This window comes from Oenanthe melanoleuca, chromosome 2 (assembly GCF_029582105.1).
Source record: "Oenanthe melanoleuca isolate GR-GAL-2019-014 chromosome 2, OMel1.0, whole genome shotgun sequence".
NCBI classification, from domain to species: domain Eukaryota; kingdom Metazoa; phylum Chordata; class Aves; order Passeriformes; family Muscicapidae; genus Oenanthe; species Oenanthe melanoleuca.
Genome location: NC_079335.1, coordinates 49,197,055 through 49,269,143, shown reverse-complemented (window position 1 = coordinate 49,269,143; position 72,089 = coordinate 49,197,055). Strand labels below are relative to the sequence as shown.

Here is a 72,089-nt window from a genome sequence, read left to right as displayed (position 1 = left end):
GGAAAAGGAAAAGGGAAAGGGAAAGAGAAAGAAAAAAAAGAAAAAGAAAAAAAAGAAAGAGAAAGAAAAAGAAAAAGAAAAAGAAAAAGAAAAAGAAAAAGAAAAAGAAAAAGAAAAAGAAAAAGAAAAAGAAAAAGAAAAAGAAAAAGAAAAAGAAAAAGAAAAAGAAAAAGAAAAAGAAAAAGAAAAGAAAAAGAAAAAGAAAAAGAAATAGAAAAAGAAAAAGAAAAAGAAAAAGAAAAAGAAAGAAAAAGAAAAAGAAAAGAAAAAGAAAAAGAAAAGAAAAAGAAAAGAAAAAGAAAAAGAAAAAGAAAAAGAAAAAGAAAAAGAAAAGAAAAAGAAAAAGAAAAAGAAAAAAAAAAGAAAAAGAAAAAGAAAAAGAAAAAGAAAAAGAAAAAGAAAAAGAAAAAGAAAAAGAAAAAGAAAAAGAAAAAGAAAAAGAAAAAGAAAAAGAAAAAGAAAAAGAAAAAGAAAAAGAAAAAGAAAAAGAAAAAGAAAAAGAAAAAGAAAAAGAAAAAGAAAAAGAAAAAGAAAAAGAAAAAGAAAAAGAAAAAGAAAAGAAAAAGAAAAAGAAAAAGAAAAAGAAAAAGAAAAAGAAAAAGAAAAAGAAAAAGAGGAAAAGAAAAAGAAAAAAAAAAGAAAAAGAAAAAGAAAAAGAAAAAGAAAAAGAAAAAGAAAAAGAAAAAGAAAAGAAAAAGAAAAAGAAAAAGAAAAAGAAAAAGAAAAAGAAAAAGAAAAAGAAAAAGAAAAAGAAAAAGGAAAAGGAAAAAAGGAAAAGGAAAAGAAAAGAAAAAGAAAAAGAAAAAGAAAAAGAAAAAGAAAAAGAAAAAGAAAAAGAAAAAGAAAAAGAAAAAGAAAAAGAAAAAGAAAAAGAAAAAGAAAAAGAAAAAGAAAAAGAAAAAGGAAAAGGAAAAAGAAAAGCAGCCACTAATAAAGATCACACATACCACACATACAAAGATATACGTTGGGTTGGTTCCTGGTTTAGTTTGATTGAGGTTCATTTTTCAGGTTCATTTTTTTGTTCCTCAAAAATAAATCCATGTTTTGTTGTGAGTCTCAAAACCAAGAGGAGCTAAAAGGATAGGCAAAACTCCCAGGTGAAGGTAGTTATTTCCTACAAAATTCCTCCCCCCATGTTTTATTTAGTACATTGAGTACCAGATCTACACCCCACACTGAAGAAGATGCAGAGACTCCTCCTTCTCTCTATTTCCTAACTCCTTTCCACTGACAAACATGGCTAAATGATACACACCCAGAGTTATGGATGAATAGGTGCATTTTTTATGTGAAGTCTTTCAAAATTATACATTTTGAATATGTTCTGTTATACATATGAATGGGTAATAGAGTATCTAGGTTTAATATTCAGGATCCAGTTTAGAGAAGTAATAGAGGTATCCCCCAAAATGCTTCCTTCTATTTCTGTTTTCTTTTTCTGGGTTTTGCTGATTGTTGGTTGATTTTTTCAAGTAAAGTCTAAAAGTGCTTCAAATGCTAAAAACTATCTTGTTGATGTTCTTCAGGGAAAAACTATAGACTATGTAATCAAAGTTATAGACTATGTAATCCATGAAACACATTGGTGGCATTCACACTTTGCCCTTTGGACTAATATACCAGGACAAGAGCTTTGAATTAGATCTTCTGAGACAAAATTGTGCATTGTTCCCTGTAAATTAGAGCCAGGGTGTCAGACTGTGGGTGTGAATTTGAGCCTGCCTCCTCTAGAGCTCAAACTTACCTCCACAGGAGTGACTGAGAATGTGTAGGGCAGGAGAGAAAGAAATGAAGAGGGAAAAAGAAGAGGAGTGAGGGGTGACACACAGCTCCAGAACCCCAGTAATGAACCCACTGTAAGGCACTGGTGCCTGTCCCACTCACCCTCACTCTGTATATGCACACACATGCACACAGCACAAGAGAAATTATCTAAGGACTGGCCAAACTCATTGCAATTAACATTAGTTAATTACAGTTTACTATCCAGAGAAAGGGAAACACAAGGAAAGCTGGGCTTTATTACACTGTCTGAAGCACATGATTTCCTGGGTCTACCCTTGCTGTGGCACAACACATTGCAGCATCTCTGTCTGAAGGCTATGCCCAAAGGCAGAGTGTAGCCATATGAAAATAAATGCAAGGGATATTATGGATATTATAATGTCACTCAGAGGAAACAGACAGAAATAAAATTCAGCACTCTAAAAATGTGAGTTACAGAACACGTTCTGATGATGGAGGATAGCAACAAATTAAGAACCTACTTAGTAATAACTGTGAACAATCCTGGAGTGGTTGTCCCATCATATTCACAGAGCTGTCATTGAGGGTCAGGAGCTGTTTCCTTTATGAACAGTGTCACTCACTATTTCACTATTCAGCTGTTTTCAGTCATTGTAGGCTGAAACTTGGCATTCACATAATCAGCTCAAATGCAAATCTGTCTCTAAAAATGACTTAAATGGGTTAGGCCAAATTTAGTACTGGAGCAGTAAAAATAATAATTTAGGTATGGTTACATATTGTCTGACAATAGAAATGTCATTTCTAACTAAATGAAAATTCAAAAGTTTTAAAATACAGCTGCAAAAAAAAGTTTAAAAATGTATAAAACTTTCCACATCTCAATGCATGTTAATAATAATTAAAAAAAAAAAAAGTCAAAAAACCAAGCACGAGTTTTTTTCTTTACCCATGTAGTGAAAATAAGCCTACAAATTAGATCACAACTAACATCACACTCTGATATTTTTCTCCTGGGAAGGAATGGCCAAAATCCCCAGGATTATGGTGTAACAGAAGCCATAAGAGACATGTGGGGGCATCTGGTCCAGCCTCACTTTCAGCTGGTCCATGTTAAGTGCAAGCAAGGACCCCACATAAGAATGCATTACTCATAAATTCGGGTATTATTCAGTGTGACAAAACTGGGCCCAGGACAAAATAACAATGAAGACCAGCCTCTGAGCATTCTTGCTTTGTGACAAAAAGGTCAGCTCAAAAAGAATAGGCTCTAAGCTCCCAGTGTTTCAGCATCTGGTTTTTGTAGCAACTTAGTCTGCTGCTGGTTTCCAAAACATCCAAGTTTTGGGTCTAAGCCTTCTCTCATTTGCACCAAGGTAAATTTACATTCAACACAGTGCAGTGGTGAGTGCAACTAAATTGTGAGAAGTCTGAATCAAATGCAGTTGTTTCCTTTTCTCTTCATCTGAATACCAGGTAAGTGTCTATTCTCTACACTGCAGCTTTCCCGAATGTGCTTTTGAAAAGAATTTTAGCAGGATGGCAAAAGAAAGTTATTGCCAAGACTTCATGTAAGAGGCACACCTCTTTTTCAGCCCTGTTTTCAATTCCTTTCTGGCTGAAAATATCAAGCTCCTGAAAATATTTACCAAATTGAGAATAACATTTGATTGAGATCTTCAAAAAAAAGCTAAATGTTGGAACAATTATTTATAGTAAATCAAACACTTCTTTTAACTGCAAGTGCCCACTTCCATGGCTCTTTGTCACCACATTTTCAAACACTTTGTAACACCACAGAGAGAAAAAGAGTTAGGTCTGAGATTTTTCTTTTTCACTATTACAGTACGTTCTTAAAGCACGGAGTTCATGACCTGCCTCACCTCATAGCCATTGGATTCCCACTGCTCTTTACTACTTAAAAAAAAAAAAAAAAAGAAGAAGAAAGGAAAAAAAAAAAAAAGAAAAAAAAAAAAAAAAGAAAGAAAGAAAGAAAGAAAGAAAGAAAGAAAGAAAGAAAGAAAGAAAGAAAGAAAGAAAGAAAGAAAGAAAGAAAGAAAGAAAGAAAGAAAGAAAGAAAGAAAGAAAGAAAGAAAGAAAAAAAAGAAAGGTCAGTAACATTGTCCAAAAATGTAAGTGGAAACAACTAACGTGTATGAGCAAATTCTAGGCATCTCTGAATATGAAGATTTGTTTCTCCAGAGTTACAGGCCTGTGGCAAATGACCATGATTAATTACTCATTTTCAGCCAAGCACAAAATCTGAGTTATAATTTGTTAAAAAGGAGTAGACCCATGGAATACTTATTCAGCTGTGAAAAGGCTCAGTTTGTCATCATTTGAAACAGTCAAACAGAATAATACAAATGGATTGAAAGGCAAATAGATTTTCAGACTGGCATATTGTCCTTTTACCTGTGTCCCCCACATACATCAGTAGGCTTCATATCTGATATATTGATGGCAGGGTTATTGTTTTCATGTTTATTTGTTTCCCCAAGTAAGATTCCATCTTTTAAAATGCCAGTGTCAGTAAAAGTTGTTTGCATTTAAAAAGTCTTGCCTTGAGAGATAACCTTATATTCAAGTACAGAACTCGAATGTTCATGTCATGCATTATTTTTCAAAAATTAAATTATATTTACATCAGTTCCAAGCTTCTTAATTATTATTCACCCATACTTTTAAGAAATGGGTCACACAATAATTTGCAATAATATAATGTATTAATTACTCTGTTGTGTTTAGGGCAAATAGCCACAGCAAGGCATGAGGTGGAAGGATAATTTCAGAGCTGGGGCAATAGTTACCTTCCCATCACCTTCTGAAGATGAATGAGTTTTGCCAGTTCTGTTGAAAGAACCAAGTAACTACAGAACATATATAAGATAAATATCAAGTTCCTAATTCTAAATGGTCCAAAATCAGTAATAAAATCTCACATGGTTATAGCATCTTCAATAGATCACCGTGCTAGCCTGAAGGCTCCATGTCACCTCTTGAGTTTTCCTCTGCTCGGAATAAAAAGTCCTCTCCTTGAGTAAACAAACAGACCTTTCTTTGATGAAACAGAAAGAAGAAAAATAGCACTTTTACTTCTTTCCAGACCATTTTCCAGCTGACATTAATCCTAAGGCTATGTTATATAGGCTTGCATTCATCTCAGGATCACAGTCTCAGTGTTTATTCAGGCTGTGTCCCTTGGCTTTGATTGCTCATTTTATGCTACTTGGAGGCACATTCTATTTCTTCTGCTTGTCCCACAGAAACAAATATGAACAATGCCCAGATAAACCCCCTTGACTTAAGTGGCTATGGGTGCTTATGTTTCAGTTGGAGGCTGCAAATAATTGTTTTAGTTCATAGATTCAAAAGAAGCTTGACTCAGATTTATCAGCAATGTAAAGGGCAGTCATATTTTCTTCAGATGAAACTAGCCTAGAAGAGGTTCATGTCTTGGAAATACAAATTATGTTTTCAAAAAATGTAAGCATTTGTTCAACATAAACTTTAGCCATTTTCCAAATCGATCACTTTAATCCATTTTTAAATCTCAGATTTAAAGAAGAAAGGTATTAGAACAAAATGGCCATGCTCTCTATTTTTCAAGACAGTGTTTTAAGAAAGTATTTTGACATTTCTCATGAAAGATTAAACAAATTTTTCCCTTACATCTAGTTTTTCCCTAATTTACTAGGACAAATCCCAGCTATGGTTTAGACAAATCCCAGAACACCTTCACAGGACTTTTCTATTGGCATTATATCTCTGTTTGTCTGTAGATTTTGCAGTTTGTCTTGTTGAGAAATTACTGAAAATTAGGTTGCAATCCCTGTCAGCTTCTGCTTCATGTCTGTAGTTCTTTTCATGTGAAATACATATGAAATGTTGGATATTTTTCTCTGAGTGGGAGCTAACAGCAACACCTCTAGACAAGTGTGAGAGTGGGATTAGAAGTTGCCAGTTCTGTGATATCCTCATTATATCTATATATGAAATTCTTCATGCTGATGCACCGAAATGATTCGATTGTCTGTGGAAGAGCAAACTCAAAACTCATCACTTCCCATGTCAAAAACTGTCTGCAACTTCACTGACAACACTTCCACAGAGGAGAACAGCCCATGTTAAAATAAACTTTGCATCCACACTACAGTGGCAGAAGATTTAGGATGACTAGGACCAATGTCTCAGGACCATGCAACACTTTGGGTCTCATCACTGCCCTGATCCCCCTGGACTTTCTGCAGATGGCTGTGTCCTGCCAGTGTCAAGGGGTGACAATTAATGCAATGCCCAGGAATGGTTAGATAAGAGATACAAATTTCCACCTTTCTATTCCTTCTAGAAATTTTGCTTTTAAGTCTCCACACATTTCAGTAATTATAGCCCACACAGAGGTTCATTTTGTCTATTATTCATTAATATGTCAACAGTCCACTTAGAATAATCTCAGTTCAGTTTGGTTCATGTTTAAACTTTGCTCATCCCAGGCAGGATTTTAGAGTGGTTAGAGCCACATGCAATGTTTTAAGCTGTCCTCTCGGTAAAATAAATTACAAAAGCAGATGCTATAATAAATAAACTAAGACAATACAGGTTTTGAGTTTCACTTCTCTGAAACAAAAAAGTCACTTTCTGTTACATCAATTCATCATTCATTGAGCTTCTTCTGAAGATTTACATATGTATGACTAGAACAATATCCATTCTCTGATTTTTCACACCAATTAGTAAAAAGCTGCTAAAATAAATAACTTATATATTCCACTGGTTCTCCAGATAACTTTTCCATAAATGCTAAGCATCCCATTTATTTTATCACTAACTATAAAATATATGCATAAGAGGATGGAAATTCATCACAGTACCTTGTCTTCACAGAGTTTAATGCTCTCTCATGTGTTTTTCTTGTTCACATAATATTTTTGCATCCCTTTTGTCTCAAGCAACCGACAGAAAATATATTTGTCTTTAATTCTACTGATAAAGAACTCAAATCCTCTTAATTTTCTTACACCACAGCTATGTTTAATGAACTAGTGCATTCCCATTTCCAGAACCCATCAGAAAGTCTGCCCAAATTGGCCTTGCTCCATTATTCTGTATTTCAATTAAATTAATTGAAAACCTAACTGCTTGTGAGGTGTTAGGTGTGACTCCACCTAGACTCCACACGAGAGCATTGATCCCTTTCACAAACCTTCAGGTTCCTCAGACAATTCCTCTGCCTCTTTGCCTGAGTCTCACACAGGCCAGTCAGGGTAAATATGGGGCCTCATCAGCTGCATGAGCATTCTGAGGATGGGGGGATAGTTATTCAGTTAACTCAATAAACCATAAAAAAATCCCAAATTATTAAGCAATAATTTGGTTTCAAATAAATATTTTTATTGAACAGTTTTAGACTAGTATGTCAGTTTGACATTTCAAAGTGATCTTCTATTGAAAATTTAAGTAAATATGAGTATTCTAACGGGGAAAAAAAAGGAATTCATCTTATTTAAGACATTTTTTAGTTCAATTGTTTTCAGATTGTTGATTTTTTACCTTTTTAGTACTTGGAGGGTTAGGGGAAATGACAGCTGAACAGTTTTATTCTTCTGGCTTTTACAAGAAAGACAACACTGAACTCAGAGGATCAAGCTTCTACTTGATCCCATTTGCTGTGTCTCATATTCTTAGTAAGACTTTTCCCACCATTAGAAGTAAGAAATTTTTTAAAAAGTGAAAATGAAATAAAAAAAAAAAAACACAAATACCAACCACAAACCAAACCCAAAAACTAAGCCTCTCCACTATGGGGCATTTGAGGCAAAGAAGCATCAACCAGACAGGGAACAGGAAAGGGTTTTATCTCTGCATTCAGAATGAGGAACAGTGTGCTTTCTTGCCATACTGGGACCAAATAATTGTACTTGCTGCAAGCACACATTGCCTTCTGTGCTATGGGATACCTCTAGGGAAGATGCAGTCATGGGAGCCTAGGGAACCAGCCTGTCTCTGGGAGACAGGTAATGGTGCTCAGATGTAGATCCTGTCACAATGAAGTCCCAAGAGATAAATTCTCCTTTAAGCAAAATGATAGATTCTTTTTCAAGACATGTTTACTGAAGTTGATATCATCTACCTTCATGTTGAGAAAAGACTGGCATGGAGTCATGTAAATACCAAAATTTAAAGATAAAATTGGTAATTTTAAGCTCCTTTTCACCAGTCTTTTCTTTGGGTTTAAATCCGTTACCTGAAATTTAATCATCTAGAGGTCACGTTCACTGTGTTATGTTCCTTTTCAGATGAGGAGAATGTGACTTGTCTCATGCTTGATAAGTCCTACAATATGCTCTTCAGCTGCTCATGCCTGATCTTTTAGGATATTTTATTCTCTTTTTACTCCTCAGTTAGCCAGTATATTGTAAACATTTCATAATTTCTGCATGTATTTGAGTCCCCAATATGTTGCCTGTGCCAATCAACAAAGAATAATACTGTTTGCATGTCCACTGCTAAAATGAACTTCATGCACCTTCCTTTGACTGTTTTATAGCTAGCAAACTAACTCTGACAACTCAGCAGCATGTGGCTAATAGTGGAAGGAGGACTCTGAGTGGATGAGTAACCAGAAAAAAGGGAGGAATCCAGAATGAGAGTGTTCATAGGCCACACCTAACATTAGGTACTCCATCTAACTCAATTCAGAATAATCTCTATTTCAAATTTCTCCATGAAAGGCATCCAGGATCACATCCTTCTGAGTGAGGATATGCTTGATCTTACACATATGCTTATGTACAATCTACTCCATGGTTTTCCCAACCTCAGGCATAGTGCCTACTAAGCAACAGTAAATAAGGACAGCAGAGTTTCAGAGGGTAGCCAAACCACTTTTCCCTGTAAGCAAACCACCACTCATTCTGATATCTGTGTTAAAATGCTCATCATACAACTTCAGGGATGTATCTTTCCTTACCCAAATCTTGTGCAACTATTTCTTGTTATTTAAGTAATCTCTTAAAATGGAATCTACTCAGGAATTACTTGCTGTTCTCAAATTGTTTCCCAGTGAAATGAAACAACTTGCCATTCTCCTGAAATGTTTATCTTATCCATTCTTCTCCCTCAGAAATTTTTTTCTATATTTCAGCACACCCATCAGTTAAATTTCTACTCAGAACTGAATTAAATTTTTGAATAGAAAGATAAAAGATAGCCAAGCTGAAAAACAGATGCAGAATTCCCTCAAGGATCCCTAAGCGAAAAAGAGATGCATGATACACTGAGAGGTGTAAAGAACTAGATATTGGGATGTCAAAAGCATTATGAGATACAGAATAGAAATCTGTTGAACATGACCTTGAGATCTAGTGCTTTGCTGAACTCTTATAATGTTATGCAAAAAGGCTTCAGAAGAAGTAGTGGAAACAGTACAGATAAGCAGAAGGAAAAGTCAGAAATGTGAAAATCTGCAACATCAAAACCTAAACTTTAAGTAGTTCTATGATCACTAGGAAGAAACAAATAATTGTAGAAATCCACTCTCCTCAAACTGCCACTCCAACAGAAGACCAGATCTGTCATTGCTCTGGAAGTGAGGTAGGCGTGTCATAGCCTTTCAAAGTTAGGTGAGATAAATTTCACACACTTGAGATGGAATATGTTATATTTGAGACAGGAACTGACAAGTCTTTTGTGGTAAGGACACCCAGGAAAAGCAAAAGTAATGAAGAATGTGTTCTGACTATGGTTGAGACATCATCAGAAGCTCTGATAGAGACAATTAATTGTTTTTCCATGCACTGATTTATACCTGCAGGTATTACTTGGAAATACCTGTGTAATATTTTCTTCCATGCTGATGGGTTAGTTAAAAGCTAAATGAAGAGTTCTTAACACCTCTGTGATCCTCATCTCCTGGCTATGCATGAGTAATAAGCATTCACCAAAAAAGAATGCATAATAAATGGAGGTACTGAGGCTTTTTAACCCACATGCATGACAAGCTTCATTTCACACACAAAATATTCAAACCACCTAAGAGAAAAATGAATATGAAAAGTTCCTTCCCACCCTTCTGTTCAATAGCCTGATGTAATCACAAATAAATTTCAGGAAAACTAAACATTATTTCAGGTTCTTTCTTTTTTGAGTGCTTTAGGGCAAAATTACCTAATCTGCACCATTAATATCTACAAACAAAATCCAACCAAATAACTATCAAAAAATAACTAGATATACAGAAAAGACTGAAAATCAGCTATGTTCTGCATCACAAGATGGGACATACATTTTGCTTCTGCATGGAATACAGTTTTTCAGAACACCCAAGCCTGTAGAACCTCCCAATGCTCCTCCTACCTTGCCACATGAACAATACAATTAGTGCTTGACAGCTGGGGCCAAACTCTTGCTGATTTACTCACGTACACAATCCCTCAGTACTTGCAGGCCAGATTCTCCTTTCAGTATCTCTGCTGAAATTTTATGGCAAGCCAAATGCCTTTTCTTTAGATAGATAGATTAACCAGGTCATAACCTACCCCAGTGGGAGCACTCAAAAGACCAGCACCAGCAACATTATTTTAGCCTGCACAATTGAAAGGTGCTCTTGCCTTTTCCCACTAAATTTAGGGAGAGTTGTGTCATAATGAAAGCAAAAGTAACAACAAGCTCACATGATGTTGCTAGTTGTTTTTCATTTAATTTGTTTCACTCCTTCATGGTAACGTTTCTTATATTAAAGAAAAGAAGATTTCTATAGACTTTCTGCTATGAATATTCCCTGGTTGGGCAAACCCACAATGTTTGCTGTAGATGTACTACATTCAGTAAATTCAGCTCACTTGCATCAATGCAGAAAAGCATTACCAAGTTGTACATTATTTGAATTATAAAATTTGAAACCTTTAAAGTTACAAATCTCTTTGAGAACAATTAGTGTCATGCTGGTCATTTGACTAACATAACTGATGTTGAAAGATTAACATTCAAAATAAAAGCAGAGGTATGATCTGTGTCATGTATACCAAAAGAATAATAATGTCGTCCATGTAAAATGCTATGAATTATATTTAATAAGCAATGGCTTACAATCTGAGTCCCTAAGTGTTGTATAATTACAGAATTCAAGCTCCAGCTCTGAATAGGTGCTTTTTTTCCTGTCCACTTTTAGGACTTAACACCTACTAATCACTATTAAATCACCACTCTACAACTTTAGGGCAAAGTTTATGAAAATTTATGAAAATATTCCTTGCTACTTTTGACAATTATAATAACTCAAAACACAAGTGTAACTGAAGAGAAAATGTATCAGCATGCTGACCCAGGCCCTTGGGTCCATAGCATGGAGGAGCTCAAACAACTCTACAGTTCACTTTTGTGCTGCCCTTAGCCTAGGAAGGGTTTAGCTGCTATCACACATGAGAAACCCCCAGGCTGCTCACACCTGTGCTGATTAGTAACAGTGCCTTTCAAGTTTAAGAAGTGCTCTAAGAAGAGCTATTGACTTTACACCCAAGACCCCTTCCTATAGAGAAGCTGCAAAAGAGCTGGCAGAAACAAGGCATGCTCCTTCATGCTCCTATGTGCCATTAAACCTTGAATTTGACCTTGAGCTTTGAACCGATCTTGTATTACTGTGTTACTGATAGCAATGAATCTAAAAGTACATTCACAATTCATCGAGGCAAACTGACCCTAGAAATAGACCTTAACAACTATTTCTATTGAATTAGTACATTATGTTGACTTACTGTCTCTCCACAGTGATGATGAGAAGTCTAGTGTAGAGTAAAAAACTGTTTGCTGGTCGTAGAGGAATGGAAATCACAAAATGAAAAAAACAGGTCAAAAATTTGGGTTAATCTCTCTTGACAGCATACAAAAAAGATACTGTGATAGTTTCAATTTATTAAATGCTAAGTTAATCCTTTAATAATGTAGGGCAAAACACCTACCAAACTGCACAAGCATGTAAGTATGAGGGGAGTGCTGGTCTGAGAAAACTCTGCTTAAAAAAGAAAGGATGCAATCAGTGTTTCATTTCCCTGACTGATAGACTGTGCTTCCATGCAGATTACTGCAAGTCATTTTAATATTAATTCCAAATGTGATTATGATTGCATGCTTTGTTCCAGTGTCTCACCAGACCAGTCAGGAATTTCCCCAGCTGACGCTGGCACTGTGTACTCTGTGTAATGAAAAGGCAGCCCTGCTCCCCAGCAGCTTGAGGAAATGCTGGGACAGAGCAGATGCACTCCCAAGAAACAGGGGAAAACATTGATATAATTGAAATTGCAGAATACCTGTAAAATGGAGGAGGCAAACTGCTCACCTTTCCCTCCGATCACTTCTTCTTTGAGCTGTTTTCATATTGCCATGACTCTCTGATATTGGGACTTGCAATGAGCAAAACAGGTAACAGGCAGGACCCTCTTTCTCCTTGATGAAAAAAATCTTTGCACAGAGTTGCAAAAATGCTGGTATCAAGTTTACTTTTTGAACATATAGAATTTTAAATTAATTTAAATCAAGATTTAAAACCTCTCTAATACTTACTATCCTAGATGAAAAAAAAGACAGGAGGAGCCATAGGTTATTGATTCATTCTAATGTTCCCTTCCTACAAACAAGTATTTTTGCATGCATGTAGTATACTTTTAATGTGTTATAGAACAAAAAAAAATTTCAACACCCTCTCCAATATGCTTTAGCATTATTTCTCATAGGCTAGTGCTTTCCCAGTGACTCCAGATACTGATTTGAAGGCTAGAAGATAAAATAAACTATTTTATTAAATTTACAAAATACACATTCACATAATTTTCTTGGATTTTAATTTAGACAATAAAAAATAAGTTCAAAAAATAAGAAGATTCTAAGTTTGAAACAATTTTAAACACATGGCTCATTGGAGTTAGTGTCAAGCAGCTTTGGGATGGTCTCCATCTGAAAGAGCTTATATCATAGAGCAGCCAGAGAAGCAGAAGGAGAACGACCTGAAAAAACAAATTTTTAAAAAAATTAATTTCAATTTTTGGGGGGAAATACTGCACTGCTTTTCCCTTCCATGTAAGTAGTTTGGGAAATTTTCCTGATAAGCTTTTATGTGGTTTTGTCCTCAAACAACACACACAATTTTTTGCAGTTACTTGCAGTTGTCTTGTATCAACAAATCAAAAGTGAAGGCAAATAACATGGCTGAATAGCTCCTGCTTCTTTTTAAACCAGCTGAGAAGTCAAGCACAGAACATCTAAAAGAAAGTGAGTGACATCTGCCCCTGAGCACGGTTCAGAACCTCCAGGTGTGACCATCACAGGCTCCCTGCAATATGTCACAACTGACCTGGGAGCAATTCACATTCTGTCTCCTCTAGTTTCAAGTCTTTCACCAGATGTCAAATAAAATGCATATATTTATAAAGTGGTTAGTGTAATTAATGCCTAAAAAATAAAGTATTTTAATGGAGAATGACAGTAAGAACTTGAGTAAGTTAAACTAGTAATTCCTTTCATTATTTTTTTTTTTTCTGAAAATCTTGTTCATCTGAAAACATTCATTCCCTTTACCTTTCAATCACCTGAATTCATGGCTGTGTGTTACTTTACCCAGGCAAACATTCCCAGAAATGTGTATGTCTGGTATAAATAATTCTGAAAGAAGAGCAGACATGCAAATTGCCATTCACTCTCAGCAGATTATCTAGACCCAGACTTGCTACACAATGAAAAGCAAAGTTGCCTCTGATTGTACCACATGTCAAATAAGCTGGATGAATCTAGTACACAGTGCAGTTTTACTGTGTTTGATGTAGGTTTGTAAGGAATTAAAACATATTTTTTCTCAGTCAGGATGATTTCTCATGGTTCATTCTCAATGCTGTTCTTTTCCTCTGCATTTGTTATCAAATCATCATTAATTATACCAGAGTCTCCACCATTAATCATATCAGAATTTCTACTGCCATGGGAAACAAGCAAACAAACATAGTATATGAGGCTAAGATTAGAAAAAAAACCAGACCAAACCACTCACCCCTCTGAGAACAGTGGCCAGAATTGGAGTGATGCTCTTACAACTTTCCCAGCTATTAAATAAGATCAAGCTATGAATTCCAGCAATAAATACTCAGGAAACCTTGGCATTTTGCATAATATACAGTGAAGCATATGTAGAAAATGCATATCAGCTCTTGTTTTCATTAATGCAATAAATTAGCTAATTAAAAATAGCTAAATAAGCTATTATTTGTATCATGAAAATGGACTTTCAGGCTTGAGCTGCTGTTCTGACTGGAACTCATTCTGCTAGCAGAGTGTAAGTTAAGACAGCCATGACCATTCTGTACTTCTGTTACTCTGTGCCTAGGAAATTGTAAAGCAAAATTACTGGGGAAAACCTGAAACCTATGCAAAATGTCTCTCTTATACTTTTAATACTACACTAAGAATCCTTTTCATATTTATCTTTTTTATCTGGTGTTCAGATTGCACTTATAACAAGTAAGGGCCTTCTCTCTGATTTTGTTTTGTTGGACTGCTAAACTAGGAACTGCAGGTCTGTATCTGGAACCCAGTGATGTTACAACATTTCAGAGAAGTACACCAAGTACTTTAGGTTGTCTTTTGAATTGCTTTTGGACCTTGAGACTGCTGAGGGCTGAGATATATTAACTTGGCTACACATCTCCTGGGTACCCAGCCAGCCTGGGATGGAACATATTCAAGTGGATACACTAAACCTGATGGCAGTACTGATGTACTGAAGTATGCCCTGACAAGGACCAGATAAAGGTTATCATCTTATGCACAAACAACCTACCAAACCAAGTATATGCTTTAAAATTTCAGATTTTTGAGGAGAGGAGAGGAGAGGAGAGGAGAGGAGAGGAGAGGAGAGGAGAGGAGAGGAGAGGAGAGGAGAGGAGAGGAGAGGAGAGGAGAGGAGAGGAGAGGAGAGGAGAGGAGAGGAGAGGAGAGGAGAGGAGAGGAGAGGAGAGGAGAGGAGAGGAGAGGAGAGGAGAGGAGAGGAGAGGAGAGGAGAGGAGAGGAGAGGAGAGGAGAGGAGAGGAGAGGAAGGAAAAGAAACAGAAAATACAAAAGGACGTGGGAAAGGTAGAAAGGGAATGGAGGAAAGAAAAATGAGAAGGGAGAAAGGAGAAAAAAAACCCCAGCTCAAATACACTCTGCAATTTCTAATAGCTGTTTACCTTCACTGCAGTTTAATGATAAGTGCACAACATCATGTAGAAAGTTATACAAGTAAGGCAGAAGCAGAGCCTGCCAGCAGTACTTAATAGTCAATGCAAACAGAGAGTTACAAATTCACTCAGGCAACCAGTAAACCAGACCATTAGGGAAGCTGCCTTTTGCAACTACTCCACTTCTGGGAACATAAAAATCCATATCAGCTAAAAATAAAATAAATGCTTCATTAAAGCCCCCAAAGCTTTTTTTTTTTTTTTTTTTTTTTTTTTTTTCGACATGAAGAATCTGCAGGATAGGTAGAGATGCATAACTTGGCAAAGTAGTTTGCTGCAAGGGATTCAGCCTGCCATCATACAACTGGTTTTTAACACGTAGAGCAAATTAAGATTACATCAATAGCTGCCATGGCACAACACCTTCAGAAGCTTTTCATCCAAGAACATGTTTCTTGTTTTCCAGGATTTGGCCTCACCTACAACACATTTTGCTAAGAGTTATTTGAAAACTGTGAATGTGATGATAGCCCAATCACTCAAAACTTTAGCAATGAAAATATGGCAAAAAAAAGGGCTGTTGTATAAAGAAGATAGCTAAATAGAATAGTTTAGTTTGACAGAAATAGAAAATATGACTCAGATAGGGAAAAGAGTTCTTTGCCCTTTAAAAAATCAGTCTTGTTCTTCCTCTCTCTCTTACACAGGAGTCTTTCAGGAAGAGTCTGGTGATGCTGCATTATTGATGTGATACAGGTCTCCAGTGGAAACAGATGTGATATGTTTGGTTTCCTCTGATAGCCTGGGCTGAACACAAAGCAAATTACTGAATGTCAGAAGACTTGGGTTCAAAGCACATATTTAAAAGAAGTTCTTAAATAATAAATCTTAAATTTCAAGCCTGTTGCATAATCAAAAGTTATATATGTACTAAAAAATGTGTCCCAAATGATTTTGCTGAGACAAACTGCAAATGACATTAAAATGCATATGTGCAGCTTAAGGATTTGTTTGGTCTCAAACCAGGCACTGATGGTTGGAGTGAAAGATGCAAAACAGCATGGTCTGGGTGAACATAGAATTGCAGAATTGTTGAGGCTGGAACGCATACAGTTTAATTTAATATGCATAACCTCTCTAACAATTTTCCCAATTTGTGTTGGAACCCTTATTTTTAAGAACATCATTTGACATATATTTTCATTATTGCCCTTTGCTTTACCCACAGTTTTCCAACAAGAAGTAACATGGAGGTAGAAGAAAGCTGGTTTCACTCAGGCTAGGTCAAACTTCAGCTTCAAGAGAACTCTATGGCTACTGTACAAAACCCCAGGTTTTCAGTCTATCCACCCCAGCAAACCCTCCTATGTACATTCAGGAGCAGCTTCAAGCCACAGTATGAGTTTTCTGTATTTACTGAAAAACCTGTCCAAGATTTGCTTTTCTAGCTCATGGTGAACCTCTAATAAGACTTCACTGAAGCAATCAGCAGCAATCTCCTCCCAAAAATAAGTGTGAGGGGACAGGTTAGATTATGTCTCAATAAGGTGGTATCTTCAATTTAATCACTTTTCAGAAAGTAGCTCAAAAGAGAACATTGTTTCCGATTCTCTGCTGAAATAGAGAGATTATGGGTGACACCATTGATGGATCTCAGCTGCCACTCTCTTCTTCAACCTCTTGCTTCACCTTTTCACCTGCTTCTTGGCTTTCACCCTAACCATCCGGGCAAACTTGGAGGGGATAAACCGCGAGGCGAGGCGGCTGGCGATGAGCCCGCAGGACGGTAGCGGCGGAGGGGAGCCCGGGGGCCGTGGCGGCGCTCGGGGCGGGGTCTGGGCGGGCGGGGCGGCCGGGCTGCGGGGCGAGGCGGCGGCGGCGGGCGCAGGTGCGCAGGTGGCGGGGGCGGCGGCCGCCCTGCCGCAATTTCCCTGTGTCACGGCTCCCGTCGCTTGGCAACGGCGCCGGGTCCGGCCGGCAGCCGCGGAGCCGCGCTCCGCCCGCAGCGGCGGCACCGGCACCGGCTCCGGCGGCTCCGGCGGGAGGGCGGGCGCGCTGCTGCGGGGGGCGGCCCCGCGGCGCGGAGGATGCGGCGCGGCGAGGGGGCAGCGCTCCCGCGGAGCTGCCTGAGCAGGCGGCCGGCCGCGGCGGGGCCGACGGGGCGCCCGGCGCTCGGCCCAGCCCCGCCGCCCGTCCGCCCGGGGCCGTGAGCGGCGGCGGGGCGGCGATGCTCGCTCGGGCTGCAAAGTTTCTTCCCCAGGGCGGCTCGCCCGCTTCTCGCCCGGACTTCTCCCCGGCGCTCCCCGGTAAGTGAGCGCGGCGCCCCCGTGCTGAGCGCGGCTCCGGCGGGGCTCGGCGTGTGCGGCGGCGGGAGTGCGCGGCCGGACCGGCCGGAGCCGGCGGCGGACCGGGATTGGGGCCGGGCGTCCCGGCAGCCGGAGCCCACAGAGTCCCGCCTGCGAGCCCGGGGAAGGAGTTAAGCCGGGTCTTGTTACTGCTGTTACAGCGGCGTTTGGGCTTTGCCGAGCAAGGTGGTGGTGCTCGCGGTCCGGCTGCCGGGGGAGGATGGGGGGTCGCAGTCCGTTCGTGCGGGATGCGGCTCCAGCCCCGCCGCTCCGTCCGGGTGGTTCCGTGGCACTGCGGCCGCTGGCGATGGCCGTGCCCTTCTTCGCCTGCCGAGCGCTGCTCTCGCCATCGCCCAAAGTAAGTGCCAGGCGATGCCGGACTGGGAGCGTTCCTCGGAGCTGATGACCATCTGTTATCGCCGTGGAGAGAGACGGGCAGCTGGCTAGTGGGGCAGCAGAAAATGAGATCAAAGAATCGGCAATTACAGCAGCACATGCCCCGATAATTACACTTTTGCATCAACAAAATGTCCTTTTTTTTTCTATTTTTAGTAAATAGTTCAGAGATAGAAAAGAGAAATCTCTGCTCTTTGTTTTGAGCGTGCAGTACCTCGGAGAGTAATTTAACAACGTCCTTGCTGACAACACCCATCTTTTTTTTTTTTTTCTGGGGAAAATATAAACAGAGTAAATGGGACACAATATTACTGCATATGTGGCAACTCTGGCATTAGAAGAGAAAGGAGATGAGATTTATAGGCTGAACAGTGAAAGAGGAGCAAGGGAGGTTTTTTTTGGTGCTTACTTAATCGCCTTTCAGTGCAATTAATTGAACTTTGTGAGTCGTATTATATTCAGTGATGTCATCTTTTGCCTTGTCAAAGACAAAAAATAATAGGATGCTCAGAAAGAGAAAAGGGGGAGGGGATCCTGCTTCTCGGTAGCATGAAGAAATAGGTTCCAAAAAGAATTGCATAGTGCAGAAATGCTCCTACACATTGTGTTGTTTAGCTCAGATCACGGGAACAGAGAGATGACTTCTGATGGTCCAGTAAAACAAAAGCCACAAATGCTCAGTGTTTAGTCCTCTGCCAGTTTCCCTGCAAGCACTCGTTAGGGTTTCCCCGGGTGACTCATGGGGTTTCACTTTTCCTTTAATAGGGTTTGACTTTCCATCTCTTACCTGCCGGCCATCTCCCCTTTCTGAGGGCGGGGGGGAGGGGGCTGAATTTGTCAGTGTTACATAACAGTTACCTGGAACATCACACATGTTCCCAAACTAGGGATGCCTCTGGACCACAAGCGAGAGATGAATTTCTAATATTGCAGATCAAGTGCAAATGGCTGGGAAAAAACTTTCACAAAGCACCACTTTCCAGTGTTTAAATGTTTCCTTTGTGCATTTCACAGTAATTCCTTTCCCTCTCATTTAAGCAAGGCAAGTAATATGTTTAATCCTCCCTCCAGTAATGTGCAAGTAGTGTAATGAAACAAATTATATGTATAGATTGTATCTATACTGCCTTCCTGCTTTTATTTCTCCCATCCCATCAAATCCTGAATGACATCACTAACCACAGTCAGTGTGCACTGTAACCCCAGAACATGTTAGGGAGTGGGGCTTGGCGTCCTCTGAGCTCTGGTGTTTTGCAAACTCCTTCTGAAATGAGCAAGATTTTTTTTCTTGTTTACTCAGTGTATACTACTAGGTCTATCATTTACCTGGAGTATAAAGTAATTAACCAGCTATTTGGCAAGAGTGTAGTGGGACACATGGCTGCTCTGATGCTGTTGGTCTGCCTGTTTTTTTCTCACACACAGGAGCTGTGTAGGCAAGGGAGATGTGCCTGTTGGCGTCAACATTCATCCCACTTGTTCAGGGTTTTAATTGCCAGGACTTTGAAGGAGGAAGAGCCAGTAGAGACATCTCTTGTGCTGCAGGTCTGTCCTTGGTTCTCACCCTCTTCTCTTCTCCTTTTCACTGCAGGAGCTGGAGTGGCCGTGGGGGGCAGTGCGCTGGTAGCCAGCCATGATTGCCACTGGAGGCCTCCTGAGGATCTCGGCCAGGAAACAGGACCCTTTGAAACCCCAGAGCCAACTCCCCAAACGCAAACGCAAGGCCAAAAGGAAGCGCAAGAATGACGTGGTGGTGGTGAAAGGCAAGCTCAAGCTGTGCTCCCTCTCGGGGTTCATCGCCCTGTGTGGCATCCTGGTGCTGCTGGTGGGCATCGCCTTGGCTGTGGTGGGCTACTGGCCAAAGCCCAGCCAGGTGTACAGGGAAAGCAGCTTTGGCAAGGGCCGGCACCCGGCGCCACAAGGTGGCACCCAGCCGAGCCGCTCCCAGAGCCAGGAAAGGGCGCGAGCAGGGATCCGCCTGGAGTCAGCCCCTGGAGCCAACACCTCTGTCCCCGCTGCCAGCGCTGGCTCTGCTCCTACTTCCTCCTCCCCGCAGGCCTCGGCGGGCTTCCTTTTCCGCCTTTTCTCCAGCTACTTGCATTCGGACAAGCTGAAGGTGCTGGGCCCTCTGATCATGGGGATCGGCATCTTCCTCTTCATCTGCGCCAACGCGGTGCTGCACGAGAACCGCGACAAGAAGACCAAGATCATCAACCTGCGTGACCTCTACTCCACCGTCATTGACGCCCACAGCCTGCGGGCCAAGGACGGAGGCACCCCGGCCTCGGCCCCTCTCAATGGCTTCGTCACCTACATGCACTCCCGGGGCCTGGAGCTGAAGCCTGGTGGGGAAGGCCTGGGTGCTGCAGCCATGCTGGCCAAGAGCTCCTGGCCGCCAGGGCTGGGTGTGTCCCTCTCCCCGCCGGATCTGGTGTCCTCACCGCGGCGCTCCTCCTTGCGCAGCGCCCCGCAGCCGCCCGGCCTGGCTGAGGCCGTGTACAGCATCTGCCGGGAGCGGGGCGCCCTGGCGGCGCAGCCCAGCCCGCCGGGCAGCGCGGCCAGCTCCATCGTCGGCTCCTCGCTCAGCACCTTCACCCTCCTGCCCCTGGGGCCCAGCAGCGCAGGGTGGGGCTGGCAGAGAGCGCCTGGGGAGCGGAGAGCCCAGGAGATCCCGCGGGGGGAGTTTGAACTGAGCCTAACCGACCTCAGCAGCAGCCGCCTCCAGGGAGGCTGCGGGACAAGCAGGCACAAGCTGGTTCTCAGGCGGCAGAGCACCAGCTGCTTGCCTGATGCCAGGTGTCCCCTTTCCCCTGAGCCACCTCGGTCACCAGCTGTCAGGAGGGTCCTGGAATCCAGCCTCTTGGTAAAGGCATCTCCTAGCTACTCTAAATCTCTAGATGTGGGGGGATCACCCCCTTCAGCTCCTCCTGCCATCACCAGGACGGACTCCCAGAGCTCCCAGTCTGAGCCTTCCAGCAGCAATAAGGGCTACAGCCACTTGGAGGAGGCAGGCACCTCCTTGGAGTCAGTTGCCAACACCGCAGCCAGTAAAATTCAGGACTGTGAGGAGGAACCAGTTGAGCAGACGGACCCCCTCAAGGCTACCAGCAGAGAACAAACAGGGGAGCAATCCCAGCAAACTCAAAGACAGTACACAAATAAAGAGAAACTCTTTATGATTTCTAGGTCACATGCTGCATTAGGGCTGGAGGATGGGGAGCTGGAGAGTACGGGCATCTAAATAAAACAGAGATGGCAAGAGGACACCTTGCATCCCTCCACACCTTCCCTGCTTCTTCATCTCTTGTGGACTTAGGAAACCAATCAATATCCAAAGAGCTGCACTATGTTACCCTTGAAAATTGAATTCCATAGATCCTGTAGATGACTTCAGGAAGAAAAAAGAAAATCCTTTCTGTCTAATCGTGATTGTATGTTTCATGCAAGCCAAATTGTATTAAATATCCACAGTCCAGCAAGTTCTCTGGATCAGATAATACAATTTTGGATGGTATAGCTGTGCACTTTACTGTTTGATTTTTAAGTGCCCCTTCTTCTCCTCTGATTTCTTTCTTGCTGATTTGCCACTAACTGCTTGAAGGCTGCAGGCACCTTTTTAAGCTCAAAAACAACGTGGTCTTTGGAAAGAAAGCTGAGCTCTCTCTTTGTTTTGGTTCAATTACTAAAACGTTTGCAAGGCCTTAAGGATGACGTACCTTGACAAAGAACGAGTTTGTTTAAATTCTGGGAGAAAAATGACAGTTTAGAAGAGACTGGAGCAGAACAGAGCTCTGACGATTTAGTTAAAACCATTACATTCCTGAATCCAAAATACATATTACTACATGATACTTTATCAAAGTATTATTACACATGTATTGACTAATAGCATTAAAAGATGTTTTTTAATAAAATATTTACAAACAAAACTTACAAAAATTTTCTTTATTTGGTAAGTAATTACAGTTATCACAAACTGTTTCATTTTATACAGTGAAAGATTATTGAAATGCTATGAAGCCAAAGGCTTGCTTATACTTCTAAGGAAGTAATGAATAATTTATGTGTAATTTCAAAATAAATACTGGTTCAGTCATTGAGAAACCATGCTGTAATTCAACCAGCAGATTCTGTCTCCATTTCTGACAGTTACTGTGTGACAGACAGCCTAACAAATGTGAGATTTTGACATCCTAAGGGAAAAAAAAATTGTAACCATTTTGACCTCTTATTCAATTAGGTTTTTTGTGAGATTAATCTTGAGCTGCATCACCTTCTTTCTGGATTTTTCAGTTCCCTTATAACTTGTGTTGCATCTTTCTGCTGTTGGGGTTCCTATTAGTGAATGCACGTGCATAAGCTTAATTTTAAAGCATAAGGATAGCCCTGTCAGTCTCGGAGCATTTGGCTCTGCTAAAGTCAGCAGCAGTTTCTCACTGAGTTCAGCATGGTGAGGATTTCTTCCTGCATGAGAAAAGCATCAGGTTTCTTAAAGCCTGGAGAATACCTTGTCTGTAGGCAGAGTTTTGGTAAATTGACGAGCTGTTTCATTTCCTTAGCTGCAGCATGGCAGGCACTCGTGTTTTGTCAAAACAGCTTTATGCACTCAGTAGATTTTGTCAATGCTTCTGATTTTAAATATGGATGTGGCATTTCTCTACTATGGGAAGAGAAGTCGACTTTAAACAAACACAATGTGTAGGCAGACAGAAATCTTTCTGTTGCAATTAAATTTTTCCTTGTGGTTTCGTATTTACTTACATTAGAGTTCATTGCAACATGGACTATAACTATCACTAAATACAATTGCATTTAGTAAGCCTGCAAAATTCTGTAATAAGTAAAGTAATTTAAAAGATAATAAGAAAAGAAAATAAAATAATAATTTGGCATGCAGGAGTCTTGAAACTGGAGAAGCAGAAGGTGCTTGTGCTTGTTCTCTTAAGCAACAGAGACATCCAGGTGGCAATATCTTTCCTCCTGTCTGTAGCAACCAATGCACTGACAGTAGGAACATCATTGTGGTGTTTTTTGCTATTAAACTGCTAGCACACAGCTGGCAAAAATCCATTGTAAAACTACCTGGATTGGCATGGTGTGGGATTAGGCACCACAGGAAGTGGTGAGCAGGTGGCTCAGCTGGTGCTGGCATTTGCATGGATCCTTCCTTTTGGTTCTCCATGGGCATGTGCTTCTGCTCCTTCTCCTGTGACTTCCAGCAAGATTTATGAGATACATATCAGCAGAGCTACTTGGTACTGTTGCAGATTCTAATTATTGACAGAGCTGAAAACATCCTGTTTGTTATTTTCCACACTAAAACCTTCCATGGAGGTGAAGGCAAAAGACAAGCTGTGTGCTACCTACCAGGGCATGGAATCTTCATGAAGGTGTGACAGGAGTTTGTTTTATTCCTAGAGCTAGAAACATGCTTTTTAAAATATTCTTAGTAAATATTTCTTCTGTCGTCTGAAGTGTGCTGTGGGGAAAAAAAAACAAAAAAACCCAAACAAAAAACCTCCCAACTTTAAAAAGCCTTTGGTTACTCCTTAGATTGATTTAAATCAAAGCATGCCAGTAATTATTCTGATGATTAATTTACTGCAAAGTCTTTTGAATGACAAAATTATACCAGTTTGTGTTTAATAAGTAAAATTATAGCTTGTTCCTGTGTTGCCAAAAAAGATGTGAAACATGAACTTTTGTCAGTTGAGCTGGATTTTTTAATAACAGCAGCAAGAAGTGATTTTCTAGCATATAAATTACTACGCAGAGAAAGCTGCCTCTCTGTCTTTGCAAGTCATTATTTTTGCAGATTTATTACTTAAAACTGTTTGTTGAGCAATTTGTGCAAGGATGGAGCTGGAGTCAGAAACCTTTGTTTAAAATTCGAGCTGGGCAGGTTAGTCCAACACCCCCATGTTGGAAAACTGAGGTTCAAGCCCTGTGCACCATCTGTGACTGATGTTAGCACAAAGAGCTGGGAAAGAGCTGAGCTGGTTATACCCACAGGTGATGGGGTGATGGGGTTTGTGTTTGACTGGCTCTTGAGTGCCTGTGAGCTGGCCCTGACTGCTTCTCAGGACTACCAGGCTGCCTCTTGGCCATCATTTGCACATCCTGTCCAAGGGTGCTGTGCATTTTCCTCCAATCCAGTCTCTTCCTTCTAGCCTTCCTCTCTGGTGTCCTGCCACCTAGTGCTTCCTCCACAGTCCTTGACAAGCACCAGGAACTGCCTCTACTTGCCAATATACAGCTTCCTGCATGTTGCTGGATGAGATGGGCAGTCACATATATTCATTAAGAAGTATTGAATTAACTCAAATTAAGAATTTAGAAAAAAAAATAATGTTTATTGTGAAGGAATTGTTAGTTCCTGTATTTGATATGTGATATCCCTGAAGATATGTTCAGATGGCATATTTAGCCATACATTTTTGCTATGGAAAATTCAGATTTTGGGTTAGAAATATGTGCTTTGTTTGGTTTGTTTTTTTTAGCGTAGAAGTGCTATGATATTTATATAAAATGTCCAGAGGAAAAATTAACTTCTTCCTGAACCCTCATAGTACTGCCATACCTAGGAGGGAGGCTGTGTCTGTTCATTATGAGTGTAGATGCTGTTTGGACCAGTCTGAGGACATGCAAATGCCCTAATTGTACTTCAGTCGTGCTGCTGTTTGCTACAAAATCCTCAGGACTCTGGAGAAGCTGCTGACGTGATCACACTGTAACCCAGTTCTGGCTCAGTTTTCACTGGCTAGCAAAGTATTTAGAATCCTGGCTTGCTTGGCTGGACTGATTTACTAAATTCCCCAACTGTTGACATAGCAGCTGATCTACTGCAGAAGACTAGAGCCCAGATTTATGAACCTGTATTGTCTAGATACATTTTAAGAGCCTTTTCAAGGACTGATGCTGCCCAACAGTGAGCAATAGTGCACTAAGAAACGTCAAATTAGATAACTGTTGACATAGTTTTAGGTCTGCAGTCTGAAATACAGTTGTTATGGATTGTTGCCATTTTCATAATGGCCAAAACAGTTTACTCAGAAGTAGCAATATGACTTCAATTAAACAACAGTTTTTATTGCAAGTAAAGGAGGTGACAGAATGATAAATCTTATTGGATTTCAGCTGGAAAAACAGCCTTTGATTATGCTTAACAGTTTTTCTTTCTATCCAAAACCCACACAAAATGCAACATTTACTGCTAGTGTTGACTAGTAAAACCCTAGTAGTGAATAAAAGTATAGATTTGGGATAGCATTTTTTAATTCTAGGGAACAAATAAAAAGGTTTCTCTATCACCTCTCCAAGGCTGTCAGTTGCAATAATGTAATGCTTTAGCCAGATCACTTACTGTTTTTAAATTTGGGCTTACAAGCAGTGAACAAGATGCACAACATGTGCAGGCACAATCTGAGAGGACAGATAAGTTATCACAGCCACAAGAAAAAAGTCTTTCATGGAAGATATACCATTATTTCATTTTAGAAGCCAGAATTTCTGTTTACCATTTCTAGAAGATGCAAAACAGGAAAGTCAAAGTGAGAGCACCAGAAATTATCTTCTGTCATTTAGCTTTCCCTCTAAACATAGAGACAGAGGGAAACCCTGGAGATCTGACAAAGGCATGCACAATCAGGTAAAATGTCATTGAAGTTTGGATGGGGGAACTATGCTGCTAGAAAGGATCTAACTGGATTTCAGGATTATTAAGGAAATAGAGGAACATAGCATGTGTTTTTCTACTAGTTAGTCTTTTATCTATGTTTTAGTTATTCAGAGGTAGTGAAGCCAAAATACTACTTTTAGATGGGGTTTTATCCATCATTATTCTTTTTAAATTACATTGCAATGAGACAGCAAACTTATTTAAGGAGAGTATGAAATAAGATGCAAACTAAACAAATGTCAAAAATCACTGCTAATAACTCATTCTGTGAGGTTTCCTTCACCTTCCTCTGCACAAAGAAGTTTCAGTATAAGATTTCTGAGTATTAATTTTCTCTTTTTTCCTTTCTTGTCTCCCACTGTTTCTCCAGGCTGGGATTAAACAAAACACTAGTGTTCACTTTATTTATCAGTTTTGCTGAAACACAGTTTTATTATTTTTATGGTAGCAGAGTTACCTGGGTATATGATAAGTTTGGTCCTACTGAGGACACATAGCTGATACTCTCAAACTGGAAGGTAAAAATGGATAAAGATGATTTGGTTTTAGTCAAGCAGCCTTTTCCATACTAAGCTTCATAGCTGAAGGAAAAAATGGTAAGTAAAAAGGGAACATTCAGCATTCAAGTTTCACCATCCCATCAGATGATTTAATACCATCACACAGCCCCAGACTGCATTTTGTTCATCACTCATAAGGTTTGACATGATCCTGCCTGACCTGCTTGAGAACAGGCTGAGACGATTCCATACAGCTCCCGTTTTGTTGCCAAAAGCTAAATCAGCCAGATCTAAAGGAGCAGGACTTCAGAACACAACTGTCAGTTCTGGCAAGGCTTGGATCTGCTAAAGATTTTGCAGAAAGGTGGTTTGTACAGAGTGCAGTGCAGCTCTTCACACCTTGGAGCAGCACAGAAACCTGTGGCAGGGTCTTACACAAAACTGCCTGCAGAGGCACATAAAAGTCATCAGAGCCAGCTCAACAAGGATAAATCCCTAATGAGATAATATGATACTTTTGCAACACCACAGACTAGCCTTCCTCCCTCATTCCTGAAGCATACTTAAGGTCTCTCTGATGGGAATAGCAGGTTTTTAATTCACTGACTTTGCAGTCAAAACTCATTTTAAAGAAATGCAGTTTGGTCTCAGAGCCTAATAGAAACTGCTATTTAAAATGCTTATAGAGTCCCCATTAAATTAGTATCAGATGACCTTTTAATGTACTTCTCTCTATTGTTCCTTGGGTACAGAACACAACTATGTTCCTCTGTAAAAACAAGACAGAGATACAGCCACAGTATGTGCAAAGATCAGACCTTTATTTTCTTTAAACAGAGGACAGTATAGGCACTAGTATGCAATGATAACAGCTTGCAAGTATCTGCCATGAGTGATGTTTCCAAATCATGCAAGTAGCCTGCTGTGGAACAGAGCCTTGAACACTTGTCTTCCAACAGGAGATCCATCCTTCAGCTTTAACAGAACCTCTTTCTGCATGAGAGGCCCTGAAGTGCTAATTTAGTTCACTGTCTTTCAGACTCATCACACCCAATATTACATAAAATAACAGCAAGACCTCCCTGCACTATGGTTAAGGACACGAGTGACACTAGACAGCTGATAACATTCTATTTCAATTGAGAAACTTGAAATGGGAACCTGTAAAGTTTGGTACTGCTTATTACTTTATTGTGGTAATACAGCATAAGATGATGATAGTAGCAGCTCTTTGGGTTTTGGAAACTTAAAACTGTCGGTTGGCACTGCTAACGTAATTCACACCACAGGCTACCTTGGGGCTTGAAAATGCAAACAGAGCAGTTCCTGTCCTTGTGTCTGTCTTTGCAATGTGTACAGCATCTGGAGCAGCAGCACTGAAACGAGGACAAGTGCTGAGGCTGCATCTCTCATCATTTCTCACCACAAGCAAGTTGTGGAAGGAAGATGTTTCTTTTAGACCATTAAACCAGAGTTGGTGCAGTCACCTTAATGAAGCATGTGAACTCTTTAGGGTAATGCTTGGGTCCAATATGCAAAGGAAAGGTGAGGATGCCTTCCTAGCAATGTTCTCTGCAGGGATACATACTGGCACACAGAGAGGAAAACCTGAGCAGCAGCTGTAACATAGTTCTGGGTTCAGTGAGCTTCTAATGCTGCAGCAGTGTCACGTCTTGGTAGCCATTTGGCTGGTACATGCCTGCCACTGACAATCTGAGAAGAGAGAAAAGAGTTACATGATGAGCTGTGGAAGGTCAGCAGCTTTTAGCCATCACCTGTTTGTATGACAGCTGCCAGCATGGCACCAACGAGCCCCAGGAGTTACCTAAAGAGCAAAAGAAGCCCACAAAAGAGCAGGTTGCATAATCTCTGATGCCACCAAGAAGGCACCGTTGAAGATGGCAAGCAAAGAAGCAAGTCACTGAGTTTCTGTTGTACTTGTCCTTGCAGTTTTGGGTTGTCAAATGTGGGCAAAAAGAGGAACCACAAAATGGTGCAGTTCAACCAGGACCAGTGAGTGGCACTTGGCTGCTTCCACCTATGGCTGCCTCTGGTTTCACTCATGACATCCTCCATAAGAGGCAAATTGAAATGCAGTCCTCTACTCAAATAAACATTTTAGGCTGGCCAGTGATTCACCTAAAGGTTGAATTCTCAAATAGGCAACAGATTTCTCAACAACGTGTTCTGGCAGAGATAAGGTGTCTGTCATGGTTTAACACCTGCCAGCAACTAAGGACCTCACAAAATGTTATGTAGAATGTCTTGGCTTAGTTTAGAGCTCTAGATAAATCTCACTTGCAATTTAGGCAGATGTACTCAGGTAATTCTAACACTATAAAAATAATAGACATATGTGTTTCAGTAAAATTGACAAAGTGAACACAAGTGTTTTGTTTAATCCTAGCCTGAAGAAATGGTGGAAGACAAGAATCAGGTTTTGATCAACAATAGATCCTTTATTTAGAAATGCCATCCTAAAATTCAGTTTCTTGTTAGAAATGAAATTTTCACAACATCAGTTCATACATTCCAAGATACTTTTGTACATTCAAGATGTCAAAACATTAGGAAATTAAAGCATAAGTTATTTAAATTATTTTAAAATGAGTTGTGGTTTCCTATGAGCAGTTGGAATGCTTATAAAGTGCAGGGAAAATACAGGTTCCTCTCTAAATATCTTCAGATGTTTACAAGAATTTTTTTTTTTTTTAACATCAAAACAGAATACATGTGGCAATGGGGAGGATGGAGAAGTTTTTTGTTAGCAGGAGATTCAAGGTGAGTATTATATCCCTTTAAAACACAAGCTGAAAAACATTCCACACTAAGATGCTGGATTGCTTAATTTCTTTTGTTTTGCTTCCAACCACATGAGATGATAGACTATTTGTACAACACATAGTAAATGGAAGCAATATCCTTGGAGACTTCCAGTATGGAACTTTCTCTTGAAAAATCTGTGTTTGATCAGCCTAGGGAGTGTGTAGTTTTCATGACTTTGAAATAGTAATTAATGCACTGGTTTTACTGTCTTAAAATACAGAAGCATTAGCAAGTCTCATTCTATAAAGAAGAGTCCTGAGAATTGCTCTGTTTCTCCTCTGTCAAGGGCTACAACTTAATCAGCTTTTGTTTAATTGAATAATTCTGTTATGGTAGAGAGTGTAAGCAATTGTTACACATGCTTGAATCTGCATCAGCTGCAGCAATGTGACATAAATAAATCAGCACGGTTATGCTTATCACAAAGACATTACTTCTACATAGCCCAAAGAGCAGCCAACACTAAAAACTGAAGTTCTGGTTCAACACATGGGGTAACATATGCACTCAGAGTAAAGCAGGTGTCATAGATAGAGATGGCAATGAGGAAATAGTTGATTTCAGTGCAGCAGGATTTAAAACCATAGACCTGGTAATCAGAGCTGCTTGAAATGGGAGGCTAGATTGAACCTGCTACAAGTTGCCAAAAAATTTTTTTAAAGGAGTAAAAAAGAAGAAGAAAACCTAAGTAATTGAAGGCATTGCCAAGGAGCCCACCTACAGCCCATGAAATCTGCTCAAAAGGAGAGAGGAACTCTTCCCATCAGTGCCACATCATAAGCCAAGCATGGGAAAGGTCCCAAGTTAAGGCAGGAGTTATTCCTTAGTGCTGCTTCCAGGCCCCACACCACTGTGACTGGTGTGTCCTGAGTGGATGGTCTCCCTCCAGGGACTGGTGGAGCATTTCCTACAATTGGAGGCTGCAGCACAGAGACCCTCCCTTACTGAGTGAGGGGAGGGACACTGGTGACAGCAGCAGCCTTAGCATGGCTGCTCACCCTGCAGAGGAGCACAGCACCCTCAGGAACCACAGCATGGAAGAACCACTTCATAAGGGTAGAATAGTTTAAGGGTTACATGATTTAAGGAAGGGGCTTTCAAGAACATCCAGTTTCAGCCCTTTTGCCATGGGCAGAGACACCTTGCACTAGACCAGGTTGCTCAGGACCCTGTCCACCTTGGCATTGGACACTTCCAGGGGTGTGGCATGGACAAGTGATGGCTGATATGGTTAAATGTCCAAGGTTGGAGCCAGCCTGACACAGGACAGCCCATGACATTAAATCCTGTAATTTGCTGCTGATTCTCTGAGTCATCTGAGTAAATTGGAGACTACAGGGAGAACTTGTGCCCCTTCTGTCTGATATTAAACAACCAGCATCTGCAAAAGGAAGTGTAAGTGCTGCTCTGTGAGACCCTGATGTACACTTGCTGCTACATTTACTGCAATCCCATTTTGTGCTGGCTCCACTTTCTATTTGCAGTAAGTCAGCAGTGCAATTCCTCAGTTATTTTGAGTAGGGTTACAGCAGCTCAGAGACTTTGGGATGGCTCAGTACCCCCATAGCCACAGGGGCTCTGCAAACCACAGCGAAAGGGGCTTACAAGCAGCAGGCTAACAGCTGCCAAAGCAAGCTAGCCCAGAGCCCTCACCAGCTCAAGGGGTGACATTGGGCACCCTGCTCTGCAGCAACAGGCTGAGAAAAAGGTTCCAGCTGGGAAATGCAGTCAAGTACAGAAGCATCATGGAAGACTTACACTTATACCTGACTGGATAAATAGACTGGAAGAAGAATAAACTAAGAGTAACATAGAAAATAAACAGCAACAGGAAAAGCAGTGTTAAAAGGTGGTCAAGTGATGCTGCAGTGAATCAATTTTGCAAATTCTACTTTAAGCAAAATTCAAGATTCATTTGGGCTTTGACTGATAATGTATTAACATTATAATGTGTTTATTTATAACCCACTTTGTAAAGGGTTTTGTACCTAAAGGGTTTCAATTATTCAGGCTGAAATTATATTGCTTCAATATAATTTTATTTCAATTATGTTTTATTTGTTCCAATATAATTTGATTATTTCTGCAAATAATCATAATTTCTGGGTGCTTTATGTGTGAAATTAGTAGATAGAATAATTTCAGTATCAACCTCAGAGGCTAGTTAACGGGTTTAAGTAAGCCAAGACCAAAAAGGTCTTTTTCACAAAGTTAAAGGTGAGAGAAGAAACTCTTTTTGTCAGCAGAGCTGCCAAGACTCCCAGAGTCCTCTCAGTCTCCTTGTCTGGCCAAGATCTCTGTTCAGGCTGGATTTCCCACAGGTCACCTAACACAAGGAGATAGCACCCTCTGGGATAAGACTCAAGAATCAGATCCATAGATTTTATACAGATAAGAGAATTAATTATTCTGTGAAGCAACTTGCTCACAACAGGATACTGTACTTGGAAGCAAAGCCTTAAAAAAGGCCTGATCAGGCAGAAAAATCTCTGCATTTCCTATTAAATTTATTTCAGCAAACAAAATTCCCAGCAACTCTCAATAACATCTCAATAACTCTCAATCATGCACAAAATTGGAGGTTTGATTTGGTCTCAGCAGCATTAGAGGCAGTGGCACTGCCTCCAGTCTGAGCAGGATTCAGCCTCATGTCAACTTAATTCTGAGAAACACCTATGAACCACAGTGCATCCTAAGCTTAGCCCTCTACCTAAAGGGAATTTACCAAAAGAAAAACCTTTAACAGGTCTTTGACTCCAGTTCACTACTGAAAAGCTTTGAGAAGGTTCTTTGTCTCAGAAGACAAGTCAAATATCCAATAAACTTTTTAAGTGTATTAGAAGCTCAGTGTGACCACCTCTAACATATTTACTTGTCATTATTTAATGCTTATTCAGTATTATTGTTTACTTAACAGAATGAAAGCTGAACTAGGTACCCATCAGCAGATAATAAATGCTTGATTTCTGGCAAAGAAGGACACTACTATCATACAAGTGCTCATCTTCCTTTTTACATTAAGAAACTGAAAAGGGCAGCAAACAGCCTCCTGTGTTTTCTTTATTTCAAAAAGTGCTATGTCCCATTTAAAGATAGGATTTGTTTTTCCACCTCTGATCCAAGTACTGATACCCCAGATATGGCAACTTGAATAAAAATAATTTTAAATAAAATTTCTAAAAGAAGTTGATATTTTCAGCTGATCTTAAAAAACACTTTTCTAATTAGAAAAATCCAAAGTCACACTGGAAAAGAGAAAGCTCTGTGTAGGCATTCAACACTTTAATTTTTATTTTTTAGAAATTAATTTTTTCTTTCATGAGTTAGAAAAGTATGCTCCCATTTAATATATAGTCTTTTTTAGACTCTTTTTATGAGACTCACTTCATGTTTCTGCTGTGCAGATCAGTGATCAAAGCCCATGGTCAGAAGCCAGCTTCAGAGGTGTTAAGTCTACACAGTGCTTGGATTTAAGCCCATCTGAGTGTAGGTTTGAGAATAAAACTGTAGACTACAACTACAGTAACTTGCTTAGGATTTTATGGGGGCCCAGACATGTCCTTCTAGCTCTAACTCTGAATAGCCCCTTCCACAAAGAAAGGATTTAGCAACACTTAAATATTTCCCAATGACTTCTTAGACTCGTCTTTCATTCCAACAACACTTTTAATTCCAAGAAAATATTATGAGAAGAGAATGGAAGATTTCCTAGCAGAGAAAAATCCATAGTGCTCTCTGATCTCCAGAGTGCCATAAGCAAGCTTCTCTCCTGGCTAAGCCTGCAGCTTTACAGCTGAGGGTCAGGGTGACATTGCAGGGAGTGCAAAAAAACAGCTTCAAGGTTTTTGCCAAGCAGATGATTTGGGAAAGGATTTTTTTGCCTTTTTATTGTTGTTGTTTGCGTTTAATTTTTACATAAGGGTTTATGAGGAGCAACAGCAAGTGCTGGTAAATGTTTTAAATTGAGGGTTTATTCCTTCTACCTGCATGAAACAAATAATATAGGACTTCTGCTTTGGTAACACACTACACCACAGAAACTGTGGCTAACAACAGCAGAAAAAAGCAAATGAAAATAAAATGCTTCAAGGAGGTCAGCTTACTACTCACCCCCCTAAAACTTCCTACTGCTAGTAGAAGGATCAGGGAGGATAATTGCAGGGCTCCCATCTGAAGTTACTTATCCTTAGTTATCCTGTCTGCTGGCTCTGCTGCACCAGCTGAAGAGGCTGGCATCTTCCTGACATGAAATGTAGGTAAACAAGGAGGTGTCTCTGCTTTCTTGTGCATATGCACAAAGTACAAGACAATGGAAAGGGAAAGCCAGTTGAACTAACCAATAATATCTTTATTTGTTTTAGTACAGAGACATATAGTTCTGGTTCAGTTGCATCTAGCCTGCAAAATATGTAACATCCAGAAAAAATTGGCTCATCTGGTGCCTAACAGTGACCAAGGTATTCATCATGAGATGTTTAAAGAACACTCCTTCCTCTTGCTTTGGCATCCTGCCTATTAGAATAGCTAGTTCAACAAACATCCAGTTAAAACCAGCTGAGATACAAGGAGATGCTCTAGTTAAAGCCTTCTCTCAACTTGCTTGGAAAATACTTAGCATTGCAGGGAAATTCATCATTGAATATTTACACAAAGAAAAAAATCAGTGGGTAATATGGCAAGTTCTCTCCAGCCCATTGTACCATTATTTCAATAAGTCAAGTTACCTCCACCTAAATTTAATTACAAGATAGTAGTAGACTAGTAGCATTTCTACATAAACTACTAGTGCTTGTGAAAATTAGTCCAAGGGAAAAAAATAGGCACATTAGAGACCATAAAGAAAAAAATTATATGAAAAGAAGAGCAAATGTAGGGATCATAAAGAGTGAATCAAACTCCCTTCTGGATCTGAATTTCACAGAGTAATTTCCCTATAGCAGTCATAAAGAAGGGCAATTATTCTGCTTCAGCAATATAAAGATATTTCCATTCCAGAAACTCACACTTGTTTTACACTGTAAGTGTCTAATTATCAAATATATTTCAATTAATTTAAATAAAAAATACTAGGGAACAAAAATGTGAATACCTTTGGCTAAAGCAGAGCACCAAAAAAAAAAAAAAATTAAGACTTATTCAAGCCTTCTTTTATAATCTCCATCACAGAGCTGAAAATATGTTCTTATTATTTGAATAGCATTACAGAAATTTATTTTGGTTTTGGTCATCATTAGAGACTACAGAGATAAATTTCATAGATATTTGGTTTAAAGCCCTATTCTAAATCATCAAGATTAATCATAATGATATAACTTAAGCATATATTTTAACTTAATGTCCCAAAACAAGCTATTCTACTCCCAAGATATGTGAAATTAATTACTCTACTATCATTCTAGTAACCCTAAAACAGAATTAAACTTAATTGGAACCTGTACACACTAAACTCCCAAATGTTTATAAGTGCAGGTTCACCACACATTTGCTACACTCCAGTGCCATCTGTCTATAAAAAGATAATTAACATTTTCAATGAGAAGAAATATGGCACATTACAAAGTGCATTTGGTCCTAGGATATTGAACCCACTTCAGTTCTAACAATGAATGACGTTGCTAATCCTTTTCTGAAGAAAAAAAAAAACAAACACAAACCAAAAAGACTAAGAAACACTGTGTCCTCAGTGTATATTTAAAGCAAGTTTTCCTTAAAAAAAGCCAATCAAAACAAAAAATAAAAACCAAAAATAATCGAGAATGCCTTGATATAGAGATGCTCTCTGAAGTGTGACTCTTGAGTACTCCCCCAAAAATAACCTTGGAGTCTTCCTCTAACAATTCAGCTGCCTTTTGAAGACCCCAGAGAAGCTGGGAATAGCAACTCCGGAATTTGCATTTAGAAGACCATTTGGGGACAGCCTTTTCAAAGTCCACAACCTTCAGTGGAGGTACATAAAAATAAATGCTCTGCCAAGCGCTGCAACACAAGGGATCTGACACAGACCCCAGTGTGAGTACAAAGCAGGTTCATTAAATGCAGAGCCTTCCTTTTCCTCCTGCACAGTGGCTGGCTGGGGAGGGTTGTTTCCCCCCACTCGCTGTGAAAATTGTACAAATAGAGCTCTTTTTTTTTTTCCCCCCCGCAAAGTTTAGAAACAAGTTTTAAACCAGCCTGCTGCTAATTTAACGGGGTGCATCCTGGCTATTCTGCCTAAACGTTTATCCCCACGCTCCTTGTAGAGAAACAAAATATTGTATATTTGATGCTACTACGTTGTGTGTGTGTGTGGAGGAGGGAGCTACTTCTTGATCAGTTTCTTTTTTTTTTTCCGCGCAATTCCCCCCCACCCACCCCCTAAAGAAAGAAAAACAAAAAGGGAAAACAAAAACAAAAAAAAAAAAAAAAAAAAAAAAAAAAAAAAAAAAAAAAAAAAAAACAACCAACAAAAAAAAAAGCTGTTAAAATACAAAGTGTCCCTTTCCGATGTGCAGTTAGGGAGGGAAGAAGGACGCTTTTTCCCTGCCCGGCGGCTCGGGATGCGCGGGGGCCGGTCCCGGTCCCTTCCCGGCACATCTGGCTCTCCAGCGGTGCCACCTGCTGGCGCCAGCTCCGTGCGGGAAGGGCAGCGGGCACTGCTCTGCTCGGGCCTTGGCAGCTAAGGGCAAAGCCAGGAAACGCCAGCCCGGCCAAAACTGCTGTTTAGAAAAGCGCTCTTGTCCCTTGGATCCTCCTCGGGCCATTTTATAAAGACAACTCGATGGAAAGAGAAAAGGAAAGGAAGAGGAAAACAAAGTATTTAGTGCTATGCGTCCTTTTCATTCAAAAACACTATTTCCATAAGTCAGGCAAAATAATTTTCTCATTAAGTAGCTACTAGTCAAAGGAAAGCATATATTTCACAATAGTGTGTTAACAGCTAACAGCATCTACCTGTTACAGAAATGCAGTGAATGACTGTTGCCATCACGGCCTGGAGTCACTAATGAGAGCAGCTGCAGGGATTTAGCAAGAAGAGGTGTCTTCAGGCAGTAATCAGAAAGGAGAAGGCAGGCAAAGGAGAAAAGTTGAGGGTGCAGGGCCAGGGCAGGGGGTGAAGCAGGGCAGAAAGAAGCTCAGCCAAGTGTGCATTTAGGCACTGGAGACACCAGGCAGCAGCATTTGTATCAGTGTGTGACTGCTGAAGGGTCTGATTCTGTAAATCACAGCTCACTTGTCTTTGCAGTACACATGCTCACACATGCTGGTGGTATAAGTTTAGAGCAGGGCATTTCACCATTACAATATTCAGTGATGTTTCCTCTACATTTTTTTTGTCAGACTCCAAAAAAGATAATTTTCTTCCAAAAATGAATTCACCATACCCACCCCCCCTCTGATCTCAGCCCCACTGTTCCTGTCTACCTTCTCCACCCACATCAAGTTCACCAAGGACTGCAACAACTTTATTCCAAACTTGTCTGACCAGGTGCTTGTTCTGTTGCTTCAGTTTTTTGCAAGCTGCCATCTGTTATCTTTGCTTTTTCTTGTTCCATTTCCAAGCTTTTCAGCACATCTGAACTTGCTGGCAGTAGACCAAGTACTGACTCTGAGCAGATATCTCCAGCTGTAAGAGAAGTCCCATCTGTAGCTTCAGGCTGTCCCTTTGCCTCGCTGATTTCTTTTTCTTTAATTGCAATTGAGGCCTCAGCAACACTTTCAGATGGTTTATCATCAGCTACTACTGTTGAGGCAAGCTTACAGCTTGCAGTTGCTCCCATTTCAGCCTTCACTCCATTATTTGGGAGACCTTCACTGCTTGTTTCTCCCACATCTTCTGTCTGCATTTTTTGCTCTTTACTCTCTTCCTTACCACTGGAGCCCACATTGATTGAGCACTCACAGTAATAGTAACCAGATTCCTGCTTCCTCTTGCGCATGGCACAGAGATCAATTCGACTGAGGACCTCTGTGCCAAAGTGGCTGTCTTCATATTCCTTATACAGATCCGTACAAATTTTCCTGAAGCCCTATTTATTGAAAGAGCAATATGACATTATATGTATAATATATGTGCACTTTAAGAAGGTGTGTCAAGTATTATCTTGACTAAACCCAGCAAAAAAAAAAAAAAAAATACCCACCTCACCCCTGATTAGGACAGCAGCATCAACTTCATTTAAGTTGATACTGAGAAAAGCCAACCATTACAAATTAAAGCTACAGGAAGCTTGGCTTTTGCCAGATCCTCCATCTACCCCACCCCCTCCTCAAGAATAAAAATGTGCCAAAGATACAAAACCAGATCAGTTCAAGCTACTGTTATTTAAATGCATCCACCTAATTTTAGATACATCAGGCAAGTTTGCAGTCACCATATTATTCAGAATTGTCTTTAGGAGGGATTGCTTGATTTCACCTGCAATTTACTTTGCTCAGTTTCATCTTACAGCTGTCTCAACAGTCTGAAAAGTGAACCATTCTCCTTGGTGCTCACACTCCACAACAGTAATTAAATTGTGTGCTAAATACAGGTTAGAAATAGGGTTCGTGCACCTTAAACCCTGTGAGCAAAGTAGTATTCAAAAGAAATTTAATTCGGTGACTTACTGTGAAAACAAGCTCATTTCAGCAAGCCAGAAAAGAAAAAGAAAACCTCATCAGCTACCAAGCTGCTGTCAGTATCTCAATGGCCAAATGCTACAACAGACATGACACAAATGAAATCCAAGAGATGTGTTTTCAAACGTTGACACTTTCTTTTCAGACTAAGAAAAGTAACTCCTATTGCCATAACCAAAGCATATGCTTAGAAATAATTTCAATACATGACTGTCAAGACCAAAAATCAGGAGTTCTGAGTGATTAATTTGCTCTTCTCCCTCCCAACAAGTTTGGGCACAGCAGCCCTAGCTGCCCTGTACAGGTGTCACAAAGGATGGGTGAGCAACCCAAAAATTCCATGGTTACCAGGCCTTTAATTCAGACAGAGACAGGCTAATTTATACAAGGGGCTCCCTCAAGCATTTATACAAACCACATATGCTAGGGGCACATATGGAGGTGTAATGAAGGACAGATGAATCATTAAGCAACAGAATAGTCTCCACCTTCTCCTAACCTAATGAGTATGTGAGCTAACAAGGCTCCAAGGAGCTCCTTGCAGCACATTGCCTCAAACAATTCCTCAGTTTGCCCAGACCTGCTCCCAAACATCAGGGGAAGAAAAAAATTTTACAAGATTTCCTTGTCATAATGACAGACTTATTAGCAGGTGGACATGCACAGCTCACAGGATGGTGATTGTGGAGGAAAGAGTCACCTGGATAGAAGCAAATATAAACAGCTTCACAACCAAATACAGCAAACCATTAGGCACTGCTGCCTGAGGTGACTGAAACACTTGAAAGTTTCAATAAACCAACAGCAGACTTCTTCTGTGCCCCAGAGATGCCCACGTGTCAGTCAGAGCCAGGCTGCTCAGGAGCCAGGTGCTACAAGTCACCCAAATGCCACGAGGTTCAAGCTGTGCTGAAATGCAGACACTCACTGCGCATGGGCTGTTTTCTGGGTAATTCAGGAGGAAAATGGAAACTTGAGGAAGGTCACATCATTGAAGATAACTTATCAAGCAGCCAGAAGAGGGCAGGATAAGGACTGCCCTCCCATTAAAAAGCACCAAATATTTTAATACAAGCCTGTGGCTTGTTAAAACTTGTTAAATAACACATATGCCCTCACATCCCAGGGTAGACCACAGCTATTTGCAGACCTGCACCAAGTGAATCTACTTAAAGCAGCATAAAAGGGAATGAACAAACATTTTCCACTTCAGCACAGAGACACTTGATCCACAGCTTTGCTCTGGCAGAGGAGAGATCAGGCAGTGCCCAGCACTAGAGGCTAACAGCCCACACTGTTCTTTGTCTCTGAAGGCTCTTACTACAAGAAATGCAGTGGATTCTCTTAAGAGGTGAACGTTTCCCTTTTGGCTCATTGGAAAGTAGAGGTCAAAACACCTGAAGAACCCATATTTTTCATTTATGCCCATGGTCACACTGCCCATTTTGAACCTGATCTTCAAACAGCACATACTGCTCCTTTGGTAGCTATTCAGAATAAAAAGCACACAATCCAAAATCTCTCCAGCCTCTTGGGATTTTTAGACACACAACCAAAGCCAAAGATGCACAACTTCACAATGAAAGCTTACAGCAGTATTAGTTTTAGAGAGAGCCAACTCCTTTTTGCCCACAAATGAGAATAAGGTCTGCAGCTACATCACTGCTATCATCACTTACCTCTCATTAACAAAGTACTCTTTAGATATAAAATATAAACTGCCTTAGCAATCACATCTTAGGCTTCATATAAGAAGCACTTCAACTGTGTGAAATACTTAAAAAGCACCCCTTCTACAAGGAAACAGTTATTTATGGTATAGAGAAAGTAATTACAGCCAGTAGATGGCATCATAATAACTTAAGTGATATTTTGTCTTATTCATACTTTGGCATCTTCTAGTGCTTATGGAAGGCTGATTTCTCTCCTGCACTATTTAGGAATGGGATACTGTAAAAGTAATCAGTTTCCTCCTTTTTATTAATATTATATCTTGAAAGAAATGCAATAAGTTAACAGTGTCAACTACACAAGCATTAATATTCTGGTTTGGTTTTTGAGATTATGCCTTATGTCTGGGGTTGAGCCTTACTAACCTCAGGGAGATTTGTACATGGACTTATAGAGTTCATATGCCCCTGATAATCAACTCAGCATATGGTCCTACTCCAGTTTCACACTCTGTGCTCTGTAAAATGGTATTTTAGGGGCAAAGGTTTTATCATGGAATCAAATCTGCACAGAAACAAGTAATGCTTGGTAAACAGGGGAAGAGCAGTGAATATAGTCTAGCTGAAGTCCAGGAAGGTTTTTGAAACTGTTTTCTGTGAGATTTCCATAAGGAAGGCTGATGATTTACTGGCTGGCTGAACTGTGAGGTGGACTGAAAATTGGCTGAACAGCCAGTTCCATAAGGCAGTGATTGGTGGCACAAAGTCTAGCTGGGGGCTGGTAACTAGAGATGCACCCAAGGGGCCAATACTGGGTCCAGCACTGTTTAGCATCTTCATTAATGATCTAGATATTGGGGCAGAGTGCATCCTCAGCAACCTCACTAATAACAAACTGGGAGAAGTGCCTGACTCATTAGAGGGTACTGCCAAGCAGAGATCTCAGTAGGCTGGAGAAATGGACTGACAGGAGCTCCATGAGGCTGAACAAGGAGCACAAAGGTCAGCCATAGGGGAGGAATGAACCCAGGTACTGGTACAGGTGACAGCTGGCTGTGGAGTGTTGCAGAAAAAGGACCCAGAGGTCCTGGTGGACACCAGGTTGACCATGAGCCAGTAGTGTGTCCTTGCAACAAAGGCAGCCAGAGGGACCTGGGCTGCATTAGGAGGAATGTTGCCAGCAGGTTGACAGAGAATTTCCCCTCTGCTCACCACTGGAGAGGCCACACCAGGAATACTGCATCCACTTCTGGGCATACCACTTGATATTCTAGCATTCAAAGACCCACACACTTGCATATTTATATATATACACACAAGGAGATGGCATAAATCCTGCTATGTGAGATTAAGCTATATTTAGTGCTAGAGATCAAAAGAGGAGAGCATGCAGGAAATTACAATTCTATTTTTTAATTTTAAATTTCATAGTAAGAGGAAGTGTGAGAATACTCCAGACAAGAGTCAACAGTAATTCCTACGTGCCTAATGTATAGGTTTTTTTGCATTAGACATTGCAGATGCCTCTGCTCGTGAAAATCCCTATAGGCAGTGTAAAAGAAAGAGCCTCCAGCACAGAACTATCAGTCCTAGCCAACTTTGATTTTATCATGTATACAAAAGGCTAATATCAAGTCAATATGAAGTACTTGAACAAGGTCATTTTCTTCAGCTATTATAGCTTTTTCTGTTTTCCTTTCTGCATGTTCCTCTAGAGTTTCAGGTTTGCAATATATTGACCTCATAAATACAAGTATTATTCCTGGAAATAAGCAGGACAGTATTCCACTGGGAAATGAGCAATCTAATCAGAGTTGTTTTTTACTTTAATTGTTTGTGATAAATCCCATACAATGCTGCAGTAAAGGTTAGAAAAGCACATCACACATTTCTAGTATAAATCAAGGCACCAGCCTGACTTCCAACATGACATTAATCTTGTTCTGAGGTAAATATTACTCAGAAGACAAATATTGCTCAGAAGCCATCCTGCCCTATGGAAACAGCTTGACATTGTTTTTAGTGTAGATTTGACCAGCCACAATGGAAGGGAAGCTGTCTGTACTCAACATGAGAGCCATGCACAGTATTAGCAACAGACCTAATTTCTCCCAGTCAGATATGAACAAACAATTGTGTTGACCAGTCTGTATACAAACTTTGTTAAATAAGAGAAGTTATATTGTTCTCTGGTTGCAATGATTATGGCTTAGATCTCAAGGATCTCATTGAAAGAAATCACTAAAACTGATCCCAATAAAAGTATCCTTAAACCAAGTTACTCACCCTTCTTCTCAACCTTGATGCTTTAGAGAGCTTCAGGAAAGTCAGGTGTGGTTTGAAGTACTTACTTCCTGAAATGTCAAGATTCATTTCAATAAAACATTCTTCCACAGCTTCTGGAAAAAGAAAATATAAAAAAAAAAAAAAAAGAATGACAGTAGGGAGGTAGGGAAAAAAATATTTACAGGGAGGTTAGACAGAAAGCCACTATCCCTGGCTTGAGCAAGACAGTTAAACATACCCGAGGTTACCAGCTGCTGCACCACCACAGGCAGCAGAAAAAATTGAGAACAGTACTCAAAACCAAAGTTCTGCATGAGGTACAGACAGAAGAGGTAAACCCGAGACTGCATCCAAACTTCTGTGTTCACAAAACAATTCCTTCTGAGTTCACAAATCCTCTATCAAACAGTGAGCTCAAGAGAGCATCTGCCCATGGCAGCCCTGCCAGGAAGATATGCAGCCACACCAGTGTCCACAGCTCTGGTCTGTGACAGAACACTCTCCCAGTTACTGCAAACAGCAATGTGAGAAGCAGAGTGCTTCCAGGAAAAAGAAAAAAAAGTGGCTAGATTCCCAAAACTACTACAACTCCACAGCATTTAAAGCAATTCAGGGGGAAACAGCACAAAAACAATACTCCTTCCCTAGATACAAATGTGACACAAAGTATTTATGATGATACTGTCTTAAAACCTTCCATCGTGTATTTATAAAGGCATAATCTTTCATCCTTCATGGAAAAGTGTCTGAGTAACTCCAAGATTCGTATTCTTCAAGGCCTTTCAGATAAGGATTTTAATGACAAGTCAAACCGAGCTGAACTGTTCTTGGCTTTCATGAACTTTGGGGATGGAGAGTCTCAAGCATAGCAAGGTAAAGTTTGCATGAGGCAGATCCCTACAAGTCTGGCAAAACCAGAAGATGTCTTGTTCAACAGTTGTGCTTAAACAGTAAGAAGTATTTCCAAAATTACACTTAAAGCCTTGGCTAAGGCTGGAGTACTCCCAGCAATTTTTCTTACTGACAAATTTTTATACCTTGTTTGTATAAAGCAGATAAAACTGTGGGGGGGGGGGGGGGGGGAAGGGGAAGGGAGGGAGGGGAAAAAAAAAAAAAAAATCAACATTATAAAAAGGAAACCTGCAGCATTTATGGCTCTTCCAGTCAGATCCCACCCACTTTGACCCCTTTGTTACTGCTTAATTGCTTCAGCACTGCAAGGAAGAGGTTCAATGTTGAAAGTGCATATTACATACCTGATGAGTGCCTTGCTTGAAATCTCCCTGCTTCCATTTTATTTTTCCACCTATCAGAAAATTTGACTACATGTGTGTTCACTAGTTCAAATGCCATATGCATTTGTACTGAGACCAGGCCTCTGGCTTGGTGTTTAGCTAATTAATAGTTTAAAATGTTTCTTCTCAGAGTATTTATGAAGGAACAGCTGCTGGGGCTGTCTGATCACTTTGCCAAGGCAACTGCTTTTTATCTTTTCCATCTGGAAAGCACAAAGAATAGGATCCAGTTGCCCAATCATCTAATGCCCTTTTAGATGCCCTACAGGATGTCCACCTGGCCTCCAGCTGGTGCTGCAGAAGGTACAGCCTGGCTGTATGTCCAGTGTGAGTGCTGCAAATACTTTAGGACACCTGAAAATGGTCCTTCTAGGTGATTTTGGTTAGGTATCAAACAACCCCTAAAGTACCCCTGGTACTTTGTCAAATAGAACACATTAACATGAAGTTTTTCTGCATATTAAGTCTTTTTGATCCCATGTCAGTGGGTCAAAGCACAGCAAGACTTAGAGAGTAAACACAGTAGAAGAGTGGCTAAGCTCCTTCTAGGAAAACAAACCCAAACTTTCCACATGCATCATCCAGCATATAACCTCTCCTAGCTGCATAAAAAGAAACCAGGCAGATATTAACCTAAGAAAAAAAAACTGAAAATGGTATCTCCTCTGGGTTAGCAGCCAGCAGGAAGCCTACAGAATAGCAGGAAGGGGTTCTTACTACAAGGTCAGGTCTTAGTGCCATGAGCAGGTTTTCATCAGAAAAGCAGATGATGGAAGAAAGGTCAAGGCCAGCAATCATCTTCAAGAAGCCAGTATAGGAACAAGGCTCCTGAATGGTGTTTCCTGCCTATGCCAAGCTGGCACTCAGTTTTCCAGACACTCTTTTCTGGAGCTCATTTGAAAATATCCTACAAAAGTTCCAAGACATCTCAAGCAGTATCTTTTCTCCAAAGTGGATGAGGTCACCAGCAGCAAGATAAACCCAGTAGTGCTCAGTATTTACCAATTAATTGCAGTGAATTGATCTAGAGATAGGTTAACTCTCCACTTGGAAACTGAAGTCCATAATGTAGGACCAAAAACAGACAGAGAGCCAGTCACCTGGCTAATGTCAGGAACACTTCAGAGGCTAAAATACTTCATTAGAGCAGGCAGAACTCAAACTTGCTGACAAACCATCAATAAGGGCATGATGAGGCAGAGGGAGCTGACAGGAGTGCCTTGACCTTTGCCAGCTAAATCATTGGCCCATCATCGGCTTGAAAAGACAGCATTTAAAATTCACACCTAGCTCATGACAACCAAAAATATTGACTAAAAAGGAAAAAATATCTATTCATCGTATAACAATTAATTTGCTGAGAGAGGGGGAGACAAAAACCTCTCTTTGGAGATGTCATTGAAAGGATAGACTTTGATATATATTTGCATAATTCCCAGACTCATTAAGTTTTAGAAATGGTCAAAAGTTATGCAGAATAGAACAATACTGGAAGCTACAGCCCTCTGAATAGCAAAATCATTGGTAACAGAGTTAACAGCTTGAAAACTGGCAGCTTGTCTCCCAGTCAAGGAATTATTTCAGGCAATCAGTGAACAATCACATTGCATTAAAAACACAAGTACTGGCAGACTATTCCCAGAGCTTGCAATCAAAATTTTTCTCCTCTGTCTAATTAAGGGGTTCAGATCAGAAGCTAGATACTATGTTTCCTAAACCCTGAAGATGCAAGTTATCCAGGAAGAGAATATAAAGGATCTGCCACCCACTATTGCAATGGCATTTAGAGCTAATACAGGTCCAAGATGAGCATCATAGCAGACATTCTGTAGAACCAAAATTAAACACTTCTGATGGTGATAAAATAGCATGATAAAGATTGACCTTGTAGGGTATGACTCATTGGGAACAAAATTCTCAGTTAGGCAAGACAATGAGCCCAGGGAACACCAGTCACTTTAAGATGAGGTGTGAGATGCTCATTCCTGTATCTTTCAGGAGTGAGGAAAGAGCCAAGGCAGTGAAAAACAGCCAAACAAGGCATTAAGAGTCAATCAGCCCCTTATTTCAATGGCACTGAATAGCATATATGCTGTAGACAGGTATGTACCAAATATGATCTTATAGGAAATTGCATCATCTGCCTTCTACTTTGTTGACTTCTAGTCAAGATTATTTCAGGTTAAAGACTTATGAAGAAGCAGTTTGTGCATGGGCAAGTTTGTTGAGGCTGTAATGCTAATAAGTAGGGACAACATCAGAGTATTTTCAACAGAAGCACAGCTGTTTGGAGTCAAAATTAGCTTTGGGATGGATGGAACAATAAGAGAAGCAAAGGCCAGAGTCAAGCAAGAAGTAATGGATCATGAAGTGGCTAATTTTACATAGCTGAGGCAAAGAAGCTGTTCATAAAAGGCATCCTCTGTCTTGTTATAACACTGACTACTTAAGAGATAAAATAAACAGGAGGATAAGAGAACAGACCTCTTATATCAAAGTTGAGAACCAGAGGTCAGAAATAACAAAAAGAAAACCATACTGCTCTGTGAATCATATTCTTTGAAGTCTACAGTGTCTTTGTATTGCATGCCTCTTTAAAAAGCATTAATTGAGCTATGCTTCCTTTCTGCTTACTATGAAAATAGCAAGGAAAAATAATGTATATTGATTATTTCTGTTCTGTTGGAATAGAAGCCCAGGACACAGATCAGGTTCTGCATTGCAGGCTAAAGCAGGTCCTAAAAGCAGAACTGAGTAGGGAGGAAGAAGAGAGTATCAAGCCCCTCTGAAACTGTACTTAGGTGCAGATAAGCAGATCAAAGGTCTGGAACATCTCATAGACCCATCAGTGCTTTGGGAAATTAGAGCAGAGGACAAGCTATTCTTACACTTCTGTTTCATCTTCTACAGTGGAAGCAAGAGACTAATTTGCTGGTGCTACACATGCATATGCAGACAAACACTGATTTTTGTCACCTCACATCCCAGAGGCACTTGTAATTTCATGCATATTCCAGTTTAAAGGAAGTTCTTGTATGCTCAGCTGGGGCCAACACTTAATAGGCTTTCAGGCTATTAGAATGAGCAGAGCCTCAGTTGGAGGTGTTGCTTTGAACTCTGTGCACACCTCAGGCCTGTGAGATCCCAGCTGCAGGGCAGGTTAAGTTAGCCTTGCTGGGTGATCTTCACATCAATGTCTGTGCATCTCACCTGTCCCATAGGACAATACAGACTACCTGGTTTAGCCCTATTGCTCTGCAGGAACCCAGTTTTCAGCTTCATATTTAACAATTAAGAAAGGGGGGATGAGAGGAAAGGCAGCACATCACAGTCATGCACAACAACTTGGGACAGTGCCCATGGAGCTGACAGACTCTACAAACTGGTTTATCACAAGTGCTAGAGAATGAGGTTTTGTACTTACCTGCAATTCTGTTAAGCATTTTCTGGTCTTCCTCCAACATTTTCACATATAGCACTTGGTTATTAAACTCTCCAATCCCATGGAATGTCAAGTTAAGGTCTTTGCCCTGCAAGATGTCTTCCACTTTAGTCTTGCTTTGTTTCAGTGCCAGAACAGCCCTTAAAAATAATCAATATAAAAATGCTGAAAGTTATGAGGGTTTTACATGTGGAAATATTATTTTTAATACCAGTCAATATACCCGATTTTGACCACTCTGCAGTGCTATGCAAAGTATCACATATTTCACTGCTAATTCTTTTGTAACAATTAGAAAATTTCAAATACACTGCGTTTCTCACTGCAGGCTTAGTTTATACATTACAAGTGAGTCTTGCTAGTGAGCATTCAAAATATTAACATTCCAGAAAAGCTATGAATATATGTTACTGAAGAATCAAAAGTGATTAAACTTATATTCATGTCATGTAGTTTAAAACTTTATCACAGTCATTTTCAACTGGTTGACTAATTTTATTCTTAAACTAAAACAAATTCATTCTCCCACCTGAAGCACAATTAGCATTTTCCTCCTATTCCAGGCTAGGTAACAAAATATCAAGTTGATGGTTATGTTCGAAGCCCTGTGTTCCATGTTAATAAAGCTTAGATATGCACCTTGCTGTGCATGGAAATCTCAAAAAAGTGAATCATCAAAAGACTGTAGTACTTGAAATTAATTTTTTTTTCTTAAAGACACAGAAAAAGTATAAAAATTAAACTCCTAAATGTGGACACCAAGAACTCCAGTAATTTAATACCATCTGAAGTTTTACAGGTGCCTGTGGCCTTCTTTGCCCTGGTGTCTCAGGAAGGGGCATCCTGTCAGTCTTCAGAGTTTGACCAGAAGCCTTCTGCTAAGGATTCATACTTCTAACAAACTACTGCAGGACACCATCCCATAGGTTACTGGGCCTGCAGCCACATCTACTTTATTTTTACACCTAGAGCAAGTTTTGACTGCATTTCTACTCTGAGAACCTTAGACCTGTGTAACCTCCAAATAGAAACCAGGCAGTAAAACCCACATAGCACAAACTAATCCCCTTTAAAAAGGGGATTTAAAGCATGTTTAATACATGCAGGGACCACTTCAGCCAACATTATGAACAATCCTCACTACTACATTGGACTTACTTCAGCTATAGTGGCATAAGAGTAGCTTCTTTCCAAGACTCATGGGGACTCAGCAGATAAAGATATAGCAAGGACAGGACTGAAGTTGGAAAGAGTGAACTCTTTGCAGAGGATTATAATTTTTTTCTACCTTAACAAGCATGGCTAATCTAGCCCTTCATTTAAGTTTATAATGTCTAAGCAAAAATTAAATACTTCTGAGACAACTTCTCCCATCAAATGGTTTCTGCTGCAAGAGACCTTAAATATCCTCTAGCTCCAATCTTCTCACCATGGGTAGGGAGACCTTCCAGTAAATCAGGTTGCTCAAAGCCCCATCCAAACTGCTTGAATACTTCCAGGGATGGTCTATCCACAACTTCCTTCTGTTCAGGGCCCCATTGCAGTAAAGAATTTCGTACCAGGATCTAATCTAAACCTGCCTTTTTCCATCTTTAAGTCATTCTCCCTTGTCCTAGGACAATGTGAGAAATTCTGCTCCAGCTCCTGCCCTGAGATTTGGAGATGCCTCCCTCCCACTGTGGGGGGCTGGGCCAGCTGTATCAGCAGTGCTGCTAGCTTGAGAAGTGAGAAATAGTTAAGCTCAAGGCAGTCTTTCAGTTTAGAGCAGTAGCCACTGAACTTCAGCTTCATCTAGAAGAGCTATGGAGGTAGGTAAAAGATACAGCATGAAAAACATTTGGCAAGGATGATCTGCTTTTTATTAGGTATGTCCATTACTTTTACATTACAGACACACATCCACTCTTGAGTTCATTAACACTACTTAGCTCCACTCACCTGCCTAACCAATTGATTCCCATTCTGATTGCTGCTCTCAACTAGCTTCCTATCCTCTTGGATGTCAGCCTGCCCAGTCAGCAGCACTGCCACAGCATTTTATGAGTGAATTACTGCACACTACCTTCTGCATACCTCCTTAGCCCATATAACACTCCTATTTTTTTTCCCCTCAGACCCTCTAAAAAAGTCTCTGGAATATAAAAATAAAGCAGGCAATTTTAAAATAAGGTGCATACAAAGCTGTCATATGCATCTTAATTCATGCTTAACTGATGCTGCCTGTATGGGCAGAAGAGGTTTTTTCTAGTCTTGTTGGGTTTTTTGACACCTTTCCAGCTAGGCACTCTGCTTCACACCCAAGCAGATCCTGTGTGACACTCATATGGTGTTGAGGCCTGTTTTCATTCCTGTGCTGGGAGAAAGGGCTGTTCTCACCAGGTTCCCACCTCTGCCACATGATGCCTTCCCAGGCACATAAGGGCCTTTCCTTTCTGCCTCCTCATGTCAAGTTTCCCAGTGTGGTACAGCAAGATCAGGCTTAGAGAGAAAACTGCAGACTGGCATTATTTTCTGACTTTTTCTATCAATCCTAGCCTTCCTGACCACAGGGTAGCTTTCCTCAGTCATCTGTCAATAGCTCCATCTTAATTCACAGGGCTCCAGTGACAGCCCACAGCTTGAACAGGAGAGCAGCTCGGGAAGGAACCAGCAGATTTTTGTGTTTGTTTTTTGTTTTCTTCTTAATGCAACATTTCAACAGCTAACATTTTCCAGCTGATGAAAGTATGGCTGATCTGAAAAGCTGTGGGTTCTCAAAAGGCAGCAGCTCAGGGAAGCTTACATCTGTTGAACTAATTTGTGCTAGCAACACGGTAAGAAAACAGTAATACTATTTACAACCACACTGCTTTTTCTCTTCACTCCATGGCAGATAAGAAAATTTCTATCTCTGATGCATCACAGCTAGCTTTTGTAAAGATCTTTCCCCACAGGTACTGAAAGCAAGCCAGAAACAGATCAAAAAAGTTTCAGGAGAAATTGTGTGTAGGCTCTAATAAAACATAATGATTCACAATAGCAGCAGTAAGGCTACCACATTTACAGAAAAATTAGCTGCTCTTGAATTTGGCAGGATTCTTACTTTTTCACTTCTTCTTCTGTTCCCAGATGAGCTACTATTATAGTAAGGTGCATAGTTTGAACAGGAAGAAGAGCTCTAGACAGGTCAGGCTCTTTAGAGAATATGAGTTCTTGAACATCTTCAATTCTGTCCAAAATCTGCAGTGGAGTAAACAGAAGGCAGAGAAATAAATTTTCATTTTGGAATGCCCATATATTACTGGAAAAATTCAGAATGCTGAAGCTTTACACATCCAAAAATCCAACACAGTGTTTAAGCCAGGAATCCACAAAGCCACCTTCCTCTCCTCCCCATACCAGATCTATCATAAAGCAACTTTCATTTTCATACTTAAATTTTCAGGAATTGATTTCTGTTTTCCTTTTTTAAAACCTACAGGTTAAATTCATAGCTCTCCTATGAACCAGAAGCCCTAGATCTTAAAGTAGGTGTGAATCTGACCCTAAGCATGTTAGATTAAAGCTCACGGCACTGAGTAAATATTAATGTGATCTCCATGCAGTTGACAGTTGTTAATAGACTGTGGAAATTGAATACCATTTCCATAATTAATTTTATGCCATTTTCTGATTACAAGTTTGATCACAGATGAAACCGATATCTCTTCCCAAAAGGAAAATGTAGCAGCAAACAAAGATTGACTGGGTAAACATGACTTTTTTCTGAGCTAGTGTTTCTCAGAACTGTGTGGCCTCTTCCTGGCTCTTGTGGATCTATCTGTGCCTTACACAATTGACTCCAAAGATTTTTATGTTTTTTTTTCCCAATGTGTGCTGTTAAGGTTTATAAGCCAGACATGGGAACAGGCAGGAGAGAGAAGAATTCATTCCCACAGGTACTAAGTATCTGGCAGAAGCCCAAGTCAGAGAAATCATTTATAGATTTTCAGAGCAACCTCTGAAAATTAAATTAAACTCTGAAAAATGTCTCACTTGCCAAACTCTGCCTGACATGCCTAGGTGCTCACAAATGTTAGAGCTCCCCTTTATTCTTACATAGATGGCAACAGCTGGGTCAATATGCTTTTATTTTGCAATCTTTTTTCATAAGCCATTATTCATCCCATTAAATAGTCCCACAACCTGCACATCAGAAGAGATTAGCATAGCAAGTTCCCAATAAACATGAGGATAAAAGCCACACACAATTGAAATAACCATCTGAAGATACAAACTCCCTGTATTCACCAGCCCTTACAGTACATTTGTCACTGTGACAAGCATCACTGACTAACATTAACTTAATTCCTACTGCAGCTGAAGCACAATTTATTGCTGCCTGCTATTTACAGCATATGTTTAGATTGTGAAAACATTGAGCAGGAATCAAGCCATCAAGCTGTCTGACCACACAAACTACAACCTTTGCCTCAACAGACTAGGCTATTTACAGTAATTCTACAAAGCAGCCTCCTGTTGCTCTTCCTTACCCAATCTTTCCAAGAACATCCTTCAAATAAGAAGACCCCTTTGCATTTCAGTTTGAGACTTAGACATCTGGGAAGCTGAGTTTGTATGAAATTCTCTCACACAAATATTTAACCATGACAGAGCAGTGTTAATGTCTTTTCTTACCTCTTACCTTCACATACAATCCTTCACAACTTCCTGCTCCTACTCCCATGGGAACAGTCTACCCTACACTTTTTTTTGGTGCACTTTTCCATAAATGCTGTGTAATTGATGGGATAGCTGGGAGTTTTTTGGGAAGTGAGGGGCAGGAAGGAAGCACTTGAAATGCAGTACTGAAAGCCTGAGACTATAACATTCTCAGATTTAATCCACTCCAGCCTCCTGGAGCCCTGCTTTGACACAAAGGGCTATGCATCCACCAGGACTGGAACAGGACTTTTCCTTTATCCTCCTGAAAGGGAGAAAAATGTTGACAGCCCTAGACCCTACCATCTAAAGAGCTCTCTTAAATAATTAAGGTAAAATAGTTATTCCCAAAATACTAACAGCAGCTTTTAAACCCTTCTGTAATAGACAAGGTCTATAGAGTAGCAGACAACCAATTTGTATGGTCAGTGAGGTCAGAAACATCTGTTTTGGAGGTAAAAGCATCTAAAATTGTCAAAACACTGTTAGATGTGCATGTACATGTGTGCACACACACACATTTGTCCAGCAGGTCTAGGGAGGTGATTCCACCCCTCCACTCCATTTGGTGACATCTCACCTGTGGTGTTGCACTGAGCCCTGGAGCCCCCAGCACAGGAAAGACATGGACTTGAGATCAGTCCAGAGGAGATACACCAAGATTGCTAGAGGGATGGAGCACTTCTCCTGTGAGGAAAGGCTGAGACAATTGTTTAGAAAAGAAAGGGTTTCAGAGTAACCCAATTGCTGCCTTTCAGGACCTGAAGCAAGACTACAAGAAAGATGGAGAGGGACTTCTCACAAGAGCATGGAGTGACAGGACAAGGAAAAAGTGGATTCAAGCTGGAAAAAGAGTAGGCTTAGATTAGATATTGGGAAAGAATTATTGATTGTGAGGTACTGGCACAGGCTGCCCAGAGGTTGTGGATACCCCATCCCTGGAAGTGTTCACAGCCAAGCTGGCTGGAGCTCTGATCAACTTGGTCTAGTGAAAGACATCTTTGCCTATGGCAGGGGGTTGGAACAAGATGACCTTTAAGATGCCTTCCAACTCAAACCATTCTATGATTTCTTTACTCACACATGCCAACCTCACAGTGCTGCTCCCTTCAGTGTTTCTTTCAAGGCCTCACACAGGACTGTCTCAGGTCACTGAGTGGCACTTAAGAGGAACACAGACTGAGAATATCGTGGGCAGAGCATCCAACCAGGGATGTCAGAGCAGCCAGATTAACAGAGCTGGCATGAGCACAGGGAAACCTGTAAGAGCAGAATTAAGAAAGAAAAGAAAAAGAAGGAAAAGACATTCATTGGGCTGCGCAGGATGTGGTCCCAGGCCATATATTAAGACATTCAGATCTCATTAAAATAGCAGAATAAGTTAAGCATTCATGACCCTTCAAGCTGTTCCATGATCTCATTCTTCAGATGGCAGGAAACTTTCCAGTTTCCAGCTTAGATTTATTCTTTGCCCACTTCATACCCATTTGTTCATCTGCCAGCATTGTCCTCAGCTTACACAGATATTTTCCCTTCCTGGCATTTATCTTCCTGATGTGCTCTGCACTTTTGTTCACCTCTCAAAAGCCAGTCATATGTAGGAATCACTAAAGTCATATGAGGCCATCCTCCAGATAACCTTCAAAGATCATTCTGCTCAAGACAAAGCCAGAAAAAATAATTGCCTACCAAGAGGAAGGCACCTTTGACATCTCCTTCTAACACATGCATAAGTGTTTTTACACTTAACTTAGGTAAAAACAAAAACTCAGAAGCCTGCCAAAGCAAACTACTGCACTGCAACTGCTTGTCACACTGGGTGAAAAATAAAGGAAAAATTCTGTAGACCAGATACATCAATCCTACTTAATTATTGCCTTTCAGCAGCATAAATAGCCATGCCATATACCACATGAAAGCTAAAATCAGGGGGAAAAAAAGGAATAAAGTTCTATATTGCAACAAACAATATCCATTTGGTTGACTGGAAACTGCACCATAAACTACTAGCAGAAGCAGAATGTTGTATTTTCACTCTGTTCATATTCAGGTTTTGTCTTTTACATTTTCTTTGTAGAAAAAGATACCAAGATACATTATATTATATAAATATTAATAATTTACACAATTTATATACAGCTTCTCCATTCTGCCATGCTAGCTGGGCACAGTAGTTTTTGATTCAAATTAAGACTTTCCCCTGCCTGTCTCTGTCAGGTGGAATAGTCTGTTCATTGTTTTGGCATCTCAAGGCTTTTCTTTCTCTTCATAATATCTTTGAGTACATAGTCATCTGCTGCCCCTAGAGGAAGGGCATGGGGCATGTCCCACCTCACAACGCTGCTGTTCCACAATGCTGGAAGCCAATCCCTCGGGATAACAGCGGATACTGGGAAAAAGTGAGAGCTCTGCTTTTGCACACCTTGAGCAGCTGCAAACAAAACATTGCCATCAGCAGGTCACAGCTGTCTGTGAAAGGCTAAAGGGTAAAAAAACCTGTCCATAAAGGCACTGACAGTGCTGCTTTGGGAATGAGACACGCCATATTTTTTTTCAGAAAGCTTTGTATGAGCTTCAAGATTCATAGCAACAGAATGGAAATAAGTAGTTCAAGGTGAGCTAGTATCTTTCCCTTTCTTTACAAGTACAAAGAGTTGTGCAGAAGTTATGTAAGACTCATTTGAAGACCCAACTGGTAAATAAAGTGTGAAATTTGTCTTTCCAGCTATCATATAATTTTTGGAATTTGCTTCCATGGATCATGGTACAGGGCCTGTAGCAGCCAAGCCCTGCAAGAATATTATATATTTCAGAAGCAGCATTTACTGAGTTAGCTGGAAGGCTTTAGGTCCCCCACAAAGCCACTAGAAGAGAATATGTCTATTTTTATCTCTACAGTTTGCTGCACCTTGGTTTAGCATTATGGAGGTGAAATGATCTGTTGCATTTTCCAACACTGCTTAAACACACTATAGCACACCTTGAAGTATGAGCACATAGACTGCACACATGGATTCTTGAAATTAACCATCTATCTAGGATCTCAGGACAAATTTCCTAGTCCTAATAAAATGGATGAAAGGTGAATAAAAAAAACCCAGATTAATTATTTATAATCTTCTGTGGAAAATAAGGAAATTTTCATTCTCCATTGTGCACTTCAGTGGAAAAAAAGATGAACAAATGAATCAATACCCTTGCACTAAATACAGCCCTAAGAAAATGTAGGATGTGACAACACAAGATGAAAGCCAGACCTTTTATTTGAAAAAAAGATTAGAAGTGATGAGGGACACCACCTCAGATACTATCATAAGGGGAGTGGCAACCACAGAAGTGATTTTTTTTCCCTAGTAGTAGCTGAAACATGGATGTGTATAAACACAGCTCTCTCTACAAAAACAAAGCACAACACCTAAAGATTGTTATGAGGAAGTTAACTTCATCCCAAACCAAACAAACCACTTGGGGTAAGCAGGCAGAATTTGATCACTCTTGGCTTGTTAACAGCTCTTGCAATCAAGACAAGAAATTAGGCATAGGTCAAGATTTTTAATAGAACACCTATTTCAAAGTACCTGATCATTTGTTATTGGAATGGCAACAAAATAATTTGGAGCCTCTCTTCTACGTTTCTTAGATAGTTCTTGTCCTAGGTTTTCCACAATTCCCCTGGGCCCTTCTTGGCTATTGCCTTGGTCCTGTCTCATCTCTGTACTTCTCTGGTCTTCCATTTGCAGAGGCAAGTCTGCTTTCAGCTGTTCCTGCTCTTGGCTCTGGTCCTGCAGCTGTTCCTCTGCCACCATCCCTTTCAGGTCTGCTTTGTTACCAGCCTGCATGTCCTGCAGCTCCACCACTTCTGCTCTTTCCTCTTGGCTCTGGTCCTGCTGGGCTTTTTCCAGTTCTCCTCCTTGATCCTGTTTTTGGCTCAGAATCCCCTGTGGCACCAGCTCCACCACAGCAAGATCTCTCTCACCTTCAGATCTTGTCATCTTTCCCTGGTTGTCTGGGGAGGCCCACTGTTCTCCATTATCTAGCACTCCCTCACCTTGGTTCTGGAGCTGGGTTACCTCTTGTGGGTCGCAGCCCAGCTGCAGCTGCACCGTGACCTTGATGCCAGCAGTGCCTTGTCCCCACTCCTGGGGCTGTAGTTGTATGGTTACTTGTGGGAGGGATGGCCCTGGGCCCTGCTGCTGTAGCTGCAGCTGCACAGTCACAGCTGGGGGCTCCCACCTTGGGCTTGGTCTGCGGGGCTGCACCTGCACGGTCACCTCTGGGCAGCCCCAGCCCTGGCTCCTGCCCTGGGGCTGCACCTGCACCGTCACCCTGGGGAACTCCCACCCTGACCCTGCTGGCTGTGCTCCCACCTTTGGGGCCATGCCCCCCTGCACTGGCTGCCCCTGTGGGTGCACATGGATGTCAATCCCTCCCTGTGGCTCCTGAGCAGGGGGCAACAGCTGTGCTGCTGAGGGATGATCTCCTTGCTCTGGCTGTACTGGTGAGCACAGCTGCCGAGTTCCTTCTGGGCTTTCATCCACCTGAACATGTTCCTGGGCCACCTCTTGAGGCTGAGCTCCCTCTGGACTTCCATCTGCCTGGACCATCTCTTGATGCCAATTCCTGCTCAACTCCTGTTTTATCACCTTCATCCTATAATAACAAAGCTTTCTTCTTTTAGGCTGGAGATCCTCCAAGATCCTCCTCCCCTTTCTTTGGGGCTTGAAGTACTTTTTTAAAGGACCTGGAGAAAAAAAAATAAAAAATCTTAACAGTTATTAAAAAAAATTTCTTGCAATAGTTCAGTCTGGGTTCAGCTCTGCAGTTGTACTCACTAAGGGGGAGCTCCAACCCGGTCAAACAGCTCAGCCTGGAGAGCCTGACTGAAGATTGAACTGCTGCTTCCAGTGACTATACTGTGGTCTTGCCTTCTGCTCTTGCCCTGATTAGGTCTCCCATGCTTTAAAGCATGAGTACACCATTTCACAGCATGCAGCACCACAGAGACAGAGGTCTTATCAAGGGACTGCAGGTGTGTTGCCTAGAGGTTGTTACTCAGAGACTGAAAATAGCCTTAGCCAGACTCAGAAGCTGAATATGTACAGAAATAAGATTGCCCTTGAAGCTCTGGTCTCCTGTAACTGCAGCATGTCACCATCTAATCAGACTGCACACACTACTTTTTTCTTTCCTGTGTATATTGCAGTTTTTCTACAGCAAACTCCTGCCAGATCCCTATTTGTCTTAATAGCTCCCATTCAACCTGTCTCATTTCCTTTTACTCTTTGGTAAATTTTCAGGGATAGAGGTTTTCCCATCCATACTGTATAGATACAAACATTGAAGGTACTGAGAGAGCAAACTTTTTTTTTTCTCCTCAACTCAGAAGTTAATTCCACAGAAGCCCAAAAAACCAAGATAATTTCTCAGTTGGTCAATGTAGCTCAGTTGGACTCAACAGAAGTAGCATTTTTTAAAGAAGATTTCTAAGCAAAATAATTCTACAGACCAAACAGGATTCATCTGTATGAGAAAAATATTTCACACCCCAAGTTATGACTGGCCTTGACCAAGTCCATCCAAGTCATGGCAACGCTGAAGTTTTTTCCCCCTGAAGCTGTAAGAGGGAGGCAGATATTTTTCATAGATCTGCTCTCCAAGACAACCAAAATGTTTGTTCAAATTTTACAGGAAAACTAGATCCCTTCCCACCCCCACAAAACCCACAACCATGAAAAAAGTCAAAACTAAATAGAAAAAGTGTAAAAAAATTGACACACAACCTACATGTTGTGATGTTGGGCAATCCAAGACAGAGGTAGCACAATTTTTCTCCTTATAAAAAAAACAAAAACAAAACTAAACCAAATTATTTTTGTAGTGGGCTAAAGATGAAAAGCTTAAGAAACATGAACTAATATGAAGGCTATTATATGCTCCTTCCAGAATTCAGATGTTGGCACTTTGATACACAGAAGGGACTTGTTTTTAAAAGGAAATTTGAATGCTTGCATTAATTTCACACAATTTCCCTAATCAAATAGATATATTACATATAATCTATTATGCTTTAAGAATTTTGTTGACTATGTGTCAAATCTAAAGACTTAGAGATTTTTAAAGATTATTAAAATGTAAGAGGCCAAGTTCTTATGGAAGTAGACCAACCTTATCTCTCTAGAGGCAAGGCACTGTGGTCATAAACTAGCTATAAAATCAGCTATTACCCATGATCTTTGGGCCTGGACTCCAAAAGATAATCTTTTCCTCTGGAGGAATGTTTAATCAAGGATATGAAGAACCCCTGATGAGCTCAATGATCCTCAGTAAAGACAATCTAACATCGTATTTCATCCTGAAACAGCACAAAACTTACTTTCAAACGTCTCACTGACATCAACTTTGATAAAAACAAGTTCTGCCATTACTTTCATGTCTTCAATGTCCAAGTGAGGAACTAGAAGAAAAGAACAATGCTGAAGTCTCCCAGAGAATCCCTCTCAGCCATGCAACAGCTATAAAACACACAGTTTAAGTACTTGTATGCTCCTAAGACACCATTACACTCCTCTGCCTTCCTCACAGTCAAGGTACTTGAGAAAGGAACTCATTTTTCTCTTTCAGATACCATCATGTAAATTGAGCCTCAAACCAGTGCAAGCCTTTGTAAGTACCTATAACAATAGCTCAGTCATCTTCAGAGACTGCAGTATCTAAATTCTCTGTAAACACGAATTCAGATGCATGTAAGTGAGTCAAAGTTTCATGCACCTAGAGTCATGCCACTGAAACATCATATACTCACTGAAATCTTTGTGTTAAGGCATAACAGAAGTTTTAAAAAAAAAATCTCTTGCACTCAGTCTACGGTGCTCTGTGAAAAATAATTAAAACAGGCAACAACTTTTAACAAGCTGCCATGGTGGTGGGCATTTGTTGTTGGCTTTGTTAGACCTGCCCCCCACCCCGAAGTAACATTTAAAACCACATTTTCTTGCATTTGTGCCTGCTCAGTAACCTTCAGTAGGGATTTCAGACTGTCATCCCCCTAATAAAGACAATGCAACAGCTCAGGTTGAGTCTAGAAGAATCACATAGAAAGAAGCATCGCTGCCCTTTACAAGATAATGGGCTATTTTTGTGGTATGTCAATATTTAGCATCAAGGTAGTCTCATCAATACTACACAGTTCTGTATTGCTTCATATGTGCACATCTCCCACAAAACCTTTATTAGATAATCCCACCATCTAAAAGAGCTAGAGATGCAACTGTTACCCAGAAATCCCTACACTATTTGAAAGCCCTTACAGCCCTTGTGGGGCTGTCATCAAGCTGAGAATTAAGGGCTCAGATTTTTTATGCCTTGACTTAAACTCAGAGGTTAATGAAGTGGCAGCATCTTGGTCCTTCAAACATCTCAGCACCTGTGTAAAATAAAAAGTCACTGGAGATCTTAAGTGCTAGAAGGATCCCTGAGAGCCTCAGGTTTTCACCAAGTCCCCCTCTAACAGTTATTCTGAGCCCTGCCAAGCCATTTAGACCAGGAAACAGCACCAAGTACTTGTCTGCCCACAGCAAGGCTCAGGGCAAGTTGGGCAGCCAAGAGCTGAAGACTGCATTCTGTACAAATAGGAAAGGTTCTGCCCCTGCAGCACAAATGTGCCCTTAGGAGGTCCTGAAAAAGGCAGGAAGACCACCCACCTATATCTAAAACATTTAAACCACTAAGAAAGATCTTTCTTCAAATAAATAGTTTGTTCCATTTTCAGTCTTTTGACAGACAGAGCTCATGCAGACCCTTGTATCCCAGCCAGCAGTTCTGAAGAAACAAATACACAAGCTCCAAATGCCAAAGGCTGGGAACAGTAACTGGAATAGTAACTGTGCCTAACCCTTGAACAAAAGGGTCCAGGAACACCCAGAAGGAAAGCTGACCTGTCCTATGAAGATGTAGGCACCATTTGCCCAAAGACCCAACTTTACTGCTTCAGACCCCAGTCTGATACTTCTCACCTCCTCAGTCTCAGAAGAACCAAATGCCCAATGTGGATGGCAATAGAAAATTCAGCTCTGCTGCCCTAAATTTTAATTCTTATGCAAAGCAATTCCCCTTTGCCCAGCTGACTGCATTGCCAGTATTAAGCTCCCATAACACAGAGAAAACTGGGAAGCCAAGCAACATTCACATCTACCTGGAAATAAATTTTGTGCTTCATAGAAGTGCTACAGGAAACTGCTGACTGGGTAACACTGCCTTGGTGTCTCTGAAGGATGTTGAAGTCTGCTTACAGCCACTTTGGTGCATGCAAAACAGCCTCTCTGCACAGAAAATAAGCCATGAGAAGAGCTTTTACACAGCTCTGCCTCATCAGATAGGCCAGAAACTCCTCAGCTGTGACAGTGACATGCAAGTTTGCTGGCATTGGTGTAGGAAACCCCAAAAAAAAAAAAAAAAAAAAAAATCTATCTATGGGCTTTGTTACTTAGTCTCTCCTTATTACTCAGTGGCAGGAGAGCAGGATGCTGATGCAGTTCAGTATTTGAGGGGCAAACTTGCATCTCAGGTCCAGAGAGAATGCTTAAAATGCTGGAGATAAAGGGAAGATCTACAAGGTCCTGCTCAAGCATAGACACACACCTACTATAATAATTCACTTCGTGTGTTTTTCCATTCAAGATCTGAATGGCTTCCTGGGCCTCTGGCACTCCCCCTGTCCCTCTTCCTGATGAGGCTAGCAATTTACTGAAGTAATCTGATGTACATGAGGCAAAAGGTATTTGAAGCAAGCAACCTTTCCTGCAGCACCCAGGTCTTTTCTCTAAGCAATACTGCCCTCTGGCAACCTATGCCTAAAACATCCACCTCATCCTGCTAGGCTAGAAGGCTGTAAGTACACAAGTCACCTTCCTCAGTCTTATGACATATTTGTGTGGTCACCAGACCTGAATTCTCCCTCTCCCATCCCCTCCAAAGTAGTTGCATGCTTTGCAGACTGGGCATTCCAGATGCCTGTTTTTCCTACTAAGATGCCTTTTCAGCACTCAGCTATCACAAAGTTAGAGGAGAAGAGGAAGAAACAGGTCAAGGAACCTGCCACAAGCACCCCTTGAAACAACATTTCTGTATGAAGTTGCATCCTTTAAGCCATCACAGTATGCCACAATCTCTCTTCATTTTATTCCCTATCAATTAAAACTAAAGTTATATCAAGAAAAAGCACAAAGAAATTATTTGACCAAAGTGTCTCCCTCTTACCAGTTTACTGCACCTTCATAAGTGGAAAATTTTGTTGCCGTTGATGAGAAATGGTAGCAAGAAGAGAAGAACAAGTTTAAGTTCAATTCAAAATCATCTATAAAATATGGTTTCAACTAGAGAACTGTTTTACTGAGATGTATTTGTCCCTGTCTCATCATACCTTATGCTAGAGGTTTAATACACAGTTAGGAAGAAGGGTGAAGATGGGAGAGAATACAGAGCCACAGTTAATTAACGTATAACAGCAACTGAGCAACAAAAAACAGTGTTCCATGGTCTGTACCTACATGCTTCTTCAGTCTAAACCCAAACCCTTTAGACTGAAGTAAATCCTTCAGTTGCCTTATTTGTGTGTAACATTAATCGTTAACCAAGAGGCACAAAAGTTCCAGGATTTCTTTACATGTTCATTTATTAGCTTTATTTTCCCAGAATAAAAGCAGTAAAATCAGGCAACTCACACCTCTCAAAACTGATACTGTGTTTGGTGATGCCTATATTTCTCTAATTAGTCAAAGTAACCAATGAGCATTCCAAAAGCAGTATTCCAATCTGCTATTTAGCAGCAGGCCACTAATCCCTTACCAAGGCTAAATTTAAAGGGTTTGTTCACCTACAGAGGGGTAGCCAAGGAAAATGGGTGGAGAGGGAAAATAGGAGAAATGGGAGTGCTGAAACAAGCAATATTTATGTTTGGTAGAAAGATATTAGAGGTAGAAACAGCACCCTTCATAGGAGCAACACATACTTGCCAAAGCTGCTTTTTCCTTAGTGGCTCATTAGGATTCCACACTTTGTCAGACCACACTGAATGAATTGTTCCCAGAGCACAGATGAAAGATAAAAAAGGCTTGACTTATACTTAAGGATCCACCATTACCCCATCTGTGTGTGGATAGGATTTCAGCGTTTAGCATGCAGTATGCATGTAATAGTGACTACTGAGTCTCAGAGACCACCACTACCTGGTGGAGAAGGAAAGCTGACACCACCATTCCTCTGAAGAGAAATGCAGTTATTATTAGCTTTTCAATGACACTGTGTAGCTTGCTTTATTAGCCATTGTTTAAAGCACTATAATTAGAAAAAGTGTTAGATATGCAAGATAAACCGTCTTCCCTAGAATAATACATGCTCTCCTGCAAGTTATAATCATTATACATCGTGTTAAAGAGGTTTTGTAGAAGTTTCTTTACACTGACTAGAACCATACAATCATTGGGCCACTTTCACATTGCAGCAAAAAACCAATACATCCATAAAATGTGTCCCAGTCATTGCTTTTCTTTATGAGGATCTCTGAGCAGCTATTAAACAGCAATTATCTTGGATGCTGTACTAATCTTTTAGGTGTAACAGAGGCAGATATTCTGCACACTGTCAGCTGGTTCAATTGTAATCCCTGCTACCTCTTCCCCTTTGCCCCAAGTGAAGCAGAACTCAGTTAAGGTATAATTAATCTGGCCAAATTTGTCTGCATTTCAAAGTGCATCTTTATGCTCCCTAAAATGAAACAAGTGTGTTACCCAAGATAAGCTTAAAATTATTTGCATAAAATAATCAGCACACACTTGAGATTACTTTGATTTTTGGTAGGCATATCATTTATGCAAGCAAACATTCTTTAAAAAGGTAAGATTCATCACTTCTGATACATGAGGAACTGAAATACCGAGACTGAGGTTATAATTATAAAGGATGATGTTACAAACAATTAGCTGCTCTCCAGCACACATTGCAGGGATGCCCTGACTTCATTACTCCTTCACAAAGGCAGTACCATAGCTCCCATTAAACTAACAGGTGGGAGGGCTAAACTTGAGACTGATTTGGAAAAAAACCCTGTTCTGGTAGCCCCTCACTCAGGTAGAATCTTCAGGTTAAGTCTCCCACAACTGGGCACCCTGAGCTGTTGCCAGGTCAGCCAGACGTGACATTCCCACCACCCTTTGGCACTTCTGAGCACCCATGGACCAAGTGAACACCACACAGGAGGGACATTTCTTGCAGAAGTGTTTCTTTCTTTATTGGAAAGCAGTTTTTGTGTGCAAAGGCAGGGTTTGACACTATCAGATTTACAAAGCCTACAGCTGTGGGTTTGTAGCCCAGGTATTGGCCCATTACTCTACATCAATTTTTCATTACACTTGCACAGATTCCACGATCACAGCAATATTTCAAAAGTCAGAATAGTTTAAGTATCTATTTTCCAGCTATCAATTAAGGAGATAACCTTTAATCTGAAATACATTGTGTTACATCACTTCAGCTTCTGCTTAGGATGGTCTCCTGCAGTATCCAGCCAGAGTGACTGCAGTCTAGAGGATTTACAGTAAATTAATGGCTCTTCTTAAGTATCTCATACCCACTTAGGAAAGCAAATATGGATTATTTGTTCCTTTTAAAAATTTATTCTACAAGCACACAAGAAGTCTCCGTCTTAAGTGACTGAGTATCCAGCCTTGGAGAGAGAGAGGATAGTGTATCTGCACAGCTAAGCCCTCAAGTTTTAATTTATATACATATTTCCAAACCCTGCCTGAGCATCCAAGCCACTCACTGTCAGATCCTTAGTTTACACCTGCCTGAAGCCTTGCTAATCAGATAATTACACAAATACTGTTCAGACAAGAAGAGTGAAAGGACTCAAAGACAGACATTCTTTAGGATCAAAGGATACAGGCAGAAAACAGTATAGCCTGGGTATCTGTCAGCTGTGCAGAAAGTGCTGCAAGGGAATATCTGACCAGCACAGAGCATCCATTCCTCCTTCACCCACAGCAGCCTGGGCTGCAAGCAGGGCTAGAGGCAGGCACAGAGCTGCTAAAGGTCAGCATGCTCCTCTCCAGAGGAGCACACCTGAAGGACCAGAGAAAGCATCCCTCAAGACCTTTAAAAAAAAGAACCAAACCAAACCTCAACTTATTTCTTTTTACTTGCTTAGAGACTGCAGGTAATTTTAGGGAAACAAAAGTGCAAATGTACTTTAAAGAATGTCTGCCCTTTAAATAGAGAATAAGAAATTATTTTAATATTAAACTCAGTTACTTGACCTAAAGCTGCCCAAAGGAGCTAGTAAGTCACTGTTTTGACACACTACATAATAGGCATATTATATTATAAACAGGTTTGTACCTATTCTATAAACAAACTTATAAGCTGGACATTTATTTCAGTTATGCAAAATTTACATTATTGTGAAAATTGCACTTTTGCTATTTAAACAAGAGTTTTAAGTTGGTGGCTTATATAGTTAATTTTCAAAGAACTCTCTCTCACTTCTTAAGTGTTTCAAACTGTGCTTTCCACTCATCTGTTCTGTACCTAACTGCAAACCTGCATATTTTTCAATAAGAATCTGTATTACACACAGACCTCCTTAGGAAATCTTTAAGCATGTTAAATAAAAATGGCCTTGTGTATTGGTGTATGTAAACAGAGTGAACCATTGAGTCACAACTGGGATGATTTTTTTAAACACACTTCTGCAGAGTCATGCTCTTCTTGCAGCTCACCCTGCACTGAGGGACTGCAGATCTAGTCAGACATTAAAAGGTAATGTGTTTTGGGTTTTTTCTTTCTCCCAGCCTCCCTACCTGTACACTCAAAGGAGGACTCAGGAAAATCAGTATATAGGTACAGTCCAAGAAACTGTTTCTATTTCAATAAGTAGCTCACATTATGCATGCCTTCTGTCAGCTGAACACAGATCCCTCTTCCAAAAATTATATAAAAGCATCTGAGCAGGGGGATGGAAACTGTGACGTAAGAGGCAGCCAGTGGAAAGACATATGGAGGCAGAGAAATCAGAAAGATATCAGCAGTTGGCAAATCTCCTCTTGCATTTCACATTCATATGCTCACCACATTTAGATACAAAGACAGTATCTAATATTCCAGCACCAGAAGGGAGGCTGTTTCCAGCATCCTCCCAAGAAGCACATTCCATTATAGACATAGCCCTGTGCAGCACAATAATCCTACATTGCTCATCTGAATTTTGTACTTAAGCCAGACTTAGTGACAACACACTGGACTGTAGTGAAATCACACAACACATTACTATTACACCATCATGCAAGTATGAATTGTCAACTTATGTTTTACACATTGCCTTAGTGTCCTGGGAAATGAGCAGGGCAAAAAGCATCAGTGATACTTGACTGTCATCAAGAAATTTTCTTCTCAAATTGAAAAATAATCATTGAGTACAAAGAAAACTTCTCCCTGAAGCACCTTCCTGTATTCACTCTAGTAAGATGATACTAGTGAAGTTCTCAAAGTTTCTCCTGTGTTTTAGTTTAGCTTGGTTTAGTGTTTGTTTTAGGGGTGGGGGGATTTTTTTTTTTGGTTGTTTGAGGGTTTGTTTTGTTGCTTTTGTGGTTTTTTTTGTGTTTTTTTTTGGGGGGGGGGGGGGTTGAGAGGGATAAAGGATATTTTTTTGTTTGTTTAGCGTTTCTCTGGTGGGATGGGAAAGGTGTGTGCAGGGTAGTATAACAGGGCATTTTCACCTGCATTACTGCAATATGCCCAATGAAGAGAGTCAAGAACCATTGCTTCTATGCCACAAAGCACACACTGTAACATGCTTCTACCAAACCCTCCTTGTGGTTCTTATGCCCTTTTGCCTGGAGGACAAATAAAAGTCATTTCCTTCAATGATAACAAAAGAGCTGAGAGCAACATACTGACAGCTATCAGTGTGAAAGCTGTACTTAGACTGGTAATCATATAAAAACAAACAAACAAACCTATTTGGTCCTGGTTTCCCTTCAAGCAGGGTGCATTGTCCTGGAATGATCCCTCCATGTATACCAGAAGTGGCTACCAAGTCCAGTAAATGCTAAGCTTTTCTTTCACATCCCTCAAGAATTTTTTTTTAGCAACATATTGGGACATTTCAGGTAACAAGTCTTTGACAATAAATTCCCAAATGCGACAGCAAAATGCCAACCTCTCACAGCAGCCTATTAACCCTATTAACTAAACTCATGGGTAATTATCAGCCATCAAGTGTTGAGAGCTCTCTGTTTGTTGGACACAGAATTTCTTAAGCAGCCATTAAGAAGCTATTAAGACACATGCAGGCACTTGAGTACAGCAGGAACAAATTAACTGCTTTGATATATTTTGTGATTGTTGTTGAGTCTTCAAAGAAATGGCAATCCTGAAAGATAACTTTCCCATCTTAATTTTCTAGGATCCTCTGGGGGAGGAACAACAGCTCTAGGTATGTATTATGCAAACATTACTTGCATGCTGTGGCTGGTGCAGCATGTCAGAATGATTGTAAGCAATTACTACCCTCACATTCAAACAAAATTAACATGGCACAAACATCTTAAGATATTGTAATTTTCTGTGGCTGAAGTGCTCCAGTGCACTGTCAGGCAGGTCAGAGATGCTCAAAGAGGAGGCAGCTTTTCTGCAGGTCAGTTGTCTGCACTTCAAACGTGATGCCAACACAAGAGAATAGCAGGAGCAGAAAAGGAAATGCAGAGCACTTGCTAGATGAGAGACTCCAGGGAACAAATAAATGGGGATTTTTGAAATGTCAAGCTTGTTTCTGTTGAAGTTCTAACAAGGCTATTACTCAGAAGCATTCACAAGAAAAGAAAATACTACCTGATGTTACAAGATAAGTAATTATAATATATTTGTGCAATGCACATTCAGCATGTACATTGGCTCACACTTTCTTTAGAAAGTGCTTTGAGTTTTGTTCAGTCACTGAATAGAGAAACCATGCTTTACTTAATTAACTGCTCAAATGATCTATAAAGGTGTTTGCAGGAGTTATTTTGTCTTTATTATGGATTTTTAGGAAGCAGTAATTCACCTTTCTATATCAAGGAGGCAGAAGAGAGAGTACATAAAGCTATAAATACTATTAATTGCAGAGTAAGGCACAATATCATTAAGAGTTATGGAAACTGTCCCATCTCCTTTTTTCCTTTTGCATCTGACTATCAAGCTTAAGAGAAAGAGTAATTGAACCATTCCATCAAAACCCTGGTGTGGATTAAACCCTTGCCAAGAATGAGCTAGCATTGATTACTTATAAGAGCTAGCAGTTTTAGAGCCAGTTTAGAGGCACAGAAAAATCCCAGAACCTCAGAAGCTGGGCCTTGAATGAGCAGACAGCTGTGCCACCAGCATGAAGGAGACAAAAGCATATGATCAGTAGCTTCAGAAGCAATTCAAATAGATCAAGAAGAGACATCAACTGCAGTTGATCTATTTAAATTCATGAGATCATATTTGGAAACATGGAAGAGAGCTGCAAGAATAATACAGCTCTTTGAATTAAGTCTTGCAGAAAATTTATCATTTGATAGTCTGTCTTAACATCTCAAGGCAGACTGACACCATTAGATGCAACATCAATGAAAGGAATAAAGGACACCAAAACTAATGATTAATAAAGGAGCTCTGAAAAAAAATATTCTGGGTTGGGAGAAGGTAGTTTTTTTAGAATTAAACACTATGGCAACAAGAATCTTTAGTTACAGCTTGTGTACATATATAGATATACACACAGTATGTGTGTATATATACATACATTTCTGTAACCTAAACATGCATTTTACTTTTACAGGATGCTGATATGTCAGCATAAAAATATAAATCAGATCACTCTCTCCTTAACCATGGATATCCTTTACACTGAATATCCATGAGTTCCTTTCAGCACTAAAAGAATCCCAAAAGCAAGGAAAGATTATCTAACAGAGAACAGCAAGGACTTATCCCTGTGAGTAGTCTGCAAAGGACCCACAAATCCACTCTGCAGATCACAGCAAGCAACTTAAGGCAGCAGTTTTCCCCTCACAATATCCCCCTTTTGGCATCCCAGATTAAGATATCTCCTAAGGCCATGCTCTTATTAAAGTCAGAAAGCCTAAAGAAAGTCAGAGCAGAGTTGCTGCATAGCTAAGTGGAAGAGAGGCAAATTGGATCTAAGTTATTCCATAGGTGAAAAGCAGCAGCAGCCACAGACGGCTCTTGGGGCAGCAAGGCAGAAGGAGCAGCCAGGGGTCAGCAGGGCACAGGGGCAGTGTGATCATCCTTTGCACTGCCCTTCACCCAAGCAGGGCTCCCCAGCCCCTCAGCTAGGTTGCAGAGCCAGGAGAAACCCTCCAGAGGGGATGAAATGCTCTCAGCTCAGGCTAGCATCCCTCAGGCACACCACTAAATGCTCCCAGGGCAAGGTAGACCTGCATCACCAGGGCTCATCTGCACTTCTTGGGCAAACAAAACAGGAGATTTACACTTCAAAGCTGCTGACCTGGCGTTGTCCCAATAAACACCAAGTTCCAATTCAAGCTGTTTTCAAAATCACATGCCAGACCCAAAGGACAACCTTAAGGCTGAGAGAAACTACTGTCCTGTTTCTCTGAAGAGCATCGTGACAGCAAACACCAAAGCATAAACAAAAATAATATACACAAGCTACAAAGAAGGGGGACACTTTTGTCATTAACAATTCCCACTGGTAGCAGCTGATTAGGTCCATAGACACTTGGTAACTAGCTTAGATTTAGATTCTTATTCAAGCTGCTTGTCTTTGAAGGCCTATTAAGGACAATAACAGATTCCCTCAGCACACTAAAGAGCTGTATCTTAGAGAGTCAGCTTTCTACAAACATACATTAACTAACAATTTGGTGCCTCAGGTCAGTTTGCCCTAAGGACAGAAATTAGTTAAATAAAATGAAAAAAAAATTTAAGAAAGGGGAAAAGAAATAGTTTTTATGATAACTTCCTCCCCTCTCCTAAAGAATAGGATATACATTCAGTTCAAATAGACTTGAGTTTTCTCCTCTTTATTTTTCCAATCACTTTAGCATCACAAATAGATACAGAAAAAAAAAAAAAAAAAAAAAAGTCCGAGAACAGAGATTTAAAATAGGATATGTATAAACAATTCATAACTCAAGTTCATAGCAGACTGCTACCTCCTGCTACATAAGCCAGCACTAATGGACAGCACTACAATAATTTTATACTTCAAGGAGCACATTTCAAAGGGAGATCCCCTTAGAAGTGAAAACAGGGTCATAAGGTACAGTACAGAACCATCATAAAAAGCCACAAGGCAAAAATGCTGAGCAATTAGATTTTTCTGCCTATAATAGCTGCATTTTTACCCTCCATAATATCAAATTAGCTCAGACCACACCATCCCCTGTCCTCTTCCCTAGCCCACAAAAGCCTATTAGCCTTAACTATTTTTAAGCACATCAGCAGAAACCATAACTTTCCAATTCTCATTGCACAGCACGTTTACTTAACCAAATCAAATGCAGCTCTTCAAACTGCAACACCATAACTGTGAAAAGAGTTACCAAGTAAAATTTTACCATCTATTAATTTACCTACCTGCAAACAACAATACCAACAGCTTACATGAAAACCCTTTAAAGTACTTTGGTCAGTAACAACTCTGATACTACATAAATCTTTTAGCTAAAATTTTCACTGCTTATACAGAGAACACAGACACTTCTGGGATGGGTTTTTATACCAAAATTCAATTCACATGACTGAGGCTTTCTCATGAGTGTGACTCATCTGCACCTGTGATGGATAAAGTGATTTAAGCTGAAGCTGAACTACTTACTCCAAGTTGCTGCTTATCAGATAGAATTAGGAAGGCAGCAGAGCAAACATAGATACAGCAGAAATACCAAATATTTCCTTAATAGATTTACTGCTTTGGCCTGTTTTCTTACACAGAACACCTGAGGGTCTTGGACACTCTCAGGTAATTGTTAATGAATAAATGACTAGGGCTGGCTGTGACCTACTTGTAAAAAGCTTCTCCTTTATTGTGCTTTCTACCTTTTTTATTGTTGCTCTGCATGTGCTTTGAAATTGGCTGAGAAGACACTCTTGGTGGCATTTAGAGATGAAGTTAAGGTGTGTGTGATAAAGCTTTGTAGGCAATTTGGCTACTTTAGTGTGTTGCTTTTAAAGAAAAAGATCCAACTGATTTGAGCCGAGGCATTTCCAGCATTTTTAAATTAATAAATTGATTACTATTAAATATTTGCCCCTAAGCAAGCAATAAGATTAGATGAACAGTGAGTGTTTAGATAAAAAATTCTTAGAAGGATAGTCTGACCTTTGAGAAGGCAAGAAAGCTAAAGCAGCTGTTGCACAACTTGCTGGTACTACCAAATGGGCTTTTCTCAAATCATGCTTCAAAGGGAGAACGCAGATTACATGGCAGACACTAGTGAGTCCTGCACTAAAATCTCTATTGATAACTCTCTCCCAACTATGTTAGGGCCTCTGTATTTTTAAATCATAAAAAATTACATTGCATGCCATTAGGTCACAATAACTGATGTCTTTTTACAGTGCTGACAAGTACTTTATGAAAAACATTTTATTTGAGGTTTGGTATGGGTCTGACTGAAAGATGGATTGACCAGTATAACAGGAAGATCCTGAAATTTTCTTACACAGTATATCCAGAAAAAGAGGCTAATTTATTTTCCTAAGGAAGTCCAGTTACTGACAGAATTTATCTGTATTTTTGGTCCCAGCTGATTCACGCAGGTCACAGCTGAGTTGTTTTCTTGTCATCCTGATCCCTTCACAGGTTTTGGAGGAGTCTGCACCACCATCCCTCAGCACCCTGCTCCTTGCCAGAGACAAGGGATAAGGACTGGATGAAATGTTCAGCACAGGGGCTGGTGGTGTAAACCTTACATGGTGAAGTAAATCTTGTGGGAGTAGATCCTCGTGGAAGGAAACACTGGACCCTCATTGCTGGGCCTGAGATGAAGCTCCTGCTGTTTGGAGTGTGGCTGGCATGACCTTATCCCTACCACTGTCCTAGGCCAGGGCATCTTCCCCTGGTTTCTTTTTGGGGCAGAGAGGGGCACTGTGACCACCCTGGGGCCATACATGGGCTGTAGGTATAATGGCTTATTCTGCAGGTGAGAGGCATCACTGCTTGTGAGTACTATCAAGGGTTATTCAGGGAGGTGTTTTCTTTAGTATTATTGGTTTGTGAAGTTTGACTACTATATTTTTATTTATTTTGTAGACAAAGGAGTATTTGAAGTGAGCAAAGGTTCATAGTGCCCCTAGCTCAGTCACAGCCCTGCTAATTGGTCTCCTGTAGGAGCACACTAATGAAATTTGGTGCCTGCTGCATGGGCAGAAGGCACTCACAGCTTCAAGAGGCAAGAAGGGACAGCATGGTGGGCAGTGAGAGGCAGTGATGTCCTGTGACAAGTTTCGGTATCAGAAATAGCCAACAATTTTCAAAAGCTCCAAGAAAGAATAAATACATTCCAAAGGCGTGTATTGATTGTTCTTTCTGTTTTATTCTTCTTTTATCCCATGACAAACATATTCTTCATTTTGGACTAAATCTGCAATAAAACCTTTTTATGGTTATTTAAATGGGTTGCTTCAGATTTTAATCACTCACTCATCCTTTCCCTGTTGTGAATGCTGCCACTCGCACAGCTGACTCAATTACATTTTCAGAAATGTAGTTTTGAAAAAAGGAATAGTGTTGAAATAAAGTGCTTCTGTTGCTCTGTGGTTTAGTTTAAACATGCAGGGTGTCCTCCAGAAAACTATAATGATTACCTGTTGTTTGTGCTGTCTTGAAAATATCAGAACAATCCTTGCCTGGAGAGACTGTTTTAATAGGAATCCCTTGCTTTTGTGTGGAGATTGCATGACCTTTAAGGATTTGATACCCTTCTCTACCATTTACAGATGCTGTGGTGTACATTTAATCTCAGAGATGTTAACCTTACTAAACTTTGAAGTGTTAAAGTCTTCTGTTTACAGACTGGGCTCTCCTCAAAGGAAATCTTTAGGGTTTTGCTCATCTGGTGCCTGAGCTGGCATTTTTCTGTCCAAATCAGCCTCTGATGGGTTCTGGTTAGGATGATGCCAGCACTTTTACTGAGGTGATCCCCAGCTACTCATCTCAGTCCTCACACTGGGCCTGCAGAAACAGCTGATGGGGATGTGCAGTGAGCTGAGGCTCACCAGTCTCTCTTGCTGCTCTGTACTGGGAGCATTGCTCCATTGCTTCTCCACCAGCAGACACAGGTGTAACCTTAGGGATTTCTGTATGTAGAACATGCATTTTTGGGCACAAACTTGGACCTTGGGCTGCACCAGGTGCACAGCATGAACCAGCCAATGCAATGCCCTGTGTTGCAGGGATGGGAATGTTGATGCTGAATCTCCTACGTATTTTCCCACCATGCACTTGTGCAGGATGTGTAAAAGCACAATCAAATTAGATGTTTCCTGCCCATAGCTGGTCTTGATTTAAGCAATCTCTGCAAGGAATGACAGAATTTTTTTATATTTTCTAGCTTCTGGAAGCAGTAAGGGCCTACACAACAAAATACATTGGGGACGTATACAAAACTAATGTAATTGCCAAGAAACAGTTAGGAAAAGAATTCCTAGCCCTATTCCTTCACTCAAAAGTGTATTCATTTCTTAATTACAGTCTTGTGAAATTATCCTTCAACAAGCAGCTGGTGTGAAACTGCCAGCCAGTAATACCTGGTATCTTTTCCTTTCTACTGTGAGTCTATGCTCACAGTACTCTTAACAGCATATTCTCTTGGAGCATATCTCTTTGCTTTGGCTAACTGCAGGGAAACCTTCATCTATTCATAAATATATAGATATATACAAAATATAAAAGATCCTTGATGTCTGCCATCCAGGTACAAAGAGCAAAAAATCACATGGGAGATCTAATAGTTAATTTTTCTTTAATGGTCTGTCTCTAGGAATATCACTCTCTGATTTTCTCCAGTTCCTAAAGAATAATTTGGCTGCCTGTGCAAGCTCAATTTGAGTGTGATTCCACAGCTGCAGAAACCCATTGATGTGTGGTAGTGAGCAAATCACTGCGTTTTTTTCAGGGCTCAGCTGTTTAAAATATACTGAATGCAAAATCACTGGTAAGTTACAATGTGTTTTAATTACTCTAATTAAAGCTTCTGTAGTATGGCACAGTTCATGATATTTCATTGCAAATTATAGCTCATGTACCTACCATGGCAAGCAGGCATTTTCCCTTATCTCTTTATTCAAAAACTAGGAAGAATGGGAAGAAACAAACTTTTCAAGCTAAATTGCAGACTAACTAGCTGAAGTCTTTTGAC

The 72,089-nt window shown here is 40.4% G+C and overlaps 2 protein-coding genes across 2 annotated transcripts; one reads left to right on the top strand and one right to left on the bottom strand.

Annotated features, from left to right (window-relative positions):
• The first annotated feature begins 16,932 nt into the window (after window positions 1-16,932).
• On the top strand, window positions 16,933-21,604 carry TMEM200C (transmembrane protein 200C). The gene is made up of 2 exons (XM_056485692.1): window positions 16,933-17,254; window positions 19,281-21,604. The coding sequence occupies exon 2, from the start codon at window positions 19,323-19,325 to the stop codon at window positions 20,928-20,930; it is 1,608 nt and encodes a 535-aa protein (XP_056341667.1). The 5' UTR covers window positions 16,933-17,254; window positions 19,281-19,322; the 3' UTR covers window positions 20,931-21,604.
• Window positions 21,605-36,005: 14,401 nt separating this feature from the next.
• On the bottom strand, window positions 36,006-68,420 carry LOC130250236 (uncharacterized). The gene is made up of 6 exons (XM_056485691.1): window positions 68,305-68,420; window positions 54,243-55,405; window positions 49,067-49,203; window positions 45,967-46,124; window positions 41,248-41,360; window positions 36,006-36,699 (listed from the first exon to the last, which is right to left on the bottom strand). Exons 2-6 carry the CDS (start codon window positions 55,311-55,313, stop codon window positions 36,136-36,138), a joined length of 2,043 nt encoding a protein of 680 aa, XP_056341666.1. The 5' UTR covers window positions 55,314-55,405; window positions 68,305-68,420; the 3' UTR covers window positions 36,006-36,135.
• Window positions 68,421-72,089: the final 3,669 nt, after the last annotated feature.

Excerpts from the sequence above, each read along its gene's own strand:
- TMEM200C (XM_056485692.1), top strand. The coding sequence starts at position 19,323 with ATGATTGCCACTGGAGGCCTCCTGAGGATCTCGGCCAGGAAACAGGAC.
- LOC130250236 (XM_056485691.1), bottom strand. The coding sequence starts at position 55,313 with ATGAAGGTGATAAAACAGGAGTTGAGCAGGAATTGGCATCAAGAGATG. Across the intron at positions 49,204-54,242 it reads TTCCAATAACAAATGATCAG|ATTTTGGACAGAATTGAAGA; the intron begins GTACTTTGAAAT and ends ACTCCACTGCAG. Across the intron at positions 36,700-41,247 it reads CATCAAGGTTGAGAAGAAGG|GGCTTCAGGAAAATTTGTAC; the intron begins GTGAGTAACTTG and ends TTCAATAAATAG.